The following is a 63,638-nucleotide window of genomic DNA, read 5'->3' on the forward strand; positions in this document are numbered from 1 at the left end:
TGAGGGCCAAGCCAAGTTGACAGAGGCGCCCAACCAGACCCCCTGGGGTACCTACCTCACCTGGTGATGCTCCCACATCAAGGAGGCTGAGTTGTACCCCCAGCATGACCAGCTGGGTCCGTCCTGTTGGAAGAGGGGCTACCAAGAGGGTCGTGGCCTTGGGTACAGCCAAGTGCACCCCGTGGCCCCACCCCATGCTCCCCATCCACCAGCCCTGCCCTCCCCGACCCCATCTCCACCTTGCAGTACAGAAGTCTAGGGAAACCCAGATAAAGCAGCCCCAGCAGCAGGCCCTCTTCAGATCCAGGAGATGAGGACCTGGGAGGGGAGCTCTAGGCTCTGCCGTGGACTAGCTCTGGGTCCCCAGCACCAGCCACCCCGCTCTGGGCTCATTTCCTCCTCTGTGCCGCTTTTGCAGTGCCCTTCGGCCAACGCTTCCATGGTACAATTTTCCAACTCTGCTCAGGATGCATCCTGCTTCCTCCAAGGTGAGTTCCTTCCTCCACCACTAGGGGTCCTCTGGGAGGCTGGTCTCACTGCTGCTGGCGGTGCGGGGCGACCTCTCGTGGACACATGTGGGCATAACATGGCTCGTCCCGGACTGCCCCGGCCGGGACCGCAGGAGGGCGCTGGGAGGGCCGGCCCGGCTCTGCCCACAGCCTGCTCTCCTCCCAGGCCCAGGGGGCCACAGGCCACCTCCTCGGGTTCATTGGGCCCAAGTGGGAAAAGGCGTGGTGGCTTTGAATCAGTCGGACCTGACTTCCTTCCGCTCTTCACTGGCAAACCTTTACTGAGCACCTGCTGTGTGCCTCGCCTGTGTGGGTGCTGAGACAGCCACCCAAGAGCAGGCAGGTCCCCACTGTTACTGAAGTTGTGGTCCAGCCAGGCCCCTGTGCCTCCACTTCACACTCCGAGCCCCACGTCCCTCCTGTAACTTTGCCTGCTCGACAGCCCCACCTCGCAGGGCTGCCACGACAACAGAGGTACTGGTGCTCGGGCCCTGGCCCAGGGCAGACACCCGGGACCCAGTGACTCCCTCGGTAGGTCACCAATCCCTCCTCCCCCAACCCCCCACTTCCACACTCTGCTGCCCCTTTTCCCAGAGGGTTGTTCCAAGGGCTTCCAGCGGGACCCCCCAAATCCCGGTGCCTGAGCACCTCCCCCTATGCTGGGCCGCCTCTTCTGAGAGATCATTTCGGTGCTACCCCCGCCCACCCAAGGAAGGGGTCAAGTTAATAGAATTTGACGGCGAAGCTCTTTATAAAATAAAGATCCTTTCATAGACTGAGGGAGTGCTCTAAAATTTGCCTTTCAGGCCCCTTTGGATTTTCTGCTCAGTAGGTTTGCTTAAAGCGGGGCAGTTCTGAGCCCCTGCCCCTCCAATGGCCAACCCAGGCCAGAGCATCTGGGCTTAAATACTGTCACCCCAGGCCCCAGAGGAAAACACAGGCTGGGCCAGTCCCTCTCAGCGCCCAGGGAGCCCTCCCAGAAAGCAAGAAGGCAGACCCTTGATACTTCATTCTGTGTCTGGGAGTGTCCTATCCAACCCCAAGCCTACAGTCACCCTGAGGAGGGACTCTTGCCATGCTCCACACTCCTTCCCAAAAAAGAAAAGAAAAGAAAAAAAAAACAAACCCAGGGACATTCCTCCACGGCCACTCACACATCTGTAATTTACCTGGTGACGCAGGGTGAGTACACTGAAGCACAGAGAGGTTTAGTATCCTGCCCAGGGTCACACAGCCATGGGAACTTCACAGAGAAGGGAATCCAGAGCAGACTACAAGTGCAGTGTTCTGCAGAGATCCCAGGCCCATTTTCCTGGACCATCTGGCTCACCTTCAGAAAGGCCTGCCTGTAGACCAGTTTGGGAAGGAAGCCGGGGAGCCGGCAGGTAAGTGCGAGGTGCCCTGCTGGTTCTCATTTCATCCTCACCACGGTCTCTCAAGGTAGATGACACTATTCCACTTTTGACAGATGAGGAAACCAAGACCCAGGGAGGCAAAGCCACATCCACAGTCACACTGCTCTCCCACAGGTGCCGGATTCTGTCCCTGACGCTGCGGGCAGGTTGCTGACATGCCCCCTCCACCAGGACAGCAGGTGTCTGGCCTCTGACCACTGGGCTCTGGAGTGGAGAGCCAGGTAGGGAGTGGGCAGGGGGCCTTTCCATCTAATGTCAGGCTGACCCAGGACCAGGAGACCCCTGCCAGCTTCTACTTCTCTGACTTGGAGCAGCACAATTCAGAAATGACGGCTTTTCTCCTGGCTGGTGCGCCTCCCCCGGCCAGGTTCCTGGCAGCTCTGGGCCTGCGCCTCGGGAGCACAGACAGATCGGCAGACCTCCTCAAGCTCATCCCGGCCCTGGGGTTCCCGGCCCCCACCCCGACTCTCCAGGGACAGATTCTTCCCCTGATGCTTGGCCCCGAGCCTGGGGACAACCTGGGGGCTGGCATCCACGGTGTGTCAGACCCTCTGGCCTCGTCATCCACCAGATGCTTTCCTTGGACAAGCCCCTTAATTTCTCCAAGCCCAGCTTCCGGTAAAGGTGATGGTCACCTTACATCTCACTTCTCAGAGATTTTAGTGAGCTAATAGGGGGTAGGAAAGTTGCCTAGCACCTGATTAACAGGCACTAAATAAAAGCGTGTTTCTTTCCCTTTCCTTTCTTCTGGGGCAGAATCCTGGATTTCTGGAGGTCCCCATGGCCGTGGGCCGAAGGGTGAATATTATCAAGGAGATTTGAGACGTCACCGCTAGCAAGAGAGCTCTGCAAAACCTTCTTCACATCCCCAGGTGAGTGGGCCCACCTCTCCAGAGTCCCCGGCCTGGGGAGACAGGCGAATCGAGAGCCCTCCTCGTGCTGAGCCACCCCCTGAGGCCTGCCCCTACCCACTCTGTCCCCCACACCAGCCACACCTCAGTGCTTCTCCCTGGGCACCCCGCGTCCAGGGTGGACGTCGACGTGGTCCTCTGGACTCCGCCTACTCAGTCTGTGAGCTTCTCCTTGCCAGCCCCAGAGATGGAGCCTCAGACACTGGCCTGCCTCTGGCAGGGGACAGGGGGACAGTGCTAACGACAAAGGCAGCAGAGGTTACAGGGTGCTGTGAAGGGGCACATAGCCCACCCTGGGGTCCAGAGGGACTTCCTGGAGGAGACGCCATTGTCACTAGGATTTGAAAGATTTAAGAGCGTCGTTGTGTGTGTGTGTGTGTGTGTGTGTGTGTGTGTGTCAGTGTGCGTGTGCGTTAGATGAGAGTTAGCCAAGAGAGCAAAGGTGAGACAGGACAGGCTGCCAGGTAGAGGTCACAGCACCAGCAGAAGCATGGAGCCTGGGAACAGCATGATGGGTGAGGGAAGCATAGGCAAGTCGCTGAGGCTGTTATTGGAATTTGAGGAGAGAAAGGAACAGACAGGGGACTGAGGTTCAGAGAAGTGGAGTGACTGGCCGAGCAACACGGCTAATGAATCAGCCTGGCTCCCGGGCCTGTGCTCTCTCTACTATCCCAGGCCGGCTACAGAGAGGGCATGGTTGTCAGGATCTGGGCACAGGTGTTGCTGGGATCTGGGCTAAGTGGCAGACGTCACATCAACCAGTGGTGGGTGCAGAGTCAGAGCCCAAGGGAGTCACCTCTTCCTGGCAGAATGTGGGGCAGGGGTCCTTCTGCCCCCGCCCCCCCGACCCCATGCCCAGCACCGGGGCCGGGGCCTTGCATGGGCTAAACCTGGGGAGCCTGGGGGACCTGCTGAGGGACAGGAGCCAGGCAGGACCTGCCGCAGGACCTGGCCCACTTGGCACCGCCCACGGCCTTCGTCCTCCCTCAGCAGAAAACCACGTATGCGCCTCCTACCACGCGACAGAGCCCGCGCTGTGCGGCCGCCCCACGTGTCGCAGGGCTCTGGGCTCCCCTTTCTGCCCAAAGCCAGCCTGGCCAAATGCCACAGCTGCGGCAGCCCCTCCAGATGCTCCCACAACAGGAGCAAGGAGGCCAAGAGAGTCGGGGCAGACCTCTCACCTAGAACAGCTGTGGTCAAGCCACAGGCCTCCTCTCAATGCCCACCATGGTCCCCCCACTTCTCCTCTAAGGTCTAGGGCAGTCACTGGTCAAAGGGAAAGAGGAACGTGCTTTGGAGTCAGAAGGTCCTGGCTTTGTTAGTAACTGGCTGTATCACCTTAAACAAATCACATCTCTGAGCCTTAGTTTTCTCATCTGTAAAATGGAGACAACAATGCCTACCAGGAATGTTATTCATTCATTCAACAGGTATTTATTGAGCTCTTACTATGTGCCTGACCCTATATTAGGCACTGAGGCAGTGAACAAAACAGGTCAAATCCCTGCCCTCAGAGAGCTTACTTTCAAGAGGAGAAGTACTGACAATAAATAACAGCCACAAATAAATACAATGTAGGGTGTGTTTGATGGTGATCTGTGGAGAAAAGGAAGCAGGGAAGGTGGACTGCAGGGAGGGGTAGGTGGGACTGTTCTTGACAGGGCAGTTTGAGAAGAACATGGCCTCTTTGGGAACATGGAGAATGAGCCACGTGGCCATTGCAGGGTCGGGCCCCAGGTGGGGGAGCAGCAGAGCAAAGGTTGAGGTAGGGCTGAAGGTCACGTGGCTGCAGCGCCTGGTGTGGTCCAGGCACTGCCTCTTCTCCCCGCCAGAGGTCAGGCCCCTCGAGGACAGGCATCGTGGTCCCGCTCACTGGGAACCCCAGGGCCTGGCGCGCGTTAGATGAATTAATCAGTGGCCACATCCTTTACTAGAGAAAACCGAGCCCCAGAGAGGAATAGTGCCTGAGCTGAGCTCCTTCCCCAAGTTAAGGGCACAACTGGGATTGGGACCCCGTCTGCCGATAACCCCCGGGCCCTTTTCACGACACCCTGAGCCTGTCGGCCGTCGCCCTCCTCCCTGGGCCCAGCCTGGCCTGGCCATCTAACATCACTGGGGTGGCCGTGGGCTGCCTGGCGCTGCTGAGCCGAGCTGCGCCCCCCTTTTCGGGCCTCCCTCTCAGGTGGGAGGTGAACCCGGGCTGCTGTGCCAGGTCCAAGGGACTCCCACCTGCTCCCGTCGTCAGCGTGACCGTCCTGGGCGTCCTCCTGGGTGAGAAGCGGGCGCTGGGAAGCCGGCCAAGCCAGTCGTCCTTTCTGTTCGCTTGTTTTGTTTCTGGCAGCAGAATTCTTTTCGCAAACAACTTTGTCCAGGGAACCCCAGTGTGGGGAACAGAGAGTACAGACCAGCTCTAGTTGAGGGGATGGGGGAAGCCCGGCCTCCAGGAGGCCCCTGAGCCCTCTCCGATCTGAGGGAACACTGGGCGAGCTGCTCTCTTGGCCACACGCCCAACCTCTCTGTGGGCCGGTGGGGCTCAGAGGCCTGAGCTCTCTGCCGCTGGTCAGCCTCGCTGGTAACCAGGCCCACTGCTGCCAGGCCTGCCCTCCAGTGCTGGCTGCGACCCGGCTCCTGACAACCTTCCCGGTGGGTGGGCGCTGCGGGCTGCAGCCTCCCCACACCTGAGACCCCACTGGCCTCCCTGTGGTCCCCTATGGCTCCCCTCACCCGGCACTGGGGGGCCTTCCCGACCTGAGCATTTCTAGAGTGACAGTAGCTATAAGTCTTTGATGGGCAACCCCCTCACTATTACCCCAGTGTCCCCGCAGGCCCTTCCTACCTTTACCTACCTGGGAACGCCCCCAGGGGAAAGCCCTCACTAGACGGGCCCCCTGCATTGGGAGTGCGGGGTCTTACCCGCTGGACCACCAGGGAAGTCCCTCTCGATGTGTTTTTATGTGTTCGTGTGTGTCTGTGTGTCTGTGTGTGTGTCCCGGTGTGTGTTTGGAGGTGACCACAAACTTTCCTCTGTCTCTCCAAGTGCTAAGGGAGCAGGGGAGGGCTGCCCCGGGGCTGTTTTGCCCACTGTCGCTCTGAAGACATCCACGAACCACCACAGGTGCGGTTCAGATACAGACCCTGAGTTTCAGGTCTGGGGAGACCCAGAGGATACACAGCGCCACCCCTTCTTTATCCTAAGACGTGCGGCACAGATTCATTAACTCAGTCATAATATTTCAAATGAGGTTTTTAAAAAATCACTTGAAATAAAGATCATTTCATGTAACCCTCACAATAACCCCACGAAGCATTATTGTCCCCAGAGAGGCAGCTTCGAGGGCTCCACGGCCCCTGCTACACTTCCCGGCTCACTGCGAAGTTGCATCAGTGGCCTCGCCCACCCCACCCCGACCCTGCTTGAGGCCGTGGCTGAGTGGGCTACAGGGACAGTCAGTCCGCTCCTAGTCCCTCCAGGGCAGGGGGCCACTGGGCCTGAGGCCAGGGTAGCTCCATTCAGAGAGCCTTGTGGCCCTTGGTGATGTGGCCTCCCTCCTGATGGTCAGGACAGCAGTGACCACCCCAGGATGGGCCCTGGAACCCCAAGGACTAAGGAGGTTTGGCTTCTAACAGCCAAAGCCCCGGTTGTTTTTCTGTCCTTCTCGAGTTCTTTCCCTGCTGGCCAGCCCGGTGTCTTTGCCAGCTGCTCCAGACCGTGGTAGGAGAGGGCGTCCCCAGCCCCTGTCCAGCCAGGAGTATTGTTACCAAGACATGAATCAAGTCAGGTGTCCTGCCAACTGTCACCAGCCCGAACCTCAGGCTCACTGCACTTCACAGACAAGAGGGCCCCCCAAAAAGCTACGAGCAAAAATCAGTCTTTCATTTATAACGCACACAAGAGGCTTGTTAGTGACAAAGAGCTCGAGAAGAGAAGGGGTCCTCCTTCACCTCCCCTGGTCAAGTGAAGAAGCTTTTGAGAAAGGAATAACCGCCTCCTAACTACTTAGGGGTCCTCGTATCAGCCAGCACAGGCCCGGGCACACTTGTGCCCACAGCACAGGGTCACAAATGCCATGGCAGAGGGCAGGGGGAACTCGGAGGAGGCGGCCTGTGTCCTGACCTTGCAGGTGCAGATCAGCCTGCTAGGCAAGCGGGGAGGTCAGCTCACGAAGCAGGAGGAGCAAAGGCGGGGCGGCGCGAGCAGCGCTGGAGGTTTGGGTTTTTTAAGTAAATAGCTCTTATGTATTGTTTTTAGATTAATTAGTTAATTTATTTATCTTTGGCTGCACTGGGTCTTCAGCGGGCTTTCTCTGGTTGCGACAAGCGGGGGCTACTGTTCGTTGCAGTGCGTAAACTTCTCCTTGCGGTGGCTTCTCCTGTTGCGGAGCACGAGCTCTAAGGCGCGCGGGCTTCAGTAGTTGTGGCATGTGGGCTCAGTAGTTGTGGCTCACGGGCTCTAGAACGCAGGCTCAGTAGTTGTGGTGCACGGGCTTAGTTGCTCCGCGGCATGTGGGATCTTCCTGGACCAGGGCTCGAACCTGTGTCCCCTGCATTGGCAGGCGGATTCTTAACCACTGAGCCACCAGGGAAGTCCCCTTCACGGAGTATTTGAGGAAGGGTCAGTGTGCTGGGGCGCCCCAGAACACCCCAGGTTCCATGATTCTCTAGGAGGACTCACAGGGCCTGGCCGAGTCGTAGTCATGGCTATTTTCGCAAAAGGATACAGAGCTTGATTAGCAAAGGGAAAGGGCGTGAGGGCCACGTCTGGAGGAAGCCAGGCTCAGGCCTCCGAGGGCCTGGGAGGGTCCCTCCCAGTGGAGTCACAGGCGCTTAACGTCTGCTTAAGGAAGATCCTTCTGGAAACTTTATGGTGTCTGGAGGGGAGGGGGGACAGCTAGGGGAAGCGCAGAAATCACCCAGAGTCCAGTTCTGGAACTGGGGCTCACTGGAGAGGACAACAGCATGAGAGGCCTCAGGGGGGCAGAGGGACTGTTGGGCGGGAAGAGGGAGGTGGCACTGTGCTGACGGGTCCCGGGGGGCGGGGTGGCAGAAGGTGGTGCAGGATCCAAGGAGCCTGTCCTGGGAGGGCGGCTGGTGGTTAGGGGTGGGGGTGGACTGGGGCGTGAGACAGGGGCAGGGACCCAGCTCTGGAGGATCTGGGGTGGGCGCTGGGTGCTACACAGAGGCCGGAAGAGGAAGGCGGAGAAATTGCTCGAATTATGAATAGCTTCAGCCTCCTCGGCCCCTAGAGCAAAACTGCCGAGAATTAAACACAGGAGGGTGGAGTAACTGAGAAGTAGGGGATAGGACAGGGAGATGCAGGCGAAAACAGGAGCATTTGAAGCACGTCAGACAATAAGCAAAACAGGCGTCAGCTCAGGCCCCACCCCTCCCAACACCTCCCAACCCCTCCCAACACCTCCCAACTCTCCCAACACCTCACACCCCTCCCAACACCCCACACCCCTCCCAACACCCCACACCCCTCCCAACATCCCCAACACCTCCCAACACACCCAACACCTCCCAACACCCCCAACACCTCCCAACACCCCCAACACCTCCCAACACCCCCAACACCTCCCAACACACCCAACACCTCACACCCCTCCCAACACCCCACACCCCTCCCAACTCTCCCAACACCTCCCAACACACCCAACACCTCACACCCCTCCCAACTCTCCCAACACCTCCCACCCCTCCCAACACCCCACACCCCTCCCAACTCTCCCAACACCTCCCAACACACCCAACACCTCACACCCCTCCCAACTCTCCCAACCCCTCCCAACACACCCAACACCTCCCAACTCTCCCAACACCTCCCAACACCTCACACCCCTCCCAACACCCCCATCCCTCCCAACACCTCACACCCCTCCCAACTCTCCCAACACCTCCCAACACCTCCCAACACCTCCCAACACCTCCCAACACCTCCCAACACCTCCCAACACACCCAACACCTCCCAACTCTCCCAACACCTCCCAACACACCCATCCCTCCCAACCCCAACACCTCCCAACACACCCAACACCTCCCAACACCTCCCAACACACCCAACACCTCCCAACACCTCACACCCCTCCCAACTCTCCCAACACACCCAACACCTCCCAACACCCCCCACCCCTCCCAACTCTCCCAACACCTCCCAACACACCCATCCCTCCCAACACCCCCCACCCCTCCCAACTCTCCCCACACCTCCCAACACACCCAACACCTCACACCCCTCCCAACTCTCCCAACACCTCCCAACACACCCAACACCTCCCAACACCTCCCAACACACCCAACACCTCCCAACACCTCACACCCCTCCCAACTCTCCCAACACCTCCCAACTCTCCCAACACCTCCCAACACCTCACACCCCTCCCAACACCCCCCACCCCTCCCAACTCTCCCAACACACCCAACACCTCCCAACACACCCAACACCTCCCAACACACCCAACACCTCCCAACACCTCCCAACACACCCAACACCTCCCAACACCTCACACCCCTCCCAACTCTCCCAACACCTCCCAACTCTCCCAACACCTCCCAACACCTCACACCCCTCCCAACACCCCCCACCCCTCCCAACTCTCCCAACACACCCAACACCTCCCAACACACCCAACACCTCCCAACACACCCAACACCTCCCAACACCTCACACCCCTCCCAACACCCCACACCCCTCCCAACACCCCACACCCCTCCCAACACACCCAACACCTCCCAACACCTCACACCCCTCCCAACACCCCACACCCCTCCCAACATCCCCAACACCCCCAACCCCTCCCAACACCCCACACTCCTCCCAACCCCAACACCTCCCAACACCCCCATCCCTCCCAACACCCCCCACCCCTCCCAACATCCCCAACACCCCCAACCCCTCCCAACACCCCGCACCCATCCCAACACCACCAACACCTCCCAACACCCCAACAACTTCCAACACCCCAACCCCTCCCAACCCCAACACCTCCCAACAGCCCCCACCCTTCCCGACACCCCGAACACCTACCAACACCCGCCACCACCTCTACCAACACCCCCCACCCCTCCCAACACCCCAACACCTCCCAACACCCCAACAACTTCCAACACCCCAACTCCTCCCAAGCCCAACACCTCCCAACACCCCCCACCCCTCCCAACACCCCCAACCCTTCCCAACACCCCCCACCTCTCCCAACACCCCAATACCCCAACACCTCCCCGCACCCCCCACCCCTCCCAACACCCCCCCCTCCCAACACCCCTAACCCCTCCCAATACCCCCCACCCCTCCCAACACCGCCCACCCCACCCCGTGGCAGTGACCAAGCTGTCCATGTGCCGCAGGCAGTGTGCTGGGCATGGAGTCACGTAACTCACTCCCAAGCACGTCCTGGGGGCTGGAAAGGTTCGGGGAGGGTGATTGGAGCAAAGACGGGGGCAGCTACGGCAGCGGGGAGGGCTGAGCCTGGAGTGGGCTCTGGAAGGGACCCCAGAGGCAGTTCATTCAGCCCCCGGGTGGGCAGGCTGAGGCTTGCCGCAGGTCACGTCACTCCCAAGTAGCAGCCCGGGTCTACCATCCGTGTTTTCCACACCCTCGGGCGTGCGCACACACACACACCCCAGCTGCTAAAGGCAAGTCCCGTCTTGGACGAGTGGGGTGAAGGGGCAGCCCCAGGCCATCCCTCCCGGGACCCGCCCTCCCCTCCCACCCTTCGGAATCAAGGAGTCAACATTCCTGAGCCCACAGCTCCGGACCGCCAGGCCCAACAGCCCGGGCCGGTGGCCGCAGGCCATGCCGGTTACGATGCCCAGGGGCATAGACTGGGGGCCCTGGGAGGTGTTAGTGGAGGCCAGCCCATAGGCCTGAGCCGGGTGGGTGACCACATTTAGCCTCTGCAGCCCTGCCTCGCTCCACCTGTGCGCCACCAAAGCCAGCCACCCAGATTCCCCTACACCCGGAGGGCTTTGGCTCTCAGGAAGCAGAGACCTCCAGGAAACAGGCGGTGGGGGCCGTGCTGGGCACAGAAGGTGGACTGAATGAACTGGGGTCCCCAGACTGAAATGCCCTCAGCCGTGACCCAGGGCCTGCCAGCCCCGCACCCTCCCTGGGGACCACACTGAGTGCCTCGTGATGGAACATGCCTCCCCAGGCAGGCTGCAGTGCTGACGGCCGGGTGCTGGGTGCCCCTCCGAGGTCTGTCCTGCCTGGGCGAGGCGTGCCGGCCACACCAACAATAACACTGTGGCAAAGACTGGCCACCTCGTGAGGACTCACGCAGCCCCTTCTCCCCAGGCCTTGGAGAACAGGGAAGGGCGGCAATGACCGCCATGCCCCACCCCACCCCGTCATGCGGGCCACTCCTCCCGCCCTTCAGGTCACCATCTCTGGCAGCCTCTGTGACTCCCTAGATCTGGGTGAGGAGTCACAGCCAGACCTTACACGCAGCAGGCACGATGTCAGGGCCCACCACACTTACAGGGCCCACGGAGATGTTTTAATTATTTTTATCAATCGGAAGGGGGGGAAAGTGGATATAATCCAGCCTGGATTACATTCTTCTTTATAGCAGCACAATCACAAAATAGAATTTTTAATTCTTTTTTGGAAGAAGGGGCCCACAGAAGTCATACTGAGGCCCTGGTCACGGGGGACCTTCAGAGGCCTGTGTGCCTCCCGGGGCCTTGCTGTGTGGTGATGATCTGCTCGCTTGATGGCCTCCTCCGGAAGGGCCACGTCTTACTGTCAGAGCAGGCACACAGTAGGCAATGGGTGAATAAATACACGCTTGTAAATTAAAAAGTGGTTTGCATTGACTGAGCACTTGCCCTGTGCCAGGCACCGTGCTCAGCTCCTGAGAAACAGACGTGCCCATTTTACAGATAAGGACGTGGAGGCTGAGAAAGGCTAAATGACTCGAAAGCCCAGGTGTCAAGCCTGCACCACTGGCCAGCAATGTCCCCACGGGAGGTGGAGCAGCTGGTGGATGTGTCATTTCCAGGAGGGACAACCTCACATAGATATCAGGCAAGTCCCCCGACGTCAGCCTACGAGTTCTGACACATGGGCCAGTGCCCTTGAAGGCCCCAGTGCCGCCCTGACCTTCCTCCAGGCCACAGCCCGTGCGGGCTGTTCCTCCATGCACCCAGGCGCTGTGCTGGGGGCGTGACGTGTGACCACTGTAGCCCGCACTCTCTGTGTACCAGGCACCAGCCCGTCTAACCCTCGTGGTACCCCTGGGGGCCGTGACTGTTATTCCCGTTCCAGAACACCGCCTGAGAAGTGGGCAGAGACAGGGATGCGGGAGCCATTCCTTCCACCTTGGGAACTTGGAGGCAGGGAAGCAAGCCTTCATGAGACAAGAGACCTCTGAGTGCATCCACGAACGATTAGGATTTCATGCAAGGGCATTCTAGGCCGGGGCACAGCCTGAGCAAAGGTGTGGGAGTGGAAGGGGCCCCGGGGCGCCGCTGAGGAGGGATCTGCTCTGGACTGCAGGTGAGGCCGCAGGGAGTATCGGACTGCTGGCTTTCCGAGGCTGTACGAGGGAGGGGGATGTTTGGAGATTGGGGAGCTGCCGTCAGGCGGGCACTTGGTGCACGTTTATCGAGCATTTATGAGGAGCCAGGCATTGTAATAGGCATGGGGGAACAGAGATGACTAGGGCACAGTCACCCACTAGAACCTGCCTGGGAAAGTCCATCTCGGTGGGGGATCCACATCTGTCCCTGGCGCCCCGGCAGGCCCCGGCGTCTTTCCCTCCTCGACTGGACTTCTTCCATAAAACAGGCCTAACTGCACTTGCCACCTGGTGACGGAGGCTCCTTGGATAAAAGATTCTGTAAATACAGAGCCCTGTCGCCAGACTGGGCGGGGTGGAGTAGGGAGGTCGCATCAGATTCCCAGGAGGCAGAGAAACAGCCCTTGGGGGGCCGCGGGGCCACCAAAATCCTCTGAGGTTACCGCCTCTTGGTGGCTGTCAAACGTATTCCTGCAGCCAGGAAGTCTGACATTAAAGTTCCCCCCACCCCCGCCCCCACCAAGGCTACTCTGCTTGTGATGGTTAAATGACAGACGCCAACAGGCTGGCGGGTGAGGACGGCAGGGAGGAGGAGATGGAGGGGCCTTGGCTGCAGGGAGGTGGCTGGAGGCGTTACCCTCACCCGTGTGCGCATCTGACAGTGTATCGAGCACCTACCAGGATCAGTCCTGCTGCAAGTGTCGGGAGTCCTGGGGGAGGCAGACAGGGACACGGCTCATTCCGCCACTACGTGGGGGGGGGGGGGGGGGGGGAACGGGGAAGCCCGGTCTCTGGAAGCACAGAGAAGCTACCTGACTTGACTTTGAGTCCAGGACAAACCCGTCTCCCTTCGTCTCTCAAAGACCCCGGCGGCAAAAGCCCTTCGTGCTGAAGCAGCGCCGCTCCTCAGCTGACCTCACACCTGAGGAAACAGAGGCCAGGGAGCCTCGCTGGCTTGTCCCAGGTCACACAGCCAGTTGTGTAACAGACAGGACAGTTATTATTTGCATTTTACGAACGAGAGGTGAAGTGGCTCACAGAGCAGGCCACAGAGAAAGCAAGCGGTGCACCCGGCCTAGACCCAGGGCTGCAGATCGCGGGTCCCACCTTGCTTTTCGGCTGATGCGGGACTTGCCACGGCTGCCGCTCCTCTGGGCTGGAGTGGAAGAATGTTCCAGAGCCCCAGAGCACTCAGGTTGGCCTCAGGGGTGGGAGCCAGTATGGGCTCCTCTCACTGAGCTGTTCCCCGGCATCTCCAGCACAGAGCCAACCTCTCCATTAAGCAGAGCGGGCTCAGCGCCCAGGCGGCAGGATGCTTCAGGGGCCCACGGAAATGTTTTCATTTCTTTTAAAACCGGAAGAAAAATTAAGCATAATAATAATGAATACTTACTCATGAATCAAGCCTAGATTAGTCATCTTTCTACCCACGTGGTTGTAAAATATAATTTAAAAAAATTTTTTTATGAAGGAAGGGGCCACCGAGGCAAAAGCGCCTGGCAACAGAGAAAGCCAACGTGTGGCCCCACGGCAGTGGCTGCACCGTCAGCCACCCAGAGCCTGTTCCAGCTGGGGCAAAGCTGGCCACCTCTGCCCTGCCACTGTTTATGAAACGATGTCGGGAGAAAGGAGGAGCAATAACAGAGCAGTGAAAAGAGAGGAGGGGCACTGGGAGAAGACTAACAAATGAATGGTGGCCGGGCAGAGAGACGAGTCTGAAAGGGCAGAGCGTGGCTCAGGGAGAAGATGGCAGAAAGGCCAGGGGCAGCGGAGATGGGCAGACAGAGCTGTGTGTGATCGAACAAGTCTGACGGGTCCCATCAGTGAGGATGGTCAGGACAGAGGGAGGCGCCTCACACAGTCCTGGGAGCCTTGAACAACAAGACCAGGAATTTCCCAGGGGCCCTAATTACGTTCCCGTGGCTGCCGTAACAAATTACCACAGATTTGGTGACTTAAAACAACAGAGATTTATTCTCTCATAGTTGAGAAGACCAGAAGTCCAAAACCAAAATCACTGGACGAAAGTCAAGGTGTTGGCAGGGCCTTGCTCCCTCTGGAGACTCTAGGAGACACTCCGTCCCTGGCTTCTCCCAGCTTCCAGTGGCTGCCAGCATTCCTTGTCTCGTGGGCACACTCCAATTTCTGTTTCTGTGGCCACATTGCCCCCTCCTCTTCTCCTCTGCCTCTCTCTTAAAAGCACACTGGTGATTACATTTAGAGCCCACTCTGATAATCCAGGATAATCTCCCCATCTCAAAATCCTTCCTTTAATCGCATCTGCAAAGACTTTCCATGTACGGTTAACATTCACACGTTCCAAGAATTAGGACCTAATATCTTTGGGGCCCATTATTTACCTACTACAGGCCCACAGAGGCAACACAGTTTAGTAGAGGGCTGCCTCTAGCCAGCCTGTGGCCACGGCCCTTGCCTGAGACCAGTGGAAGGCACATGGCCTCTTGCTTTACAAACCAGCACATCCTGGGAAGGGGGTCCTTCTGCCGGGATCCTTGGAAAGGAGCGAAGCAGGCTCTGCAACGGAGGGGGCGGGATATGGAGGCTCCACTGGGATTGGCTAGGACGGAACTGAGGCATTAAGCTCCTTGGGGCGGAGAAGGCGTCAAGAGAAGGCCCCTCCCCCACCTGGAGGCTGACTCTCGGTCTGATTTCAATTCTCACTTCACTCATCCCACGTTCAGCAGATACTCAGACACGAGCCAGCCCTTGTCTTCAGGGGGCTCGAAGCCTAACCCCAGAGGCAAGCACCGTTGTCTTCAATAGATTGTAACTGCAGGTGAGGCCCCTCCTTTCCGGGTGGGGCAGTGGAGACCCAGGGATCAGGGGGTCATCTATGTATGGAGTCGACTTAGCACAAGGGCTTCACATTTCCTCAATCCCCTACCCCCAGCGTCTTCCTGTCCTGATTTCATTATTTCTAGGCTCTTCCTCTTGGCACTTTAAAAGTGAAGTAACCACAGTTTCATCTTCCCTTAGAAGAGCTTGCCAGGAAGTGACTCCTCCCAAGCTGGGCACTGTCTGCATCTGTAGAGTTGGCCAGTGGGGAGCCAGGGGGGAAGCACAGGACCCTTGAAGTCAGACAGCATGGTATTCATTCCATATCTATCAAGTACTCTTCCCACACTCAGATTTGAGTAAAGCAGAGGAACAGGTAACCAGCCTTGCCTTCTCAGCACCAACTGGGGCGAGCATCCTCCTTCAAATGAAGAAAAGCTTCTGCCATGAAATGTGGGGGCCTCTGAGGGCAGACTGAGAAGTGGCAGAGCTTCCTGCCAAGTCTGGAATCCCCAAATCAATCCCAAAATGGAAAAAAAAAGGGGGGGGCTTGGCTATGGAGAGAAGCTTCTAATCTCAGTTTTGCCTCGTTCAAGCTGTATGACTAAGCAAATCACTTAAAAACTCTATGAACCTGTTTCCTGATATGTAAAAAAAAAGTGTAGAAATGCCTAAGAAAACAGTTACGCAAGAGATTTGGGGGAGGTCCTCTAAGGGCTAACTACACGCTACCCCTCCAGGTGGGTCTTAGGCCAGGGGTTGTCAATCTCCCCTGCTCCCCACCTCCTCGTGCCATCTTCAATACCTTTAAGGTCCTGGCACCCCGGCCCTGTCGAGTCATCTTGCCGAGAGCTGGGCCCCAGAAGGCCGCGGGTGGGGTGAGGCGCATGAGGCAGTACCAGGACAGGGCTCAAGTGTTTTGAGCAACCAGACCGGGAGTCAAGTGCGAAGTCAGGCCAGGTCGAGCCCCCGCTTGCCGGCCCCATCCGAGTCCTCCAGCGACCAGGGGTTACCCACTCTCTCGCGCCTCCCACGCACGATTCTTGTCTGGCCTTGCCCCGCCCGTTTGGCCCACGCGGCGGGCGGGGCGAGCCGGAGCCTTTGTGTTCAAACCGCCCAATGGGCAGTGGCAGTGGGCGGTGACGCGGGCGGGGTCTGACCAATGGGCCGCGTTCTGTCAGCGTTGACTGACAGGCGCACACATAACACACTCGGCCACGCGCGCGCCGTCCGGCCCCACTTGCGCAGCGCGGCTCTGCGCGGGCCGCATTGTCCGCCAATCCGCCGTCCGCGGTTCCCCGCGCGCCCCGGGTCCCTGCGCCGACCGCACCTCCCCGGATTCCGACGCGGTAAGAGGGTGAGCCCGGGAGGCGCGGCTGGCCTCGAACGTCCCCGGTCCCGCACGGAGCAGCGGCGGCAGCAGGTAACAGCCGGCCTTGGGCCTCTGGCGGGCGGACGCGCGGGTCGAGGGTGGTGGGCCGGCCTCGCTCCCCTCCCCGCGGGTCCCGGGCCCGGCCTGACCCCGGGGTCATTGTCGGGCTGCACCGGCCAGAGCCGAGCTGCCCAGGCCTGGCCCTTCCTCTCCGGGCCAAGCTGGGCCAGGCTCCAGCCCCGCCCGGTGCACGCCCCTGGACCGGTCGAGAAGGGCCAGCGCTGTGCCAAGGCCGCCGTGACTCATCTCCGCCGCCCGGCCCCCGCCCCCGGGACTGGCCGCTCCACTGGTCAGTCTGGAGGGCGGATGTCTCCGGGCGGGACTTCCCCGGGCCGAACCTCCCCGGTAGGCGAGGAGCGGAGACCCGGCTGTCCCAAAGCGGCCCAGGCCAGTGCCCGCGTTTTCGTGCCAGTCAGGCAGTTTCCAGGGACAGGTAGTTCTCTGCTTCTGCCGCCGCCTGTCATAACTCTGGGAATAGGAGGGAGGCCCATTTTGTTCAGTTCTAAAAAAAAAAAAAAAAAAAGAAACCAAATAGGAGGCGGGAGTGTGACTTAGAGCAGAGAGGCAGGGAAGGCGCATGGTTGGTAAAAAAAACTCCCGCAGGTTTAGCCAGTAGGGAATGAAGGGAGCAGAGCTAGCACCTGGAGCGTTTTGCCGGTCCCACGAGAGAATGTAGTATGAAAACGTACCGCGGAGGATGCCCAAGATCTAGGTTAAGTCTGACGACTGGATGGATACTGCCATATAAGTTTGTGATGGGGGTGGGGGTGGGGAAGGGTGGAGCTGAGAAAGGGTGTGGTTCCTCTCAGAAGTGGGAAGGGATGTTTTATTTGAGGGTGTCTTAACGGAGGGGGGAGGCGGGGGGTGTTTATTCTGATATGCAAAAGATTGGAGCTCTGAGAGGCTCACCTCTTGTTTTGTTTTGGAGGACGGGGCCTCGACCTTTTCATCTTGCGAAACCCAGATTCAATGATAAACTGTTTCGTGATAGCAGAACCCTATGAGAAAGACTAAAAGGCACCCCTGGAAGGGTGCTGACTGCTGATGGTTTTCAGCAACCGCCCCCCCCCCCTCGCAAAACACATACACACACACACACCTCCATCTAAATATTTATTTATATTCTTGCCGGCAGTAGCTCGAGTTCTGTTTAAACTCATTGCTTTGTTCCCGCCCCAGGGCGAAAGCTTCATCAGCTTCTACAGGGCAGGGTTAAGAGGAGTCGTCTGTGTGAGCATCTGTAGCTTTCAGGTGGGGAGGGCAGTAGCAGGGGTGGAATTACCTTATAAGGAATGGAATATAGAAAAGGATCCAGGCCAACTTCCTGCTGTGGCTACTACCAGTCGGTCCCTTTACCACCATCGGCTAAAACCAGGGAAGGATGCCAGGTGGACATCCTACCTGTGAAGACACCAATAAGACCCAAGACATGAGGCTGCTTGTTTTGCAGAAGACGACTTTGTAGAATTCTTCAACTGGACTAACCAGACCTCCTGGTTTCTGTAGTCTGAGTTGGGATGTGTTAGAGCCTATGTCCACCACACAGTCCAGAGAACTAGCAATTTAAGTATCAACGAGGAGTATTGGAAGCGATAAGTCACAAGTACTAGGACTGAAGCATTACAGTGACTTTGTAATACAGGCTGGCAAAGGCGCCATGCTCATACTGGTCATCTGAGATTTTGAACTTGGGTTTCTAGAACTGAAAGGTTTATGAATCCTCCTTGTGTTGTAGAATGCCCCCTTTTGCCATGTCTTTTCACCTTGGCCTCCTCTGAATCTTATCAATTCCAGAGCCTTGGTTTTCCACCCCACGTAGTGAGTGACTGGTCTGGCTGGTAGGGACTGAGGGTAATCCCACACTGGCGCTCCACCTGCCTGTTTTGTTAGTTTGTTAACAAATGTAACAGCTCTGCAGCCTGTTCTGAACATACTGGAGGCTGTAAAAGACTCTAGTTGGGGACACAACAACATATTCCTGAAACAACTTGAAAACCTCCCGGTGGAGTGGAAGGACCCAGGCCCTGCAACCTGTGAGAGTTGAGCTCAAACTCTGCCACTGTCACTTACAGGCTGGTGGCTGTGGGCAGGTTACTGATCATTTCAGTGTCCCAGGTTCCCCCCAGTACAGTGGGGGTAACGATGCCTTCCTGGATTATAATGGGTGTGTAAGGAGCCGGGTACCTAGGAGGCATTGAACAAAGTATGTTATCGTATCAAGATGCACTGGTGTTGCAGCCCAATAATCGCTAATGGGATACGGCATCCGGGCACCATCAGGATGGAGGCAGGGGTTACCGTGCAAAAGTGTTCTGGAGTCAAAGTTTGATTGCGGCTCTGAATCAGTGAATACAGCTATGAAGAAAGGAAAGCACGTCCCATCTAAGGGAAACAAGCTAGAACAAGAACAGGCACAGCTCTAGGGACAGGGCAGCACGGTAAGATGGCTGGGCTGGAGAGCGGGTGCAGGGCAGCAGTGATGAAAGGCATTCATTTAGCACCTGTGGCCTACCTATCAGGTGCCACAGGCTCTGTCTCACGTCAAAGGCTGCAGAAGGCCCAATTCTAGCTCTCACGGACCTCCGCATCCAGTAAACTGAGAATTAGGAAATCCTGTGGAAGGTGCCATGAAAGAGGCTGCCCAAGGCAGAGGGCAGAGGGCAGCAGGGTGGGTGGGGCCGGGATAATTAATAAATGCCCCATGTCACCCACATCTCAGGCTGTTTCAGTTGAATCCCGGTGGGGGGTGGGGATTGGCTCGGAGGCAGTGCGTTGTTTCTCCTCCCCTGGAGAGGGGCTGAGAACAGCCCCACGCTTCACATGGCGCCCTTTCTCTCCCAAGACGCTTCAGGGGAAGGGTCCCCCGCCCACCTCATCATGTCTCGAAGAAGCCAGCGCCTAACACGCTACTCCCAGGGTGACGATGACGGCAGCAGCAGCAGTGGGGGGAGCTCGGTGATGGGGAGTCAGAGCACCCTGTTTAAAGACAGTCCTCTCAGGTATGGGATCGCCACTTCCAGCCCCACCTGCCTCTGTGGGAGCGCACTGACCTGCAGAGCACATGTCTTGGGCGGTTCACTGCGCAGCCTCTTCGTCTTGTGACTTTTGTGGGCAGAGGTCAGATACCCATGTCTGGTCAAAGGGGACATTCACACCTCGGGATGCCAGGGCCCAGTGCTGTTTCTTCTCTCCGTGCTGTAAGCCGGGCTGCTGCCCTCATGTTCAGAGAACAGGAAGTGGGGAGAGGCAGCTTCAAGAATAAGCCAGGCCGGAAACCCCAAAACTGAGAGCTGGGCTCACAGGAACCCATGGTGCCGTGGATGGCTCTGCCAGTCTGGCCATCCTCCCCAGACCCACACCCACATGTGCCACTGTCTGTAGGGCCTCCTCAGGGCCAGCGAAGCAGCTGAGGAGACGAACAAGTCCAAGGGGCACCAGGATGTGAGCTAAGGCAGGCGCCTGCCTCACCCTGCCCCCTTGCAGATGTGAGGCCCAGATGACAGCCCCTGAGGCTTTGACTAGCTCTAGAAGGCCAGGTTGGGTTTGTCTGGGTTTTCAGTGGGTTGTAGAAATTCCTAATCCATGAGGAAGCATGAAAAAACACTTTGGCTTTGAAGTTAGAGACCTAGATTTGAATCCTGACTCCATGGCTTACTGATGATCTCGCCTAACTGCTTGTGAGATTTAGAGATAATGGGAGCACAGAAAGTACCTGCTTTGCGCGGTAGACAGTCAGCAGTTGGGAGTTGTTAGTTGCCTAGCAACAAGGCCGCAGGCCCCCCCCCCCCACCTTAGGAGGGCAGAGCACTGCCTAGAGCCCCGCTTTCGCTTTCCTGGCTGGGCTCACCTGCCAGCTCCTGCCTCTCTCCTCCTGCTGACCTCCCACAGGACCCTGAAGAGGAAATCCAGCAACATGAAGCGCCTCTCCCCAGCGCCGCAGCTGGGCCCCTCCTCCGACAGGCACACCTCCTACTACAGCGAGTCTGTGGTCAGGGAGTCCTACTTTGGCAGCCCCCGGGCCGCCTCCATCGCTGCCTCTCTCACCAGGAACTCCATCCTCGATGACCAGCTGCATGGTGACCCCTTCTGGAGTGAGTGTCCACAGCCTTTCTCCTGGGCCTCTGCTGCCTCTGGAGATTTATGGTCCAAAATCCCCCCCTGGGGGTTTCCTAACCGCTGCTGGGCCAGAAGAGGGGTTCCCCACCTTCGGAAACCCTTGGGAGAGCAGCCGAGTGTCTGAACTTCCAGGCCCCTTTAGACGATGGAGTAGCCACGTAGCTGCTCCAGGCCTGGGAGACGGAGGAGCCGGTCCTAGTTCACCCTCCCTTGACCCAAGGGAGCTCGGGTGGGGCTAAGAGTAGATTCCATCTGCCCATCAGAGATGCTCCTCGGGGTGTCCCCGCGAGTCCCTCTGGAACACTCTCCTCGGAGCATCTCTGCCCCAGGAGAACCCCACGTTCTTCCCTCCTCAGGTGAGGACCTGCGGGTGAGGAGGAGAGACACAGGTGGCACTGAGAGCAGCAAAGTCAACGGGCTCCCGGAGAACAAGCTGTCCGAGGACTTCCTCGGGTCGTCCTCGGGCTACTCTTCCGAGGATGACTACGTAGGTAGGCGACGTCCTCCCTCCCCAGCCTCGGGGAGGTGCTCCGCCGGGTTCCCGGGCTGCTGGGGAGGTGACGGGAAGTAGGGGAAGGCGCCCTGACAGCTCGAGAGAGCATGGTGTCCAGCTGAGTGTTGCTGCTGTACCACCATGGTGCCCTGAACCCGGGCCTGGGGTGGCCCTCGATAGCGCTGGGATGCGATCGCCTGGCCCCACAAGGCCTTGAGCCGCCTGTGGCCAGTTCCCTTATTTGACTCATTTCCGGCAGGTGTTTAACATGGAGCTTCACTCGCAGGAGGTGCTTGATTCCCTTAGTCTAGTTCTGAGTGGTTTGAGGGATTGCTGGTGAGAAGGAAGCCGACAAGGAGTCCAAGGGAAATAAAATGTCAGAAATCTAGCCCTTCGCTTCGTCAGCGTTTACTGGCCTGCTAGCTGCCAGCCTCTGTCACTTGGGGCTGTGAAGGAGAATGACACACGGTCTCAGCTCACAGTCTAGAGGAGCAGACAACTGACAGTCTCCATGTCCCAAGGCTCTTAAGAGTGAGGACAGCGGCGGTCCAGTGGTTAGGACTCCGCACTTCCACTGCAGGGGGCACGGGTTCGATCCCTGGTCAGGGAAGTAAGATTCCGCAGGCCCTCCGGTGCACGGCACTTCCACACCAGAAAAAAAGAGTGAGGACGACTGGGCGTCTCCTCTCCTCCCCTGCAGGCTACTCGGAGACGGACCAGCAGGGTTCAGGGTCGCGGCTACGGAACGCTGTCTCTCGGGCGGGCTCTCTTTTCTGGATGGTGGTCACTTCTCCAGGTGAGTGCTGGCTGCTCTGTACATGATTGTTTCCATTCTCTCTGGCAGTCACTTTCACCCATCTTTCTGCGGTTGGGTATCCAACCTGTTAGAAAGAGACTGTAGGACCACCAGGGATAGCTCGCTCCAGAATAATTACGGGGAGCCAGGAGCCACGGGAGCACCCTTGCTTGAAAGCTGGGCGGAGGGCGTTGGCAGCGCAGGCGGGTGGCATCACAGGACCTGGGTAGCGTGGGACAGGACGGAGGTGCACTGGCGATCAGGGTTGGGGTCGGGGCAGGGAGGACCGCTGGTGGAGACACACAGGCCCAGTGGTTCAGCGTGGCACTTAGGCTTGACGGGCCCTCTTCCAGGCCGGCTCTTCGGACTCCTCTACTGGTGGATTGGCACCACCTGGTACCGCCTGACGACAGCTGCCTCCCTCCTCGACGTCTTCGTTTTAACCAGGTAAGCAAGACTGACAAGGAGTCAGAAGGCCCCAGGCAGAAGGGGCCGATAAAGCATCTACACCTGTGCGTGATGGTTTCTCTGAAGGTTTTTCTTTCCTAGTTTACCTGTGGCTTTTATTAGTGAGCGTGGAGTGGACACCCAGAGCCCCTTTTTCTGGAATCATGCCTGACAGTGGACAGGACTTAGAGTCAGGTGCAGGGAGTGTTCTGGAACGCAGCTTCTTGGGCACTTCCTTCCGAACACCAGCCTAGCCACTTCTGAGTCTCAGACAAGCCCAGCTTTACTCCTGCTGGCCAGGCCTTAGGCTCTAGCCAGCAAGTGGTGTTTCCCAGAACATTCAGCATCCCTCTTGGCCCCCCGGTGATCTGGACCCCCAGTGTTTTCCAAAAGAAAATACTGCCTAAGGAGTTACTTTTTTTTTCTTCTATATTTGCTTGCCTAGAGGACATCTGTCTGTGAAAGTTTTAGGTTATTCAGAGACCCCAGTATTTACTTATTTATTTATTTTATAAATTTATTTTTATTTATTATTTTTGGCTGTGTTGGGTCTTCGTTGCTGCTCATGGACTTTCTCTAGTTGCGGCGAGCGGGGGCTACTCTTCATTGCGGTGCGCGGGTTTCTCATGGCAGTGGCATCTCTCGTTGCGGAGCATGGGCTCTAGAGCACAGGCTCAGTAGTTGTGGCGCACAGGCTTAGTTGCTCCGTGGCATGTGAGATCTTCCCAGACCAGGGCACGAACCCGTGTCCCCTGCATTGGCAGGCGGATTCTTACCCACTGCGCCACCAGGGAAACCCGCCCCCCCCCCCCCGCTATATTTATTTTTGATAACATCAATACAGTTCAGAGTCAGAATTGTCCCCATCACTCCAAGCTTTGCAGGTAAAGCATCCAATCTGGCCCTGGCAAGATGAGAGGCTTGAGGGTGTCCTCTCTAACTCTAGCTCAGCACTCAGGAAAAATCTCTAGGAACTCCCTGGGGGCATATAGAGGCCCTGGCGCCCTCCTGACACCTCCGCCTGCCCTCTCTCCCCTCCTGTGGTCCAGGCGCTTCTCATCACTGAAGACGTTCCTGGGGTTCCTCTTGCTGCTGCTGCTTCTGACCGGCCTGACCTATGGTGAGCGCATCCACTGTCACAGGGAGGGGTAGAACGAGAGCTTGTGGAGATGGGGCTTGCGAGCCAGAGGGGCAGGCAGAGTGTGGGCCGAGGCTGGTGCTGAGCGGAAATGTGAAAACTAGAGAGACAGTGATCAACTACAAAAAAGGGAAGGAGGCAGGACGAGCGGGGTCGGATGGAGCCTGGGCAGCATCCTGTCTGGGTCTCCTGGGTCCTCAGGTGACCAGCGGGTGAAAGGGGAAATGCTCCGATCCACTGATCTTGTCCTTGGTTTGGGTTCCTACGCTGGACTGCCTAGCATGTCTAGAGCATCCTTGCAGCCCCAGGGGCTGGAACATGCCTTAGTACAGGAATACTGGGGTAAAAAGCAGGGACTCTGACACTGTTATTAGCAGTCATTTTCCCTCCATTCCAAATCAGGAGGTTGTCTGGGTGAGTGAATTACCATTACATCAAGTTCAGTCTTCAGCTGTCTTTAGGATCAAAACAATGAAGTCGTAAAGGGAAGTGAGAGCACCTTTTTGCACCAAGAAGTACCTGTCATCTATAAGATGCTCCACGTTGTTCCAGTCTCTATCGTTGAACTTTCACATTTTTTACATAGTTGTGATCATTATGTTCATATATTTAGTGTCCAACTTTTGATTTGACAATTTCACATGAGTTTCACAGTTTCCTGTGAGTTGCCCCTGTGGCCCCCAGGCTCAGTTTTACCAATTTATAATTAAAGACCATGCTTTATTATTGTTATATTTTTAGAGGTGGTTTTATAGGTTTAGCATCTACTCAAGTTGTATTTCTTTGATTTCTACCAAGGTAGAACATCTTTCCAAGTGTTGATTCCCTTGTTTCCTGTTACAAGAACAGCTTGTTCCTATCCAGTGGAAACTGGGCATTGCCCTTAAAATAATAATGACCTTTTATAATCTTACAGTGTTTTGTTCAGGAAGCATATTCCCTTGTGTTATCTCACAAGGTTGTTTGTTTCACCATCCCCATGTGGGGTTGGTGGAGCTGAGGTTCTCATGGTGTCATGAGATGCATACGGAAAGTCTGAAAGGCAGAGGGGCGGAGTGACCAGCTCCGGGAGGGCAGTAAGTGAAGGCCTGTCCGGAGGGTCTGACTTAAAGTCTGGTGGTCACATGCTTCCTGTTGCACCTGCTGGAGGCCAACAATTGAGTGGCAAGTGTGACATCTTACCAGGGTGGAGACCCCACAGCCAATATGGCTTTTTCAGGCGCTGTCAGCCCCACGCATACATGTACACGCACACACGTGGCACGTCCATAGCTCAGGAGTAAACACATCACAAACAGGTAGCCCCTAAAGCAAGATGCAAATGTCTCTGTGTGGTGGCAGCCTTGTGCTCTGTTCTGGGGCAGCAGGCAGCCTTTCTGAGCAGGTGGATTCTGTTTCAGTGATTCTCAACCATGGCAGCCCATTAGAGTCACCCAGGGAGCTTTTATTTATTTATTTATTTTGGGGGACCATGCTGCACGGTTTGTGGGATTTTAATTCCCCAACCAGGGACTAAACCCACACCCTCGGCATTGAGAGCTCGGAGTCCTAACCATGGGACTGCCAGGGAATTCCCACCTGTGGAGCTTTTAAAATTCCTTATGAAAAAAAATAAAATAAAATAAAATAAAATTCCTTATGGAGGGATCCCCCAGGCCCGCGAACTCACTCTGGAGGGCGGGGCCAGACACTGATTGTTTCAAAAGCTGCGTGGGTGATTCTGATGTACGGTCTGGACTGAGGACCACCGTCAGGCCCTCTGGGTTCTACCGTTGGATCATCCCCAACTTACGATAGCCGTTTCCTCCAAGCTTTGCCACCTATGGAAAGATGAGGATTCCTGAGGGGACGTGAGGATGCGTACATGCTGGGATTGTCGGGTGGAGGCTGCTGCCTCAGAGAGTGGCGGGAACCTCCACCCCTCACACCGCCTTTGGCCGGGGCAAGGCTCCCGCGAGCGAGACAGGCTGCTGGCGAGCGCTGCTCACGAGGCTGCCGTCCGCGCTGTGGCCCCGGCCCAGGTTAACTGCCCCCTCCTCTGTGTGCAGGCGCATGGTACTGCTACCCCTTCGGGCTGCAGACGTTCCACCCCGCCGTGGCTTCCTGGTGGGCCTCGAAGGGCAGCAGCGGGCAGCGTGCGGTGTGGGGTTCCAGAGACTCATCCCCACATTTCCAGGTGAGCCTCTTAGGGTCGCAGCCTCCCGCCTCGGCCTGAATTTGCCATTGAAGTCGTCCCTGCCCTTCTTCCTCACACACACAGCTGAAGAGGTGCTGCCAGGACACCCTTCTCTACTGTTTGTGGTACAGATGTTGGGGGGGGATGTTGCCTGGGCTTAAATATGACTCAAAACTGCCCAAAAGTTAGTGGCTGTCCTAAGAGGCACGGAAGACAGAAGGAAAAGGAATAAGACAAATTGTCTTGCCGACTTTGTTCCTTTTCAGTACAATATCACGAATCTTCACTGAGTACCTTCTGTGAGTCAGGTAATATCCTGTTCTGTTACCTATTACCATAGATAAACCACCCCCAGAATCAGTGCCTTAAAAGTACCAGCACTGGGGAATTCCCTGGTGGTCCAGTGGTTAGGACTCGGCACTCTCACTGCCACGGCCCAGGGTCAACCCCTGGTCGGGGAGCTAAGGTCCCGCAAGCTGTGCGGTGTAGCCAAAAAAAAAAAAAAAAAAAAAGTAGTACAGCATTGGATTAGCTCGTGAGCCTGCAGGTCCTCTGGGAGGCTTTTCGGGTCTGAGCAAGGACAGCTGATCTTGGCTGGGCCCCCTCGCGTGTCTGCAGTTGACTGGTGGGTCAGCAGGGGCGGGCTGGTCTAGGCCTGGACTGGGCAGGTTGTACCTTTGCTGTCCAGCAGGTAGCCCGGGCTTGTTCTCATAGCGGCCGGGCAGGGTTCCAGGAGAGTGGAATCATGCCAGACCTTGAGGACTAGATTCAGAACTAGCGTACTGTGACTTCCGACACATTCTATTGGCTGAAGCAAATCTCAGAGCCAGGCCAGATTCAAGGAGAGGGAAATAGACCCCACCTCTCCATGGAAGCACCTGCGAAGCCACATTGCAGAGGGCGCAGATGCTGGGAGGAGGGCAGGACATTTTTGCAACCCGCCAGAGGCTAAAGCTGGATCCGGCCCAGGCCCTGCCCTCAAGAGGCCTGCAGTCCAGTGGGGGGCGATGAGTGCACAAGCCACCGGAGTGTGTGTGTGTGCAGGTCCTGGGGTCTACGGTGAAAATGGAAAACGCTTTGTCCTCTGATTATAGTTATTTGAACTTTGCTTGCATCCTGCTGAATTTAATTTGCTATCACATTTTTAACCATTTATTTTGGTAGATATTACTTTCCTGACCCTGATTTTATTATTTCACAAAATAACGATGTGTTCTGGCATCTTTAACTTTTTTTTTTTTTAATCACTAGTAAAGACAACTCAATTTCAGGACCACCTTTTCTGTAAAACGGGGGAAGTAAAGAATGACATATCTTTGTATTTACTTTCATCTGCGTAAAGACACTAATAAAAGTAGTTGCCTGGTTTGGGAAGGCTTGGTGGTGAGGGCTCTGGGTGGATGGGGCAGAGGTTAGGAGCATGAGTTTTTGCTGTTTGCCTGCTTTTTGAGTCATGCAAGTACTGCCTAGTTTAAAAATGGAATTTTTGCAAGTCAGAAGCCCAACCTCTGTACTCACTAGGCTCGTGCCTTTTAACTGACAGTCGACAGACTGTGTTTTATAATTTCATTTGGGTGTTTCTGGGATTCTCTTCCCTTCCTCTTTAGGGAGCACTGTTGTCGTAAGTCCCTAACCTCTGTGGCTTTTCCCTCCCCGTCCTGCCAGGCTGAGCAGCGCATTCTGTCCCGGGTACACTCTCTGGAGCGGCGCCTGGAAGCTCTTGCTGCCGAATTTTCCTCCAGCTGGCAGAAGGAGGCCATGCGGCTGGAACGCTTGGAGCTGCGGCAGGGGGCCGGAGGGCAGGCGGCCAGCGGCAGCCTGAGCCACGAGGACACCCTGGCGCTCCTGGAGGGGCTGGTGAGCCGCCGCGAGGCTGCCCTGAAGGAGGACTTCCGCAGGGACACCGCTGCTCAGATCCAGGTCGGGGAGGAGAGCTGAGGGGCCCGTGTGGCTGACGCCCTGGGTGTGCGGGGTGGAGGGGGCGAGGCCCTGCACCCTGACATGAGGGAGACAGCAGTGTGTCGTTCAGGGTCAGACGGCTCTACCACTTGGCAATTACCTTCTCTAAGACTTAGTGTCCTCCTCTTTAAAATGGAGACTCTCCCGTCTGCCCCGCCCCTGGTTGTGAGAACATGAGATTGTAGTGTGCCTGTAATGCCCACGTAGGTGTGGCACACCATGCAGGTGTGCAGTGAAGACCAAGGGGAGGCTTGCGTGTTTCCAGGAAGCACCGTAGCAGAAAGGCCAGGAGCTGAAGTTTGCAGCCAGACAGGCCTGGTTCGAATTCCGGTTACACCACTCACTGGTTGTAAGCGGCCTCTGAGCACGACTCAGTAAAACCCTTAGCCTCTCTCCTGTGCCTCATAGGAAGAACTGGTCACCCTGAGAGCAGAGCATCAACAGGACTCAGAAGACCTCTTCAAGAAGATTGTCCAGGCCTCGCAGGTTGGTGGGCTTGGGGGCACTTGGAGCCTACGGTGGGGCGCTGATCGGATTCGTCATCTGTTCTTGGGCTCAGAGAGACACCTTGGCCCCTAAGGGTCTGCTTAGGTGCAGAATGGGGAGAAGGGTTGTGAGCCTCCTGACTTCTGCTTGAACTGAATCCACCTGGGCTGGAACACTCTGCAGAGACGCTCTGGGATCATGCCTGAGGACAGGAAGGGCTGCTTTCAAGTGGCCTGTTGTGCTGGGTATACGTGCTGAACGAACGAGGGAACGGGTGAACGCCTAAGCACGATAGACATGGGCCGAGACTCCCAGAAGGACCTCAACCAGGAGGCCAGTTTGACGTTTGCTAGATCAGTCAGGAGGCCCGGGGGTGGGGATGTGGTTAACCAAAGACCCCAGAGGGAACAGATCCTGCTCTGGGAGACTGACTGCTGTGAGCCTGACATTTCTTGTATTGCTCCCTTCTTTCTGCTTATAGGAGTCTGAGGCTCGACTCCAGGAGCTGAAGTCTGAGTGGCAAAGGTAACGCACACTGCCATCTGCCCTAGGCCTGTTCAGCCCCAGCCCCCGCCCCCATTCCCACCCCCAGCTAGGACTGGGGAGCAGAGCCCCGGAGCAGAATTCTGATTGTGTCCCAAGCAGAGAGGGAGATGGCTGAAACCTAGCTCAGGATCACCTGCCCAGAGCCTGTCCTTGAGGTGCAGTGGAGGTCCGGCAGGGGTTGCAGGCATTGCAAGAGAATTGGGATTCATGGGTTCATTTACAGATGTACCGTCTTTTCTGTACAACCTCATGCCGGCTGTATTCCCATGCCCCAGATACCTGTACTTGTGGAGGATGTGAGAGCTGAGGTAGAGTGAGTTATGGATCTGGGCTTAGAAGGGAAATGGGATACTGTAATAATTAGCTCCTTGGGATATGCAAGCCAAGTCATAGGCACCGGAGCTCTGTTCTACAGCCAGAACCTCCAAGAGTGAGCCTTGCACTCACCAGTGAGTGGTGGGCACACCCTTATATCAGGTGCCAACTAGGGGATCCTCTTGTTCTCCTCAGCATAGCCTTGCCCCTCACCAGAGATCCAAGGCTTACTCCTTCTTCTCTGTCTGGGAGTAGGATGACCCAGGAGTCCTTTCGGGAGAGTTCCATGAAGGAGCTGGGGCGGCTGGGGGTTCAGCTGGAAGGCCTGCGGCAGGAACTGGCAGCCCTGACCCTGAAGCAGAGCTCGGTGGAGGACCAAGTGGGCCTGCTGCCCCAGCAGCTCCAGGCTGTGCGGGACGACGTGAGTTGGAACCATCCACGTCCCTTGCTGAATACCCCTCCTCTGAGACCGTCCTCGCAGTCTGCAAGGCAAAGAGCCTCTTGCCCCCTGCTCTGGACTCAGCACAGATGCTGGCTTTCTTGGACAGAAGTTCTTCCTGTTCTCTCATTGATAACATGGAGGATTGTTCATAACTCTTTCCTCCTTGTGGCCTGAGCAGGCACGTGCTGGCCCTCCCCTCGCAGGCCTGTTCCTCGCTCCCTGTCCCCTCTACCCAAGCCAGGCGCCACCCCACCCTGGCCAGGGCTCTGCTGTGGCAGCTTCCACTGTGAGCCTCCCAGAGTGAGAGCTTTCTTTGGTGCCTAGGTGGAGTCTCAGTTCCCTGCCTGGGTCAGTCAGTTCCTTCTTCGAGGTGGGGGCAGCCGCACTGGGCTCCTTCAGCGAGAGGAGACGCAAGCTCAGCTGCAGGAGCTGGAGAGCAAGATCCTCGCCCACGTGGCCGAGATGCAGGGCAGGTCCGCGAGGGAGGCCGTGGCCAGCCTGGGGCTGACGCTGCAGAAGGAGGGCGTGATTGGGGTGACAGAGGAGGTGAGGACCGGATGCCCCTGGACACCCCCGCCCCCCGCAGTGGCTAATCCACCCAGCACACACGCACTGCTTTCCTCCCTGGGAGCCGCAGAGCTGCACAGTCCCACGCTGCCAGCTCGCTGGCCTGTTCTGTGACCGAAGTGACATCCAGGCGGCTCCGATGTTTGCTTTGGGGCCGGTGTGGAAGGGTGGAGGCGCACGCCTGAGCAAGCGGCACGTGTCCGGACTGGGGAGGCTGAGCCCAGGGGTTCCTGGCCCCTAACGGTGGGGCCACGGCGGTGGGCGAGTCTGCTTCCCGTCACAGCTGCCCGGGGCGCCTGTGTTAGCAGGTGCACCGTATCGTAAACCAGGCTCTGAAGCGCTACAGCGAGGACCGCATCGGGATGGTGGACTACGCTCTGGAATCGGGAGGTGTGCACACCTCTCCTCCCTTTGCTGGGCCCCTTTCCCTACGCCGGCGGGCCCCCTGGCATCTGCTAGGGTAGCTGTGGTGTTAGGCAAGCAGGGCTTGAGGTCAGCAGAACTCACCCAACCCAGCGCTCACAACCAAGGCGAGTGACTGCGTGGGAGAAGCGGGACGTGCTGCGCACCACCCTCGGCCGGGAAGAGGCGGGCGGCGCTTGTAGCTGCTCTGGGGTCTGGGTTAGGTGTGAAGGCTGGTCCTCAGGGAGGGGACGGGCAATAGTAGACCCTGCCGGGGTTCCCTTGGCTGGCGAGCTAAGCTGGTTGTGTGGGTCTCCCTCCCCTGCTGGAGTCCAGCCCCAGGCGCCCACCCTGCCTTGCTTTCCTGTCTCAGGGGCCAGCGTTATCAGCACCCGATGTTCCGAGACCTACGAGACCAAGACGGCCCTCCTCAGCCTCTTCGGCATCCCCCTGTGGTACCAATCCCAGTCTCCCCGAGTCATTCTCCAGGTGGGGGCCCTGAGCACACCGAGTCGCCTGCGTAGCTGGGTGACCGTCCCCTCCTGGGTCAGGGCGGGTTGTCTCTGTCACCTGCCATGTGCTGACCCGACGTTCTCCCCTTCCAGCCAGACGTGCACCCAGGCAACTGCTGGGCCTTCCAGGGGCCCCAGGGCTTTGCTGTGGTTCGCCTTTCTGCCCGCATCCGCCCCACTGCTGTCACCTTAGAGCATGTACCCAAATCCTTGTCCCCCAACAGCACCATCTCCAGTGCCCCCAAGGACTTTGCCGTCTTTGTGAGTATCCCACCTGGGGGCTAGAGGGGCCGTAAGAGGGCCCTGTGGGTCTCTATTGAGGATAGAGTTGGGATCGTTCTTTGGTTGAGGGGAAGGGAATAGATATGGAAGAGACGGCGCCAAGGTGGGAAACAGCACTTCGGTCTCAGTTACCTCGGGCTGCGGAGGAAGAAACGGAGGCCTAATGAGTTAAGTGACTTGTCACAGATCACACAGCGGCCCTGTGTCCAGAGCTCAGGCCCTCTGCAGCCCCCGAGGAGGCTGGTGCCTGCCCCACCGGCTGGGGGGGGGACCAGTGGGGAAACGGGAGGGAAGGCCTTCCTCCCTGGGGGCCCGTGTCTAAGAGCAGGCTCTTCCCTCCATCCTTTGCTCTCTCTTCAGGGTTTCGATGAAGACCTGCAGCAGGAGGGGACGCTCCTTGGCCAGTTCACGTACGACCAGGATGGGGAGCCCATTCAGACGTTTTATTTTCAGGTATGGGATTCTGTTCTGCTGGCAGAGGCATATATATGTACTTTCCCACCCATTCAGCAGATGTTTTCTGAGTACTTGTCCTGTGCCAGGCACTGGGGGTTCCAAGTGAGAAGTCACAGCCTAGCCCACCCACAGCCCGAGGTACGGAACAGAGACCACTGTCCCTGTGGCGTGGGAGAGGCGCCAAGTGCACATCAGCGCGGGGGAGGGGGAGGGGCCCTCCCAGATGGGCAGTGCTGGGGAGCTGCCTGCAGAGGGCAGGTATCCGAGTGAATGTGGCCCAGCTGGGCCTCGCACAGCACAGCGTGGCTGGGCCACTGCTGGGGGGCTCCTGCCTCAACTTGAGTGGGCATCGGTCTCCTAGACCCTTGTTAGAAATAGATCCCCAGTCTCCAGCCCAGGTGAGTCTCTGGTAGGTGGCCTGAGAGCCACACCAGGGGAGTCCTGGTGTGAGGAAGTGGGTGAGGTGGAGAAGGGACAGAGCGGGGAGAGAGGCAGGCCTGGCTACCAGGCAGAGAGTTTGAGCCCTCAGCTGAAAATGAGCGTACGACACAGAGGACTGATGGGAACTTGAGAAAGAAAAGAAATTCTGCTTAATTCACAGTGAAGGAATTCTCTTTCAACATCGACATACATCAAACTCTCCATAAAGGTAGTTCTGTTCATGGTCAAAGAGAGCTCCTGTGAGGTTTTCCCAGTTTGAGATGAATCACGCTGGGGCTCGGTTACAAGGCCGTTTTTATGTGGCCGTGGGCTGGGCCTGGCGCAGCCTGACATGCGTTGGCGGCCCCTGTGGGACCTCTGAAGCCTGTGGGGCTCCTTGGCCCACCAGGTGGAAACTGTTCCAGGGTCTGAAGACAGGAGCTTTGAAGTCCGGTTCTCTACAGAGGCCCGGGGGAGGGGGCGTCTGGCCCTAGGTGTGGCCGTCTCCCCTCCGGTCTGAGGACTCCCACCCCTGCCTTCTCTCGCCAGGGCCCTAAAATGGCCACGTACCAGGTGGTGGAGCTGCGGATCTTGACTAACTGGGGCCACCCCGAGTACACCTGCATCTACCGCTTCAGGGTGCACGGGGAACCCACCCACTAGGCCTTCTCTGTGCCGCCGCCGCCAGCGGGGAGGCCAGCTCCTCTCGGCACACGCCCCCTGCTCTGGGGGTGGCTGCGCAGCACCCCCGCCTCTGCCCCCGCACGCTTGAAGCGCACTGACTTCCGGGAGCGGGCAAGAAGAGCCCCTGGCCCAGCGGAGGTGAGAAGGAACGCGCAGGCTCTTCCTGAGCGCCGGGTGGCTCCAGCGGTCAGCAGGCTCCGGCGTCGCTTTTCCTTCTTTGTTCTCTGCGCGCCGGGCACTGGGCGTCTTCTTCTCCCTCCTGCGAGGGTGTACATATGTAGCATGTTGTGGGAAATCGAGGCAGGGAGAGACGGGATGAGTGCCCATGTTCCGGCAAAGGTGGATGAGACCTGCCTGCCCCTTGCCTATGTGCGGGGGCTGGCACCCAGGGAGCTGCATAAATGAAGCAGGTGCCAAAGCCGTGGGTGAGACAGGCTAGGGCCTGGGGCAGCTGAGCTGTACCCCCTCCCTAGGCAGAGAAGTGAGGTCCTCTGGGAGGAGGGTGCAGGCTGGGACTGGTCCCCAGGCAGGAAGCTCCTGGGAGAAGGCAGCTGGGCTCCTCCAGAAAGCTAGTGCTGTCAGCCTAGGCCCACAGCATTCCTGAAGGGCTTCTATACACTGTATTTGTCCTGGGTCAGGGTGGGCCATGGGGCTTCTTGTACCCTGGAGGATCTGGCTCCTGGGAGCCTGAGGGTTACTGCTTCTGTGGCCCAGTAGGAGTCCCCTCTGCTAGGGACAGTAGTTGCTTTCTCTCTCCTGATGCTGGGACTGGGGCCCACTCTGCTCCCCACTCCTTGCTAGGGCCCACCTGTGCCCCAGCGCAAGCTTGCTGCATTCCCCCAGGGTGCCCAGACCTGTCCTTCGAGGCCATAAACATCCGGGGTCAGCTAGAAGTGTTCAGGGGACTCCCTGGGCTCTTGTGGTGGCCCAGCGATACAGTGACTGACAGTGACACTCAGGGTGCCACGGTGGGAGGAGGTCTGTCTGCACTGTTGGCCCTACCCCACCCCTATCAGGCCGCTGATGTAAGAGGCCCCCTAACCCTAAGCCACCCCCGGGGGCTCTCTCAGCTCATGCTCAATTCTGTTTCTATTCTGACTCATTTTCTATGGGGGACAGTCAGGGGTGGGGGGCTGGGTTAGGAGTGGGGGGCCGAGGTGGGAGCTTTTGGACCCAGCAAGCCCTGCTCTATTATGTATGTATTTTTCAAGGTCTGTTTTTTAACTGAAAAGCTAAGGGCTTGATTCCTAGCCCCGTTCTGTGGGGCCTCGGGTGAGTTCAGGTCCTCGTAACCTGGCTGCCAAGAGGGGGTTGGGGCACTGGTTCCAACTCTGTGGTTCGTTCCGGCCCGCGGTGGGGGGGGCAGGAAAGGCTGCTGTGCAGGTGGGCGCCCTGAATGGAGGACGGAGCTGGAACGAAGGCGAGGCCCCGGCCATCCTGTGATCGGTCCTCTGGCGCTGGCCCTGCCTCCAGACAACCAGGTTTTGTTTTGCGCTCTCCTGTCACAAATGCTGCACTATTGGTTCTTAATTTTGTATCTCCAGGTTCTAATTTATGCCTATGCAAAAAATAAACTATGCCCAGGATCAGGGGAGTGTGTGGTTCTTATCTGGCCATTGCACGGGACCCTGCTCTTAGCCAAAACAGTGCCCCAAAGGCTTCCTCCTAAGCTTTAGAAACCCCGGCTTCTCGGCTAAAACTCAGCTGTGATGGGAGATGGGACCTGAGGCAGGCCCTGTGCCTGTGACTCTGGGCTCAAAGGCTGGCAGGAGAAAGTGAGTGGCTTTATTAGCCATCACTGATGTCCCAGTCCCACCGTGAAGCAGGCGGCTTGTCCTGCGTCTCTCAGTGCCACTGGAGCAGAGGGGAGAAATTACCCACTTTACTACTGAGCTCGTCCGCCGTCAGTGCCGCAGTCCCCCTCCGTGGGAATTAAACCCTTGTCCCTTGTACCTGTGTTGGGATGGCACGAGGTTGGTCCCCTGAAGAGCCAGAATCTTGCCAGTTCCAGGGAGCAGGTCCTGGCCCTTCCCTGCAAATATCTCTCCCCAGATTCAGTGCCTCCAATGAGCAGCTCCAAGGGCCAGGGGTGGCTGCCCAGCTGGACTCTCAACACACGCCTCTCATCCTGACCATGGCACCTGGCCCAGGGAGGGGCCCAATCACAGCTGAGAAAATAAAGGCAGGAACAGGTCAGTAGGCAGGAGCTGGGGGATAAACTGCTGCAGGAGATGGTGCTGGGTGGAAGGCAAAGCCAAGGCCCAAGGCTTCGGGCCAGTTACTCAAGCCCTCAGCTCTCTCTCTGCACGAGGAAAAAGCTAGTACTGTGGCTCGCCCCTCAGCGACTGCTCGCCTCATCACCTATTTCATTCACACTTGCACTGCATTTAGCACCATTTTTCAACAAAGGTCGCGACATACCTGAGCGGCATTAGTAAACGCATCCCTGGAACCTACCGCACACCGTCAGGGCTCAGGGCCTCTGTTCGTGCCCTCTGGGGCCTGTCTGCACACGTCCAAATCTTAAGAGGCCCTCATGGCACAACCCTCGCACCGTCTTTTCTATGGTCCGTCCCGTGACCCCAATCAAACCTGCGCTTCCCCTGCACCATGGCACATTTCCTGTGGCTTATTCTGTGCTGGGGAGGCCGATAAGCCAGAACAGTGGGCCTGGCTGAATTAAAGATGCCACGCGTGTTAGCTGCGTTACAGAAGGGTCAGGACCTGCCATTTGAGGTGACTGCATTGACAGCTTTATTCTTCACCAACAACAAAAGGGCTGGCGTTTTGTTCCCAACAGATAGCTGGTAGGGCTGAGACCCATATGGGACCTTTGCAGTCCCAGCTAACGACAATGAAATGCTGCAGTCAGCTCCCTGGCCAGCAGGTGTGGGCCTGGTGACCACAGAGATCAGAGTGACCTGAGTGTTGGAAGGCAGAGGCCAGGGTGGAGGCCACAGCTGCAAAACGTGAAGGAAGTGGTTATGCTCACAGCGGCAGGGGAGTTCCAACAAAACGTGGTTCTGCCTGTTCCAAGGTCCCCCATGGCCAAGTCCTGTGGAAACACAAATTCCACAGCACCCACCGTGGGGACAGAGAGCACAGGGTGCCGCTCAAGGCTAGAACTCCTATTACAAAGGCACCTCTGGGCAACGGCCCCTGTAAGCAGAACCAGAGTCAAAATTCAAGAGGGGAACAGCCAGCAGACAATGGAACTAGGACAGGCTGAAGGACACCGCTGGAGTGGGTGACTGGAATGACTGGGGGCTGGGGGCACTGTTCCCCTGAGCTCCAGTGTCCTTAACCAGAAAAACGTAACTACCGCCACCTCCCTCGTAGCCGCGAATGTCAAAGAACATGAAGCGAGGGAAATGCCTGGCACAGCCCCAGCTGAACAGCAGAGACGTGTCCACGGCACATTTCTCCTTTTGAGCCTGTTGCCCAGCTTGCGGCCTCTGCCATGGACGTGGGAGCCGGCGTGGGTGGTAAGCAGTGTGATGACCATTATTCACCGGGTACCGCCCACGTGCTGGGCACATCGGGGCCTCACACACATTCTCTCGCTGAATCCTCCGCAACAACCTGACATAGGCATTTACCTCTTGCCGAGGATGAGGAAACAGGTTCAGAGGATGGCCACTTGTCCTGTGTCACAGCTGGCGGAGCAGTCTGCGTTTTGAAGCCATGCCTGCCTGACAGGAGAAGCTGGGCCCCTCCCGGCCCGGCCCGCAGCAGGGGGCTCTAGGGCAGGCAGAGCAACGGAGTTCCCCGTGGCCGCACCTCCACCTGGAGGGGCTGGGCAGGGAACAGGACACCGTCAACTTGGAACAAACTTTTATTTTGTGTGCTGGTTTGGTCGGTCCATGGCCACAGGTCAGTGGTAACTAGAAACAGTCAGGAGGAGAGGGGAGGGGAGCAGCAGTCCGGAAGCAGGAGTGGCAGCGAAGGGTTGGGGATGGAAGGGACGCGAGGCTGAGGAAGGACCCAGCCAGCTGGGTGTCCCAGGCTAGAGAAAGAACATCTCTCTGCCCATCGGTCCACCCTAAAGAGAGGGCTTCAGTCCACAGCTCCGAGCAGGCTGGTTTGGGGCCCATGCTACCATCTCTGGCCTGGGCAACACCACCCCCACCCCTGGCAACGATTCTTCCAAAGGGCTTAATGCTCTGAGCTGGGTCTGGAAGAATCTTTTTTACTACCTCCTACCTGCTCTCCCTGTACCCCAGTCGGAGCTTCCAAATCTGGGGCTCAGGCCTTTCACTGCTGGGCTCCTGTAGCAGCCATGCTGGGGCGATGTGGCAGGGAAGGAGGGGTTCCAGTCCCGGCCTGGCTCAGAGGAACACCTGGCACCCCCACCAACAGGAGATGCTGTTGACCGTGACCCTGAGCAGGCGGACCCCAGGCCCAATCATCAGTGCCCTGAGGCCCAACAAGAATCAGAGTCAGAGTCCAAGCAGGAGGCGGCCCCAGGGCAAGGTGAGAGCCCCAGCTCGGCAGACTCAGCAGAAGAGGAGCCACCCCAGCCAGCCAGGCAAACAAAGGATTGTCTCCAAGGGGAAAGAAGAGCCACAGCTGTCTTCAGGTCAGTGGCAAGATCAGAGGGGCAAGGAGGGTCCTACAACTCAGTCACCAACACCCTCCACACGTCTACAGTTACAGCCTAAGAGCTTTTGGCATTACCTGTTTGGGGGTTTAAGGGAAACGAGGGAGAAAGAGAAAAGGGGGACCACCGCTCTCCACTCTGCTGAGATCCCCAAGTCGCAGAAGGACGGCCCCCTGCTCTGGACGCCCCTCAGCCTGGAGGCGGCTCCGTGGCGGGGCTCCAGGCGCACTGGAGAGTGAGCACAGGGAAGGAGGGCGCGCTTCGGCTCCTGACAGCCCTGAAAGGTTCTCACAGAGACACACGAACGCACGGACAGACAGGCAGCCAACTAGCTCCTGGAGGCTGGTGGCCAGCCACGGAGGAGAAAGGGGAAAGACTGCCAGGCCCTGACCGGCCGTACTCCTGCATCTCACACGCCCACACACACGCCCACGCACACGCACACTAGATAGATAGACAGATAATAAAAAGAATAAAAACTAAGGGCCCAGATGTACAAAAAAGGTGTGAGTGAGGAAGAAGGTGGGGAAGAGAGTTGGAGATGGTCAGTCCTCCAGAAGTCTGGCCACCTTCCTCAGCTTATAAATTACAACCCCCTGGAAAACGGGGGTGGGGGGAATGACGAGGCTCCGGGTGCGGCCTGGGGGAGGGCGAGCGGTGGTCAGAGTTGCTCTGGCCCATCTGGTGGAGTGGTGGCCAGAGAACGAGGATCCCTTGGGTGGTGGAGGTGGGCTGGGGGGGATTCAGCAGCCGCTGGCGGGAGTCAGGCAGGCCCCCTGGGACTTCACCTTGTGACGCTGGCCCCCCCGTCGCCGGCCCCCGCTGCCGGGCTTGGGCTGAAAGAGAGAAGAAGGAGCTTGAGAAGCAGTGGCCCATCGGGAGCAGGGCAGGACAGGACAGCAGAGGGGCAGCGGGGAGCGGGGGCAGGAGGTGAGCGAGCAGCCATCTGCTACGCCCTCCACCAGATGGAGCCGGCGCCCACCCTGCCTTCCTCGCAGCTGGTGGGTCACAGGTGATCACGGTGTGAGAGGAGCCGTTCAGAGAAGCACAGAGTGAGCAGGAACTAACGTGCGCCACTGCTGACAGGTGGGAAGAAAAAAGAAATGAAGGAGTCAGAGGAAAGACTCGACGGGGAGGGAGAGCGGAAAGGACAGGTCCAGGCAGAAGCTTCCTTCTCCAAAGAGGAGTCAGACGAAGAGACGCTGGAAAGGGGCGATGTGAGGGCCACCAGGAGAGGACTCCAGGGGACAATGCTGGCAGGAGGTGCCGAGTGAGAGCCACACTGACAGGGCCCAAGACCACCTACCCCTAAGGAAGTGTCACGTCGGGGAAGGGGCCAGAAGGACCCTCTAAGGCAGCGTCTTTCAGACGTTGGGGCTGCAGTACGTACGTACATCACTTGCACTCACACACACAACGCTCACTCTTACTATGACAGGGAAACGCTGACATTTTTCTATTCTCTTTCACTAAAACTAAATGCTGGTCAGGACCCATTAAGTTCATTTCACGTACGCCACATCTCAGTTTGAAAAACACTGCCTTGAGAGACAAAAAGCTCACACTTAGATAGCACTTAGGGACCTGGAGTTGTGGGAAACACCCATCTAGGAACTCAAAGACGTGGCAGACTGGTGAAGGCTGCCGGCACTCTCCTATGGGTCACCTCCACGGCCATGCCCCCGCCCCCACCCCGCCCGAGGCCGTCAGGGGCCCAGGACCAGCCTGGGAAGCACACTCACCTGTGGCTGGAGACTGCCGGACGCAGCTGGCTGCGCAGCCGCTAGAGAGCAAGCTTCATCTCCAGTTGGGGGTGCCCCTACTGCTGGCCCTCCAGAGGGACCTCCCTCTTCTCGTTTGGGCAGGGGACCCTTTTTCGTCGATTGCATTTTAATCTGCTGGGGCTTGGAGTTCATTGGGGAATTGTTGGTGGTCTGGAGGAGCTGCAGGAGCCAAGGGGGTGGGGGATGAGACAGAACTGCAGGCAGTGACCTGGGCTCAGCTGCCCCCGCCCCACCCTTCAGGTCTCAGGGACCTCTCACTCCGTGGCCTGGCTGGGCCTGGGCGAGGTGGGTGGCAGGAGGGCAATGACAGGGCAGTGGGGTGGAGAGATGTCCTCTCCACTCAGCGTGCCAGGGCCGATGTCTCACCTGCCTCAGCCCAGCCCAGAAGGGTTCCAGCCTGTTCCCTGCCCCAGCTGCTCTTCCCACAGACAATCTGTGAACCTCAGCCATCTCCTACTCAGCCCAGCTCCCAGGCTGGGGTCCAGCCTGCCCAGAGCATCAACTCTATCTCTTGCTGCCCCTGTAACAAGAGCCTGGGGTAAGTTTTAATTTTGGGCCTGCCAGAGAGATCAAGTGGGTGTCTCAGGAGCTGGAAACATTTGGAGTGTGGCCATCAAAAATCTTAAGAGCTACCACCCAGGAAGGACTGACTCAGAGCCTTCCCTTATGGCCCAAGTTCAACCTCACACAAAGCAGCGAACAGGCCCAGCCGCATCCCCAAGGGCATCACAGCACGTGCGGGCAGCTTCTGCCAAACCCTCAGCCAGCCCAAAGCAAGGGGGCCTCCAAGGATGACCCTCCCCACTCAACACACTCTACAGTCTTAGTGACGTGGATGGGCCTAAGGAAGGCCATTCTGGAGGAGAAGCAAGCCTGAGGCTGATTCCAAGATCTCAGACAGGATGTATGGAGCAGGGGTCAAACCACTCTATCAAGTGCCGCTACTCAAGGCCATGGATGAAGTCTGCAGAGGGCATAAGGTGCGCTCCAGGACACAAAGAGCTCAAGCCCATGCCCCACTGCTATCCAGCACTCACTCCAACTGGACCCACTGCTCTAAGGGCACGGCCCCAGCCCGACCATCGGGGCACGTACCCAGCATCTCAGAGGCCAGCACTGGCTAGGCGCAGGCATTCTCCCACCACGGACTGCCATACCTCAACTCCACCTTCTCTCCTCCATGGTCACTACCAAAGCTCAGAGAGACAGGCGGTCTAGGGAAACCTCTGAGGAGAGCAGAGAAGATGGCACTAAGGCTATACCTCGGCGCTGTTCCAGTTCTCCCAAGGTAGGGACTGGTGCCTCTGCCCCTGGCAGTCAGTAAGATTTCTCAGGGCTTCTTGAGCAGAGCGTGCTGTGCTCACAGTCTAGAACTGGAGCAGTCCCTGGCACTTCCTGTAGGCAGGCAAGGTGGTCTGCCCGGCCATACCTTAGTGATGGTGCCTACAGCCTTGGTGCGGCCTTCCCGGAACACCAGCCGCTGGTCTATGTGCAGGTACTCAGGGGTCTTGATAAAGCGGAAATGCACGGTGGCCTTGTCCCCGGTGCGCAGACAGTCCTTGTCCATGCTCAGGATGGTGGCTGTCTGCCTGATGCTCCCACAGTGCACTGCCAAGGGAGCCAGGAAGTCAGGAGAGGCCTGAGCCACTCAGTGGCCTCAGGGCAGGGGAGGCAGTGGGTGAAAGCATGAAACAAGCTCGAGCTGTGGCAGGCTGAAGACCTCAGAGGGCAGAGTGAGGCTAAGCGACTGGAGGCCCGTTCCTGGATTGACCCTGCCTCACATTCTCCCACTTTTCCCTCCAGTTAGACCTCGCTTGTCCCCAGACCCACCTGTCCCTAGTTCCTGAACACAGGGCACTCTGTTTGCATGTGGGCCTTCTCTGGACTGTGGGCTTCCTGATGGCAGGGCCCTTGCCCATCCTGTCTTTGTCCCCAGCACCTTGGCAACACCGCCTGGCACACTGCAGCACTTGGTAGATGTCTGCTGAAGGACTGAGTGTGAGGTCCTTGAGGGCAGGTCTGGGTTTCCAGAGCCCAGCGCCGAGCTGGTACTTGGTTAGTGTTTGCAAGAATGAATAAACCACAAGCCACAGCTCGTGGGTGGAACAGAGGGGATGGCATCACTGAACAGGGCAGCGACCTGACTTTTGGCTGCAGCTGAAACTTTGGGGTTTGGGTTGCTGGAGCACACTGTAGGGGGAGCTAGAGCAGGGGGCTTCAGGCTGGCAGTGCCTTTAGACACCTACCCATGGCCTGGTACCGCGGGCTGATTGTGGTGGGGTGGTGAAGGACAAGGATCTCGGCCTCGAACTCCCAGGATGCTTGGGGATTCAAGCGTGGAGAAACCATCACCATGCCCTTCCGGATGGACGAGCGCTTGATCTGAATGAGAGAGAATCCCAGACCTCAGGGACAATAATACCTTCTGGCTTCACCCGCTGGTCACAGAGGACCAGGACTCCTTCTGGGAACTGCTACCACCCCAACTTGGCCGTGACCTCTCACTGCACTGGACCACAGGCCTTCTTTAGTGCTACACGGGAAGCCTCAACACTGCTATTGGGGGGTCAGGAAAGACTTCATACAGAAAGTGGCATTTTAGCTAGGAGTTGCGAGACGGGTCGGAATTAAGTGGGTGGCGAGAGGGCAAAGGCAGGCAAGCACTCAGGTAGGAGAAACAGGGCGAGCGTGATCTGGCTGTTGGGAAGCCCACAGAAAACCCGGCTTTGCTGGTTAACTTGGCTGGTGCAAATGACCCAGGAGCTAGCACTGACCCCAATCCCCAGGAGACTGAAAGCTGAATGGCAAGAGGATCTGGCATGGACTCAACAGCCCCACGTAGAAGGACCCCAGCAAGAAGGAAGCGCAGGAAGGCTCCCAGCTGCCCTCACCAAGCTCAGGAGGCCGGCAGGCCTACGTTTAAGTCCCGGTGTTCTCCCCGGATGCTGGGCAAGTCACTCAGGCTCTCCTGAGCCTCAGTTTCCTCATCTGTAAAAGTGAGGTCAGTAATCCCTGCCTCGCAGAGCGGCTGTGAGGACTGGAGATGACCCGGAGCCTAGCATAACACGGAGCCCGAGGGGAGTTCTTGGTTTTATCAACACTCACCTTCTTCAGTGCGAAGGAGGCTGTCTGGCCCCCCCGCACCTCCTTGACAGGCATGCGCTTGCGATGGATCGATTTGACAGCAATGGACAGGAAGTTACCCAAAGGATCTGGGCCCAGCAGCAGCGTGTCATTCAGCTTGATCAGGCCCCTCAGTGTTGTCCCCGACACCACTGTTCCCACACCCTGCAGACAATACCCCGGTCCAGTAAGTCCACTGGCACTACAGACTCGCCCCGGCACCCCTGTAGGAAGCGCCACTCAGCCTCCCGCCTTATTCAGTCCACCAGAACCCACTCACCGGGACAGAGTAGGTGTCGTCAATCTGAAACTCAGCAGGCTCTTCCTCCCGGTAACTGGTGCGAGGGGAGAGCAGGTTGAGGAACATCTTCAGCAGATCTAGGTTCTCGCCTGTAACGTTGGAGATTTGGAATATCGGGCACATCCTAAGGTGGGGAGTGTGGAGAGAGAGGAAGAAGGCGCTCAGGTGGCGAACTCCTGCCTGATAGGGGATGAGCAGCACGAGGGCTCCTGGAATGGCTGCTGCTGCTAAGGGTCCCACCACCCCTTCACTGGCCTCCCAGGCCCTCTGCCCAGCTCACCTACTTCTGTCCAGACCTGCTCTGAGGCCTCCTCCTCCTCCTATGTAGTTTTGTCTCTGAAACCTGTCCCCTCCTCTCTGTCTCGGTACCACTACCCTATTTCGAGCGATCATGACTGCCTCTTCTTCCTAAAGCACATACATCCTTAAAACCTTAACCAACTCTCCACTGCAGAAAAGACAGCCGGAATCCCTCCTCCCAACATCTCTGCCAGTTTATTTCTCTCAAATTCCTATATTCCAGCCAGACCAGAGAACACTCCCTCCCTTCTCCTAAGACCTTGGTACTTTTTTGTTCCCATGTACTTGTTCACTCTGAATTGTTCACCCCCTGCCTGAATTCCTTCCCTCTTATCCAACTACCAAATCCTCTCATCCTTCAGAGCCCATTTCCAGCACCGCCTCTTCTAGGGAATCCTTCCCAGATGGGCACTCTTCATTCCCTCTGAGTTTTCAAAGAACTTTATTTTTTTTTGTAAATTTTATTGAAGTATAGTTGATTTACAGCATTGTGTTAATTTCTGCTATACAGCAAAGTGACTCAGTTATACACATATATATATTCTTTTTCATATTCTTTTCCATTATGGTTTGTCACAGGATATATATATTTTTTAATTTATTTATTTTTGGCTGCATTGGGTCTTCGTTGCTGTGCGTGGCCTTTCTCTAGTTGCGGAGAGCGGGGGCTACTCTTCGTTGCGGTGCGTGGGCTTCTCATTGCGGTGGCTTCTCGTTGTGAGCATGCTCTAGAGCACAGGCTCAGTAGTTGTGGCACATGGGCTCAGGAGTTGTGGCTCACGAGCTCTAGAGTGCAGGCTCAGTAGCTGTGGCACACGGGCTTAGTTGCTCTGCGGCATGTGGGATCTTCCTGGAGCAGGGCTCGAACCTGTGTTCCCTGCATTGGCAGGTGGATTCTTTTTTTTTTTTAAATAAATTTATTTATTTATTTTTGGCTGTGTTGGGTCTTCGTTTCTGTGCGAAGGCTTTCTCCAGCTGTGGCGAGCGGGGGCCACTCTTCATCGCAGTGCACGGGCCTCTCACTGTTGTGGCCCCTCCCGTTGCGGAGCACAGGCTCCGGACGCGCAGGCCCAGCGGCCACAGCTCACGGGCCCAGCCGCTCTGCGGCATGTGGGATCCTCCCGGACCGGGGCACGAACCCATGCCCCCGGCATCGGCAGGCGGACTCTCAACCACTGCGCCACCAGGGAAGCCCCCTACTTTTAGTTTTTTGAGGAACTGTTTTCCATAGTGGCTGCACCAATTTACATTCCCACGAACAGTGTAAGAGGGTTCCTTTTTCTCCACACCCTCTTTAGCATTTATTCGTAGACTTTTTAATGATGGCCATTCTGACTGGTGTGAGGTGGTACCTCATTGTACTTTTGATTTGCATTTCTCTAATAACTAACGATGTTGAGCAACACTGCATGTGCCTATTGGCTATCTGTATGTCTTGGGAGAACTTTTTGTGTCTCTGTTACACGTGACTACATCTGATTTTCTGTCTGTTATCTGAATGGCCTCTATATCTCCTATTCACGATTAGTCAAACTCCTCAAGATCAGGAATTATATATTTCCCACAGCTCCTAGAGTAGGGACAACACAGAATAGGCACTCAACAAAATGAAATGAATTGAAATGGGGTCGACTGAAACGTACTCCCTCTGCTGGCCAACTGCTGGTACTGAAGACAGCGTCAGGGCAGAGACATAGGCCAAAATGTCAGGCTGCTCCGGGTCCTGTACTTAAGCAGCCCCAAGACTCTGGGAGAAGGAGCAGTGTTAACAAAATTTACTATTATCAAGAGATTATCTCTGACCAAGGAGCCGACCACCTTGAGGACAAGGACTATGCCCAAGTCAACTCTGACTCCTCAATGCCTAGATGAAAAGCCCAGCACAGAACAAACACCCAATAAATATTTATGGCGTCAGGGAATTTCCTGGCAGTCCAGTGGTTAGGACTCGGCGCTTTCACTGCTGAGGGCCCAGGTTCGATCCCCGGTCAGGGAACTAGCATCCTACAAGCCGCGCGGCACGGCCAAAAAAAAAAATTTTATGGAATCAAAGGGCATGCTAATGAGTAAATGCCAAAACTGATCTGTGATTAGAGAGCTTTTGAGAAACAACCGTGTAAAAAAATTAATAATAACCATTCTAAAAATGGCTGTGTATCTATCACACAGCAGCCAGGCACGGTGCTAAGTGTTTTACATACATCATTTCCAACACTTACAAGAGCCCTATGAAGAAGGTAGTATTATTCCCATTTCACAGATAAGGACACTGAAATATCAGCTGGGATTCCAACCTCAGTGAGACCAGTACCTCAGAATCTGGGTCACCCGATACAGCCCCCGAGCAACATTGCTGAGAGCACAATCTTCTGTTTCAACCAATCTCTGTGCCTGTGCAGAAGTGAATGCTCCCAGGACTTCCCTGGTGGTCCAGTGGCTAAGACTTCATGCACCCAATGCAGGGGCCCGGGTTCGAACCCCGGTCAGGGAACTGGATCCCACATGCCGCAACTGAGAGTTCGCATGCCGCAACTAAAGATCCCGCGTGCCACGATGAAGATCCCACGTGCTGCAACTAAGACCCGGCGCAGCCAAACAAATAAATAAATATTTAAAAATACATAAATAAATCAAAGGAAGAAGTGAATGCTCCCTACCCATTACCTCTCAGAGCTGAAGTTGGAGGCTGTAACAATCACATCATCCTTGCTCTGCACCAACACAGGGATCTTGCGGCAGCCGGGTGACTTCAGCAGGCGCTGTAACAGCTTCAAGGTTTCTTAAAGGGTAAAATGGAACAAAATTAGGGGAACATAGCCTTCTCTTTGGCCAGGCTTCTAGGGCAAGACAGGTCCACTCATCACTGATGCAAGCAGGAGACAAATAGATGGACAGCGTTAAATGCCATAATGCCTGGAGAAGCAAAAGGAGGATCAAAACTTTGGGTGGGTAAGTGCTTGCTAGAGTAGAAGGAGAGTACAGATGGGGACTGTCTGCTAAGGTTATAAGTCTGAAACCTGTCAGGTTTCTCCAGAGTCTCCAGAAGACCTGCATCCTATAAGCAAGTGATTTTGGGGTCCACCAGAAGGACAATGTTGTTCCTAGAATTCCCTGCTTCCTGGAAAAAAAGTTCATCTGACAAAAGGATCTCTAGGACATTTAGACACCTGTAGAAGTCCTTATGAGGCCCTCCAAAAGGATATGTCTTCACTTCTCTTCCACCATCTTTAGCAACGGGGGAGAGATGCATGAAAGCCTAGTCTTGCAACACTGTTTTGAAACCTTTGGTGGTAAAAGGTAATCAGACTCTCTGCCCAAATGTCTCCATGTATGTCCAGCTTAGATGGTAAAACCCAACCCCTTCTGCCTGGAACCATCTGAAAAGAGATGCCAGATTAGGGATTTCAAGGACCTTGAATTTGTAACCAGAAGGAACAATGAGCAGGAGATAACTCTAAGCTCTGCTCAGACCAAGAGGCAAACAGGGAGAAAGCAAAAGATTCTGGGTTGATAGACATTCAGGCCAAGGTCTAAGCACAATACAAGGAAACAGAAAATTCCGGGTAGATCACCAAGGAGCCACAGTGCGTGACTGCCCCAAACAGAGAGACTGCTACTGGCTGTTGGCTTCACTTACCTTGCAGGATGTTGGCAGGACACATGTCAATCTTGGTGACCACCACAAAGACAGGCACATTGAGTGCCAATGCCAAGCCCAGGTGCTCCTTTGTCATCCCCACGATGCCAGCATTGCTGCCCACCTGCCCCGACACAGAAAGAACTGTCAGGACAAGGGAGACAGAGATTGCTGCTGGGTGGGCACAGGGGCTCAAAGAAGGCTGAGGTAAGAGAGAACTCCCATCTCTGAGGCCACCATCAGAACAGGACACAGGGGGCACAAGTCTTAGGCCAGAAACAAAATGGCTGTAGATGAAAGCTGGGCTGGGCACAGATTGCTTTAACCTCCAATTTAACAGTGTGGGCTATCAAAATCTGAGGAGACTTTGAAACAATAAAAAAGACAGACTCAGTCTGGGAAAACAAAGTCATCAAAGTGGATTCAGTTTAACATCCCTGGCCCCCAGTTACCCCATCTATAAAATGGGGGATAATAATATTCACTTTACAGGGTCACTTAGGTTTAAATGACCAAACCTATGTCAAAGGTCCAGCACACAACTAGCACGAATTAGGTATTCAAGCAATGGCAGGGACTTCCCTGGTGGCGCAGTGGTTGGGAATCTGTCTGACAATGCAAGGGACACGGGTTCGAGCCCTGGTCCAGAAAGATCCCACATGCCGCAGAGCGGCTAGGCCCCGGTGCCACAACTACTGAGCCTGTGCTCTGGAGCCCGCGAGCCACAACTACTGAGGCCTGTGCACCTAGAGCTCATGCTCCGCAACGAGAGGCCACCGCAATGAGAAGCCCGCGCACCGTGACAAAGAGCACTGCCCAGGTGCGGCAGTAAAGACACAGTGCAGCCAAATAAATAAATATAAATAAACTGATTTTTTAAAAAAAGCAATGGCAGCTGTTACTACTGTTACCATTCCTTCCTGTAACAATAAATGTTTTAAAATATCATCATAAAGGCTGGTTAAATAAATTAGAGACATGCATAAGTGTGCGATACAAAAGAAAGAGGAAACTCTTAACTGATGTGGGGTAATCTCTAAGATATGTTTTTTTTTTTTTATGCGGTACGCGGGCCTCTCACTGTTGTGGCCCCTCCCGTTGCGGAGCACAGGCTCCGGACGCGCAGGCTCAGCGGCCATGGCTCACGGGCCCAGCCGCTCCGCGGCATGTGGGATCTTCCCGGATCGGGGCACAAACCCGTGTCCCCTGTATCGGCAGGCGGACTCTCAACCTCTGCGCCACCAGGGAAGCCCCTCTAAGATATGTTTTAATGGGAAAAAGCAAGGTGGTATACAGCATGCTATCACAAAGAGTGGTGATTGGATCACTGTTTGAAAAAAGCAGCTGGAAGACATTTGGGGGAACATCTGAGATAACATAAATACTTTTAGACTAGATATTGTATGATATTAGGGAACTCTTGTTCGTCTTCTTGGTTGCAATAACAGTAGGAAGCTGTGTGCTAAAGTATTTTAGGAGCTGTGTGCTGAAGTATTTGGGGTGAAGAGTCACAATGTCTATAATATAATCTACTTTCAAATGATTCAGCCAAAAAACCAACCAACAAAAAAAACAAAAACAAACAAAAAGAAAACAAAAACCATACACACACACAGAAAAACTCCACATATGCATCTATCACATGTACAGATAAATATGGCAAAATGTTAATGATTGTTGACTCCGAGTGGTGGGTTTATGGTATTCGTTGTACTATTCTTTCAACTTTTCTGAATGTCTGAAATTGGAGGGAGAGAATATACACATATATGCTGGGTGATTACAAAATATCTCTAGAGGATACATAAGAAACTGGAAGTACTGGTTGCCTGTGGAGGAAACAACACAGGCGGAAGAGAGGCTTTAAGTCCTTTGGTACCTTTTAATTTTTGTACCATATGAATGTATTACTTACTAAAACAAAATAAAATTAAAATTAAAATCGCCAAGACATATTTATACAGGGCTTTATACATTCCAGAGGGACTTCCCTGGTGATCCAGTGGTAAAGTCCCCTTCCAAGGCAGGGAACGCAGGTTCGATCCCTCATTGGGAAACTAAGATCCCACATGCCGCGAGGTAACTAAGCCCGCGTGCCACAACTACTGAGCCCGTGCGCCTCAACTAGACAGCCCACGTGCTGCAAACTACAGAGCCCATGCACTCTGGAACCCGTGCACCACAACTAGAGAGAGAAAACACGCACACTACAACTAGAGAGAAGCCTGCATGCTGCAACGAAGCACCAGCGCGCCGCAGCAAAAGATCCCGCGTGCTGCAACTAAGACCCACCACGGCCAAAAATAATAAATAAATAAATAAAATAAATATACATTCCAGTGTCTTCAAGCGATGCTCTCATTTGATCATTACAATTCCCAGGTGAGCTACCACCTCACCAGCACAGATGTCCCACGCATGTTCCCTTTTCCTACACCGAGACACCTCCACCATTTCCCTCCTAATTCTTCCCATTCCCTCCAACCACCTTTCCTAACCAACCCAGACCTGCTTTTGTTCTTCCCAAGCAGGATAACAGAATGATCTCTCTGTTGTCTCTATATTTTCAAGGTTTTTTTGTTTTTGTTTTTCTGGAAATTGATTGCCATGGAACAATAATGAAATATTTCATTGTTTTCCACAGAAATTTTTAATATTTAGCTCATGGCCTAAAAGTCAGATAATACGTAACATTTCATCTGGGGTGAAGATATGTCCGTTAATTGACCTTGATCACTGTAGCTCAGTTAGAAAAACGCTCATGTTAAACTGATTTCTACACCCTTCTTAATCTCAACCCAACAACTGCCCCAAATACACCCTATGGCTCTTCCTTCGAAACCCTTTTGTAGAGCGGCTTTCCTCAGCCAGTCAAGGTGGTAAGGGCCCCTTGCAACGTTCAAAGATATGGGAGATAAAACCACAATGAGATTGCAAGAACCTCGGGCAGAGAGCCGACAAGAGTGTTCATACATATGCTCTGCCTCTCTTTACCCTCTGGTCTGGGGAGAATTTGCCTGGAAACCTCTGTTTGTGGGGCAACTTGATCAAGTTTGCTCTGAACAGATGTTGGCATTTACTACACTTATTAATACAGACAGCTGGAGGAACTGGGAAACGGGGAAGGGTTTTGAGAAGGATTTTTGCCAAAGGAAAACCCGCTCGCTCGCACTCTCTCTGAAAGCTGTGAAGTTGTGACCAAGGCCGTGGGCCTCACAGACTCCTACTCTCTGGCCAGGAAGATCAAAGGGGCCCAAATGCGAGCTTCGAAACATGATCCAGCCCAGAAGCCTCTGCTCCCTTCCCCTTTCAGTTCACCTACATGATGAGCTGCTTAAAAATCTATTTCCCACGAGACTGTAAGCTCTATGGGAGCTCGGGACACCCTCTTCACTGCTCTGTCTTCAGGCCTGGCACAGTGATAGGCATGCAGAAGCTTCTCAGCAAATAGCTGTGGGACTGGTTGACACTGGTTCCAGGCTTCAGAAGAGGCCACCTCTCAGGCCCCTCAACGGCTATCTGCACTCTCCCCCATTTCCTTCCCAGGCCGCCCCATCTCTGAGGGTGCTGCCTGGTATCATCTCAAAGTAGCCCAACTCCAGGAGGAAACACTTCTGAAGGTAATAAGAAATGCCCCAGGAGAAACCCTCCCTTACCCCTCTCCGAAAAATAAGAGAGGTCTGCAAATGGCACCTTGGTTTCTGCTTAGAGGACCTCCTCCTGGCCTAAGCTAGGAGAAAGATCACGGTACGCTCCTTGAGAAGGCTGGGCACCCCTGCAAAACTTGTCGTTCTTACCCAATTTCAAAGCCCTGAACCAAAAGGCCCTGTCTCAGAACAATGTCAAACACCTGCATATCACCACAGCCCCGGAGCCCAGCTGCAGCCCCCGCTCCTCGGCAGCACCCCACTTACCATGAGCATGCAGAAGTCAGGTAAATGGCCGGTCATGCCGAAGACCGTGGTCTTCAGGTACTTCTCATGGCCGGCCAAGTCGATGAACGTAATCACCTTAGTGGATTTCTCACAGATCCTTGTCCACTCCAGGCTGCCACCATGGCTGTCTGGCTTGTTTACCACATTGCCTTCACTGTCAAAACCCAGAATGTCGTTGCCCACACTGCTGGTGCGACCAGATTCAATCTCGTGTTTGTGGCGGAAGAGTTTCTGGCGGGCGAAGCCTCGGCCATTGTCCAGCTCCCCGTGGGTCAGGACCCCCAGAAGCGTGCTTTTGCCGGCATCCACGTTGCCTACTACCGCTACCCTGTGTGAACACAAACCCATACGTTTGTGTGAGAGTTGGTGACTGAGTGAAGTGGACCTCCGCAACCGGATCCATAAGGACAGGCTTGCCCCTGAGCCTCTCCAGCTCTCTGCCCCTTCTATTCAGGGATGAGCACATTAGGAATGCTCTTAGAGCTGTATCCAGGGAGTAGAAAGTTACTCAGGAGGAACTGAGTTCCCACCACAATGACTTTCTCCCTTAACTTCCACTAGCTTTCCCAAAGCTGCCAGACAGAAGCCCTAAAGCCAAGAGAGGTACAAAATGCTCTCCTCCGTTACCCTGGTTTCAAGCCTCCCGGCCTGATGGGAAAGCAAATGCAGCCCACAAAATGGCCACAGAACATATGGTTGGCCTCTCTCCCACTCTCTCCAAATGGAAATATTTAGGGATGAGGGAGTGCAGAAACAGAGAATGGAGCTATCGGTGTTTCTGGACACTCTTTCCATGCCTCAGGAAGCGAAAGGGTGTACCCGACACACCAGGTGTCAAAGGCTCAATCACCGTTCTGTGTGAAGCCCTAGACCCCAGGGTCATGCTTCAGGGGACCTGGAACTGTTCTGAAGCCTCCTCACCTGACTTCCAGGAAGTCATTGTCTCCTACTCGTTTCCGGACCAGGTAATCGCGCACACGGCCCCCAGCTTCTTGACGTTCCCGGAGGAGGATGACATCGGCCTCTATTTGTTCTGCCATGCTCTTCACCGTGGCATAGGAGGCCTCCATGTCAGCTTCACTCAGCCCGTACTCAGTCCCATCTGGTGACAAGGGCCCAGACGTCAGCCTGCCATCAAGCCTGCCAGTCAGCCACCCCTCACAAGGTCCCACCCTGGGCACTGACGAACATGGCTCTCTCTACCAGATACTTCAAAAATTTGCTCACAAGTTAATAAATAATAGGCTTCTCCATTAAGCAGGGCATTCATTAATTCATTCAACAGTAATCACAGAGACTCTCCTAGGTTTTATGCCAAGTCTCAGGCCGGGTACTGGGAATACAGGTGCCCTTAGCGAGCTCACAGCCCAGCGGGGAGAGACAGGAAATTAATTAATTGCAATACAGCTTGAGTGCTTTACTACAGAGCTGTACAAAGAGAATGTAAAGCACGAGCAACTAGCATTGCCTGGGGAAGCTGAGGACAGCTTTGCAGGGAGCTGACTCCAAGCTGCGTCTCCAAACATGAAAAATGGGCCTGCGGAGAAAGGAGGAAAGACATCCTAGGCAGCAGAGCAAAGCATGGAGCACGGCAGATCATGGCACGTTCAGGGACCAGTAAGCAGCTCGGCGCGTTGGGGAGCAGGGTGTCAAGTGGCAGGAGACCACACGAGAGGCAGAAACAGTTAGGCAGACAAACATCACACAGCAGCAAAACACATATGTACCAGGGTGGGAAGCCTTGGGGTTACACAGGGGAGTAGCAAGATCAGATCGCTGTGGGACAGAAAGATCCCTTGAGCAGCAGTGTAAAGTGAGCGCTGGCAAGCGAGAGACCAGAAACGGGGAGCCCAGTTAGGAAGTAATTCTAATAATCCAGGCAAGAGATAATGACAGGAGACAAAGGAAAATGGAGAGAGAATTTAAGAATGAGTTTAGGGACAGATTTTTAACAGAGGTGGCTCAGGTGAAATGTCCAGCAAGTAGCTGGAAAAAATGAGTCTGAGCTTAGGATGAGGAAGGACGGACCAATCAACCACTAATTTATTGAATGCCTACTGTATGACAGTCCCGGTCAGGTACTGTCCACATGGTGCCACATTTCATTCCCACAGTAGAATGACAGCTCCTCCAGCTGTCTCCTGGGAGCACCCCTCTCCTTCCCTGGGCTCATGTGCCCAACCTCTTTTCTTTTCTGCCTCCAAAGGCCTTGCAGCACCTTCTCTCACCCCCTTCCACTTCTCCCCCTACAAACAAGCTCAAGGCTTTCCTAAACTAAAGGAGACCCAACCCCTCTTCCCTTGCCCCAGCTTATCTACTGAGCTACCATCTCCTCCAAGCATCTCCAGAGTAATGGACACTTGTTGACTTTATTTCCTCACCACCTTCTCACTGATCTGATGACTATGGAAAAACCTGGTTTTCAAGTCATCAGTGACGTTCTGCCCACTCATCCAATGCCCTTTCCTCGAACCCTTCACAGGCAACACTGCTGGCAACAGTCCCTTTGTTTACTGAGGCACTTCATTCCCGCCCTGCTTGCCTAGAGCCCAAACTCTTCTGATTCACCTCCTGGCCCTCTGGGTCTTCCTTCTGTCTCCTCTGCTGGCTATTCCTGCTGCTGTCCCCAGATGCCGTCTTATTCAGTAGTCAGTCAGTGGCCTTCTTCTCTATCCTTGAAACATTCTCCTTGGCCTTCTCATTCTATGGGTTCAACTGTCATTCTGAAAACTATGAAAACATTCATATCTAGTCATTCTTCCCAGAGCTCCGTCCACACCCTTTTTAAACAACAGCACAAAAACTAACACCATTAATAAAGCATTTTAGTCCTCTCTGCAACCCCATTAGTTAGGCATTACTGTTCCCATTTAATAGTGGGGAAACAGAACCTAGAGGTCTCTGTGCTGGGAGGGAGCAGAGGGGCCGTGTGAGCCTGGGTCTTCTGATTCCAAACCTAGAGGCTTTTCCTCTGGCAAGGGCTCCTCTTAGTGCCAGACCAGTTCCTCCTCTTGCCTTACCTATTTCTAATGACACCACTATCCTTCCAGTCACCCCAGCTTAACACTCATCACTCCAGTCCTGCCCCTTTCCTTGTCCCTGCTCTCCTCTTTTTGCCAATCCAATGCCACCAGCCTGATTTAGGCCATTATTCTACCTGAATCGCCACAAGAGATCCTTAACTGGTCTTAGCAAATCCAGTCTGTTTCTGCCAACCCATCCTGCATAGACATACAAGCTCAAGGTCCTACAGAATGCACAGCTCTGACGTTGTCACTTCCGAGTCAAAGCCTTGGAAGGGCTCCCCAGGCCCAGCAGCGCTCAGTTCCAATTCCTTAGAGGCTTCCATCCCCCTCCCCCGCCCTCCCCTTCTAAGCTTTGTTCCAGTGCAGGTGGCCGAGTCACCATCCCTCCATGTCTCTGCACTTTTCTAGCTCTATACCTTTGCTCATGTATTTCCTGCCCTAGAAAGCCAATCAGCGTATCTCCACTTGTCAAAATCCTACCCATTCTGCTCCCTTATGAAGTTTACCACATGGAATAGAGTTTTGGATGCGTGTCTTCCCCTGCTATACACAAGCATCTCGAGGACAAGGGACATATCTCAAACATTCCTGGACGCTCCATGGGGGTGCCTTTCCTATACCAACTCCTCAAACGTTTGTAAAATGCAAAACAAATGAACAAAGAGGATGCAGTTGAGCCAAGGAGTTTCTTTTTCTTTTTCTTTTTTTGGCTGCGCCACATGGCACGCAGGATCTTAGTTCCCCAACCAGGGATCGAACCCATGCCCCCTGCAGTGGAAGCACGGAGTCTTAACCACTGGACCGCCAGGGAAGTCCTGCAAGGAGTTTCTAAATGCATGGCCAACTGCGCTCTGGACATATTCTGGGTTAGAGAAGGTCTCGGAAGCATCCCTAAGAGAAGGCCAGCTAGCCCTGCCACTCTTGCCAGACCCCCACATTCTATCCAACCTTTCCTGCTTCTGGTACAATGAGAAGCTTTCAGATCCTATCCCACACCAGCAGGCAATCACCAGTGTCACCTCATCCATCCAGGGCTCCCAGAAATGCACCCAGTCACATTACCCTTCTCCAGCACGCTCTATACTCCTCACTCTGTAGGAGTGGAAACAAAGGCCAAGGAGAAAAGCCGCTGAGGTCCAATTACTAAAGGCCACATATTCAGCCGTGCAGGAACCTGATCAGATCTCAGTCCTGCCACTGACTTACCTTTCTTATATGTACTCTCCTGCTCAACATAACGCAAAGGCTCCCCACAATTTTAGGATAAAAGTCTAAACGCTTTGGTATGGCATTCAAAGACCCTCAGATCTGGGCCCTGACTACCTGTCCAGTCTCCCCTCCTGACACTCCCAACCTCACATTCTACATTTCCTACTTTACTGAATCACTCCTGGTCCACCAAATACTCCACACTCATCAATGCCTCCATGCCTCTGTGCTTGTGGCTTTCTCTGCTCACTCACTACTGTCTCCACTCACCTAGAAAACTCCTACTCATGCTTTAGAATTCACTGAAGGGGCACCTCCTCCTTTGGAAAGACTTTTAAGTCTTTTCTGACCCTCCCACAAAGATGTAACACTCCTCCCATGCTCCCTGAACTCTTAATGCAGTACCTGGGTCTTAGAAAGTCACGATTTAATATGTGAAGAATGAACAAGGCTCTTTTTGAAAGAAATCTCATGGTAAATCATCTATAACCTGGAACCCTTAAAAAATTACTACTGCAACTATTAATACTAGCTAACGTTTATATAGTGCTTACTATATGCCAAGTGTTAATCTTCACCATGCCACCATGGACTAGATTCTATTATTATCCCCATTTTAAGACAAGGAAAAGCATCAGGCAAACTTAGACCCACCAGGTTCCAGACCCTGAACTAACTGCTAGGTCACATTGCCTCCTTTTAAAGTATCAACCGTAACTTAAGAATGTATACTTAGGGACTTCCCTGGTGGTCCAGTGGTTAAGACTCTGTGCTTCCAACGCAAGGGGTGTGGGTTCAATCTCTGGTCAGGGAACTAAGATCCCACATGCTGCACGGCATGGCCAAAAAAAATAATAATAATAAGAGAAAAAAGAACGTATACTTAAAGAGCACATTCCTCCACCCTGCTTCGAATTTTTTTAAAGTCTAATTTATCCCTACAAAACTTGCCTCAGGTTGTGGGGGCAGTGGTGGTACCATCCGCCCGATTTTATAGGTGAAGGAAGCGTCAAACAGAGGGCAAGCACCAAGCACACACAGAAAGTCAGGGATCAAGCTGACCCAGGGGGCCTCGCATCTCTTTTAGTCTTCTGCTTGATCTTCAACTTGTTTAATTACAATCTCTTTCTGCCCCTAAAGAATCCCAGCAGGAAGGAGTCACTATGAATCTAATAGCATCCAATTGGTAGATGCAAAGATAATGCTTGGGTGTGTAAAATACGTGTTAATGAATGTTTGCCATCTTGTTATGCCGTGCCACGGGAGGGTTAATTAACTGTGAGCCACCAAGGTATGGTAAAGTTCAGTAAGAGTCCACATTAAAGAATAAGCAAAGAGTAGGGGCTTTAAGAATCTGGGTCTTCAAAGAACAGTCCCAACACTTGTCAGAACTGATCTAGATGTGGTTTCTTCAATTCTATAAGCTGGAAGTGACCTTTGAGTGGTTCATCCTATTACAGGAGGCCAGGTGTGCACCTGACCCCAAAGCTTTCAAAAGCCTACCAATGATCCCCCTAGTCACCAAATGGAATGGCTTTTTCTGAACCTGACTCTCCCTGCTGTCTCTGTAACACTTGACAATGCTGGCCAACTCCCTCTCTTCCTTTCTTTTCTTTCTTTCTTTCTTTTTTTGCGGTAAGCGGGCCTCTCACTGTTGTGGCCTCTCCCGTTGCGGAGCACAGGCTCCGGACACGCAGGCTCAGCGGCCACGGCTCACGGGCCATGTGGGATCTTCCCGGACCGGGGCACGAACCCGTGTCCCCTGCATCGGCAGGCAGACTCTCAACTACTGCGCCACCAGGGAAGCCCCTCCCTCTCTTTCTTGACAGAACCTCTTGGTTTGCCTATCTCTCTGACCATGCCTTCTTTAAGGTGGTAACACCTAAAACTGGGGAGGTGGCAGTAAATACAGAAAGGAAAGGATAGATATGAGGAACATTTCAAAGGAAGGCAGAGCAATATTTGGAGATCAAACCCTTCTTCCTTGTGTCATTCTTGCAGCATTTCCAAATATTGTTTTCTACTGAAGTTAACTATGTATATGCCATCTCTCCTTCTTGGGACAGAGACCAGATTTTAAGTATCTAAAAGTGCTTTGCAACAGTATCAAGACCTTCTAAGATACTTAATAGATATCTGTCAAATAGTTCAAGACAGATTTTGAGATTTCCTCCATCTTAGACTCAAACTACAAAAGAATTATTACCTGCCTTTACAAAACGTACATTCGGCAAAGAGAACGAGTCCCTCAATGATGCATCGAGGCCTACTTAGGCTTCTTGTAGAGATGACAGAGATAAGACCTGGTACAGGCTAAATTCATAATTATTAAACAAGTCCAGCTGCCATTTCAGCAAAGATAATGTCTTAATGAAGATGAGAGTAAGCAGGCTTTGTATTGAGGATATAAACTAGGAATGACCAGGGGGAAAAAAGCCCAGGATATAATCTGGGATTCTGTCATGGGGGCTGCCTTCCCCTAAAACAATGGGCCCCATTACAATGGAATAAGGGGCTGGGAGGACAATAACAAGTCCCTTCCAGAATAGCAACAAGCTTACATGTCTGATGGGATCTCACAGGGAGAAAAGAGGACCTCTGTTATCACAGCTATCCCCACCGAATGGTCAGTATGGTCCAGGGCAAGGCAGCCTTGCCGAAGAGAGGAATTCTGGATGTCCTTTCCTTGCTGACATCAAGAAGTATCGCAGGGGTTCTCTGCTAAGCGGGCAATGAGTAGCCATGGGATCTGCGAATCGGGCTTGGAGGGGAAGACTTAGCGCTGCCTAGGGAAGGCTTAATCCTAGACCTAACTGTGACCTACTCTATCACCTCGGACAAGAAGTTTCCTTGCTCTGTGCTTCATCTCCTCTTATGCAAATGTAGAGTACTGGCGGCAGAAAAGCAGCATCTGTAAAACCGCTTGGAAAGTGAATTTTTAAAAAAGTAAAGTGAAAGGAAAACTATGCTCACCTGATCCCTGCCCAATGACATATATGGTCTCTCCGCATCCCTCGTCCATCCTCTCCCACATTTGCCGAAGTAGGCTGTCACACTGCTCTGATGTAGGGCTCACTAGAACCAGCTAGAAGAGAAACCAACAGCCTTAGGACCACACTTACTAGAAGAACACCACAGCCAAAGCAGATCGAGAGCCTGACCAAAGACCCTGACTGAACCCCACAGCACCCTGATCTAAAAGAGCTGGGCAGCCCTCTCATGCCCTCTCTGCCTCTCCTTAAATAGCCTTTGAGCCCAAGGCCTTATGAGAGTTGAGTTATATGCAGTACTGAAATGAGTATGTCTGAACCACAACCCACAGAAAAGAGGGTGTGAGCAGCCTGCCTCCTGCTGCTTAACCGAGGGGCAGGATCCACAATGACTGAGAATCTGGCATTGCAGGTAGAAATTAAATGAGTAGTGCTTTACACCTACATGCCGAAGTCTTCTACCTGCAGCTTGCAACTCACAGAGATCTCCATCCAAGGCCGACGGTTCCCATAATAACATAAGAAGTCTGTTCCAACTTGCCTTGGCTATCTCAGTTATTTAGGAATCGGCAGTAAAAACTGCTGCAAGACTCATCTTTATCAACAAAACACATTACCCCTAAGATGGGTATTAGCACCGTCATTTTGTGAATTTCTGCCAATAACATTAAAATATCAACCACTTATCTGAGGAGGCCATTTACCAACAGGCATGTCAGATCCCATTCTCTAACCACTCATGTGTGACCTTGGACAAAGAACTTAACCTCTGAGTCTCAGTTTTTTAATCTACAAAATGGAGATACTACTACCTGCATCCTAAGGCCACTGTAAAGACCAAATAAGATAACATGTAAAGCATCCAGTCCACAGCTCAATAAGTGGTAATTACAATTTTCTTCACCCAATCATCCTAGAAAAATCTTCCTGGATGAAACTAGCCACCGCAGTTCACTAACTGCTTCTCCTTTTGGAAGCTCTCAGAACCTTATGTCCATCCCCACATTTAATTGTAGCAAGTATATAAACTTATAGCTTCTAATCTTTTCCTTAGGAATCAATCTGTTCAACCCCTCTATCCTCTCCCTTCACGTCCGTTTTTCTTTTCAATATCATCAGTATTAATCTACATATAGCTTCTCAACTTTAAAATACTGAGAAGGACTTCCCCAGCTACGTGATGAAGGAACACTTCCCTATCCTGGAACATTAAATAAGTTGGTCAGGAAGTAGAGGTACTGCTCTCTGCAACTCTGCCCTGCAATTTCCCACTGCTTTCAGGCTTCTTCAGCACCTTGGCCATCAATTGACATCTAGCTCATCTGCTTGAGTCAAGTGTATCTCTTACAATTTCCTGAGTTGACTCATCAGAGCTTATGCTTTGAACCTGGGTGCTGGGACGTGTGCATCGTGTCCCATTACCTCACACATTTCCCCTGACCATCCTCTCTGAACTTGGCCAGCCTCGTTATGGCATTAGAGGCACCGGACAGGACCACTGTGACAAGGTGCAGTACCGGCTTCTAAGTGCTCTGCAGAGACTAGAGGGAGAGATCAATTAGCTGCAAGGTAAAGTTCTCTCCTGTCTGGACCAAGTTTCATGCAATTTTGCCACCACAGACTAGAAAGTCACTCATGTCTTCAAAAGTCGTTAAACTTCTCTACCGTAAGTACTCGACAACAGGTAGGAGGCGGTATCGGTGTTCTATCCTGCATCAGCTGCTACTTAATCTGCACAGAGAATTATCAGTTTATTCAGTTCACTTCAAACATTTACTGAGTAGTATGTAACCGGCAGTGCAGTAGGTTTCTTACATACAGTTCTCGTTTTTACAATGCATCTGTACTAAAAAGATGATGGAGCTGGAGAACTGAGAGGTTAAGGAACTTTCCCAAGGTCACAGAGCCTTTTTAACTGGCAGGGCAGGAAAGGGAACCCAGCCCTGTCTGACCCCCAAGCTGGCATTCTTTCCTTTAGCGATGTTAAGCACCTTCGAAACACCAGTCCCAAATTATACTTAATTTTTTATTCCTCCCGCCCCCAACGCCAAGCAGAAGATGAGCCCTTAAATCCTGCCCACCTTCTCGAGAGCTCAGAAGACACGACTTAAATCGTCCTTCATTATTCCAGTCAAACAACATAAAGTCCCACTCCCAGAATGGCGAAATGATGGGTCACTGCCCATCTTTCACTTCTGTTTTGGGTGGGTTTGTAAAGTAGACATTCTTCAGACGTCCTTCTCCCGGACTGAGCGACTACTTAATGTTTCCTCTCCCAACACCAGGAAGAGCCGCAGCTGACTCCCTGCTCCCCCCTCGGACTACATGATACTCCCGCGCGCCCTGCCCAAGCCACCTCCGACCCTAGGCTGCCGTGGACAGTCCACGGGGAGAGCCACTCTCGATCTCGGGGGAGGCGGCACCGCGTGGGGACGACCACTGCGCGAGTAGCTGCCGGCGTCCGGCGCCCGCGTTCCACGTGGCGGAGGCGAGGGGTTGTGATCTCGGCGGGAGCCGGACGGCGGGAGGCCGGGTGGGCGCCGCCGGGGAAGGACAGCGGTGCGGCCGGCCGCCGGAGCCGCCCCTCACCGGGGAACCCGCCGCGCGTCCCGCACTTACAGGTGGGTGGGCTCGACCCCTCCTGCCCCCGCCGTCGCCCCGGAGACTGCGCGGCCCCACCGCCCGGTACCCCTCGGCGCCCGGACGGTCCCCTCAGCGCCGGCGCCGGCGCCCGGGCCTACCTTGCTGGTGAGGTCCAGCTCCGGTTCGCCGTTGAGCGCCTCGCCGTCCTCGCTGCAGTCCGAGTCGAAGCCGCCGTGGAGCCGGGCGGCAGCCGCCGCGGCCCTGGCCGCCCCCGGAGAGCTGGGCTCGGGGGCGAACATAGAGGCAGGGACCGGCGAGTCCATCGGGAAGCGACTCCGCTCCGCCGCCATCTTTAATAACTTAGGCTAATTCGTAGCCGGCCTCCCCTCCCTCCCCATATCATTTGCCTAATCTATGCGCAGCCCCGCCCCAAACCTTATCAGAATAATTTATGCGAAATTTCTCCAGCCGCGTAGAGGATGACACGTATCTCTAGCTAAGAAACAAACGACCAGGCCTCTCAGCCACCAATCGCTGCAGCTCTTTCAAGTACCTAATGAATAATTAATGAGACCCAAAGCCCAACAACAAATGTCTGAGACGTCACGCGCCTTGATCGTAACTTGGGAGGGACAGCACCGTGTCCACGCTACCTGCCAGGAGCCTTCCCGCCAATGGGAGCAGAGCAGAGCACGACTGACACAGCAGCCATACAATGAGAGAAATACACACAACGCTTACCTTCACCGCCCATCACTCTCCTTGTTTTCAGAGGCAGTGCTCAGCTTCCAAATCCTGCTGTTAGGCAGTCGGGGGCGGAGAGCCTTCCGATGATAGACAGGTGAAAGGCCCAATCCAGTCTTCGGACAAGTCCCGCGCCTCGGGCCACCGCCCACGGAGATAGTAAACTGCGCAAGGCGCCTCCCACTCAACTCAGTGACTCCGGGCAGTCACTGAAGACTGATTTTCGACCTGCTGGCAGCCTCCAGGCAATTTTAACACTAGGATCGATGTCTGGAATACTACAGCAGCCAGAGCGCGGCAATTAACTGAACGCTGACCTTAGGGAGAATTCTCCATTCATTGCCTCTGCGGAGAGAGCAGTTACACGACCAAAATGAGGCAACTAGCTCAATAGAGGCCAAAAGTACCTCAACACATTTGTGAACTGTAAGGCCGAGATCTAGAGTCTGTTAAGGTAGTTTCCTATGGATGATTCTTCCTGTGTCATCAGCTGTGTAAAACCCAACCCAAAACACTATCAACAGAAGTTTTACTGTCTTGAATTCCTCTTCCAAAAAACTGAAGAGCTTGATGAAATTAGGGATTAGTCAAACTCTAATAATGCTGGCCATGGCCACTCGTCCCAGGCAGCAAGCAAGAAAGAGCAGCCATTTCAGAAGATAACATACCCAGATTTAGGGGTTTGGAACACAAGATTTTGTGAGCAAGAGGCAGGGTTCCAAAGAGCCTTCAGTTTCAGGGATCTACTTGAGAGTTAAGAGGCAACTTCTTGTTCCTGTTTGCAACTACGATCAAATCTTTTTTTTTTTTTTAATATTTGGCTGCACCGCGTCTTAGTTGCATGGCACGCGGGATCTTAGTTGCCGCATGCAGGATCTAGTTCCCCGACCAGGGATTGAACCCAGGCCCCCTGCACTGGGAGCCTGGAGTCTTAACCACTGGGCCACCAGGGAAGTCCCCAATCAAATTTTATCTGTACAAACACAGGTGAGAATCTGGGATGAGAAGCCATCCAACTCCAAAGGTCTTGATAATAGTTCTTCAATTTTTTTTTTTTTCTGGTGAAATTGCTCACCGCTATCCTACATATGCCTCTATGAGGTAGATAAAAATATTAAAATCTCAATTTGGCAGAAGAGCCAAATATTGTGGCATTATACTCCAGAATAATATTGATATTTAGAATCTTACCAACTGGCTCTTCCAGAAAAAGTTCAAGTTCAGAATGTGCTGACACCTGATGGTAAGCTAAAAAACATGCCCTTCTCATTACAGGGCTTTACCCAGAAAAAAAAAAAATTCTCAGAGAAGGTGCTCCTTGAGTTGAATAGAGAAATCTCAAATCACATTTTAGAGAGGGAATTCCTTACCATCTTTACATCCTCTTTCGGAAGACAGGTTAGAACCTAGGTTCAAATCCTAGGTCCACTATTTACTAGCTATGTGACCTCAAGCAAGTTAATTAACCTCTCTGTGCTTCAGCTGTCATCTCAAAAAAAAAAAAGTACCTACCTAACAAGTTAGCAGTAAATGAGTTAATATAAGTAAAGCACGTAGAAGAACAGAGTTTGCAAGCCTCAATTACGAATCATACACAAATATAACTGTAATCCTTATATGGCTTACAGATAATAAAAATTTAAGATGATTCAAAAGTTGTCTGGACGAGGGCAGAGGACTCCCAACCACATGGTAGGCACACAAACAAGTATGTTAAGTGATAATTCTGTGTTTAGTGTAATGGTGTTGTTAAAAAGAAACAAGCCCCAAATGGAGTCACTTGTGTTGAGCCCCACCAAGATTTAACACCTAACCTAACTGCAGTTTCAACCTCTATCAGGAGTAAAATCTTAAACCAATCACTCTGGAATTTCCTGAATCAGGTAATCTGCCTGATAAGACCCCTTGCTTCCTATAAGGGAATGTGACCTTCCCTAATACAATCCACTCTTTCTTCTGCCTGTTGAAAACTCCATTTTGCACAACTCCTAGGAGCGCCTTTCTATTCACTAGGCGGGATGCTGCCCGATTCATGACTTGTTTAGTAGGCCAAGTAGATTTTCAGATTTACTCAGTTGATGCTTGTGTTTTAAGTGTTGAGCTGTGTTGAAGCAGGATTAAAGAAATGACTGAATTAAGTGTGATCTTTTCTTTTATTGTTTTTCCAACTTTCTGAACAAAAATCCAAAAGGATAGCAACACTAAAGTGGATGATGAATATTTGCTGAAGCCTTCCACATGTCTTTGGGTAAAAAAAAAGGGAAAACAATCCATGTGGGACTGAGTTCATCTTCCTGACACACACAATGCACTTAACGCCTTAAGAAAACTCAGAGGAAAGCTCTACGGCCGCCACTGTGAGACCAGACGGGAACCCGAAGGCAAAAGGGCAGTGGTCTATGAGTAGCAAGCCGAAATGCGACACCAAGGAACTGAAATAGGATTATTCCACTTGAAACGTGACTCCCGGCGAGGCACTTACCCTCAGAGCTCCCGGAAGGTGAGGGCGGTCGGGCCCACTAAACAAGAGAATTTGCGCCCGACCGCGTCAGTAAGGTGCTTTGAAATCACCTGGCGAACGGCATGC

General features: G+C 54.5%; 2 protein-coding genes across 9 annotated transcripts; one reads left to right on the forward strand and one right to left on the reverse strand.

Moving 5' to 3' along the window:
• Positions 1-19,459: 19,459 nt before the first annotated feature.
• On the forward strand, positions 19,460-32,798 carry SUN2 (Sad1 and UNC84 domain containing 2). Of its 8 annotated transcripts, XM_065886762.1 has the most exons (18): positions 19,460-19,581; positions 20,471-20,673; positions 21,055-21,189; positions 21,540-21,567; positions 21,860-21,987; positions 22,341-22,434; positions 23,484-23,554; positions 25,621-25,748; positions 27,414-27,668; positions 28,116-28,193; positions 28,675-28,718; positions 29,310-29,475; positions 29,821-30,042; positions 30,369-30,453; positions 30,839-30,954; positions 31,071-31,238; positions 31,620-31,712; positions 32,685-32,798. In XM_065886762.1, exons 1-18 carry the CDS (start codon positions 19,460-19,462, stop codon positions 32,796-32,798), a joined length of 2,250 nt encoding a protein of 749 aa, XP_065742834.1. The 8 variants fall into 8 exon arrangements, with proteins under 8 accessions (XP_065742834.1, XP_065742835.1, XP_065742836.1 ...); XM_065886763.1 differs by lacking the exon at positions 21,540-21,567 and having other exon boundaries at positions 20,471-20,677; positions 21,014-21,189; positions 21,892-21,987; XM_065886764.1 differs by lacking the exon at positions 21,540-21,567 and having other exon boundaries at positions 21,892-21,987.
• Positions 32,799-36,641: 3,843 nt separating this feature from the next.
• GTPBP1 (GTP binding protein 1) lies at positions 36,642-60,662 on the reverse strand. The gene is made up of 12 exons (XM_065887238.1): positions 60,466-60,662; positions 57,708-57,819; positions 51,421-51,601; positions 50,479-50,827; positions 46,565-46,688; positions 45,592-45,706; positions 42,607-42,751; positions 42,309-42,491; positions 41,450-41,585; positions 40,633-40,811; positions 39,162-39,362; positions 36,642-38,255 (listed from the first exon to the last, which is right to left on the reverse strand). The coding sequence occupies exons 1-12, from the start codon at positions 60,655-60,657 to the stop codon at positions 38,163-38,165; spliced, it is 2,010 nt and encodes a 669-aa protein (XP_065743310.1). The 5' UTR covers positions 60,658-60,662; the 3' UTR covers positions 36,642-38,162.
• Between the last annotated feature and the right edge of the window lie 2,976 nt (positions 60,663-63,638).

Source organism: Phocoena phocoena, chromosome 11 (genome assembly GCF_963924675.1).
Source record: "Phocoena phocoena chromosome 11, mPhoPho1.1, whole genome shotgun sequence".
Lineage (NCBI taxonomy): Eukaryota > Metazoa > Chordata > Mammalia > Artiodactyla > Phocoenidae > Phocoena > Phocoena phocoena.

What these genes read in the sequence shown, in the direction of transcription:
- SUN2 (XM_065886762.1), top strand. Translation starts at nt 19,460, where the DNA reads ATGTCTCGAAGAAGCCAGCGCCTAACACGCTACTCCCAGGGTGACGAT. An exon ending in TTCCGAGGATGACTACGTAG is followed by an intron (nt 21,190 to 21,539) that starts GTAGGCGACGTC and finishes GTGAGAAGGAAG; the next exon opens with CCGACAAGGAGTCCAAGGGA. An exon ending in CCAAGGACTTTGCCGTCTTT is followed by an intron (nt 31,239 to 31,619) that starts GTGAGTATCCCA and finishes CTCTCTCTTCAG; the next exon opens with GGTTTCGATGAAGACCTGCA.
- GTPBP1 (XM_065887238.1), bottom strand. Translation starts at nt 60,657, where the DNA reads ATGGCGGCGGAGCGGAGTCGCTTCCCGATGGACTCGCCGGTCCCTGCC. An exon ending in CCTCCTTCGCACTGAAGAAG is followed by an intron (nt 41,586 to 42,308) that starts GTGAGTGTTGAT and finishes TCTCTCATTCAG; the next exon opens with ATCAAGCGCTCGTCCATCCG. An exon ending in CCCGCGGTACCAGGCCATGG is followed by an intron (nt 40,812 to 41,449) that starts GTAGGTGTCTAA and finishes CTCCCTTGGCAG; the next exon opens with TGCACTGTGGGAGCATCAGG.